The sequence below is a fragment of the Coregonus lavaretus genome (assembly GCF_964263955.1).
Source record: "Coregonus lavaretus genome assembly, chromosome: 3".
Classification (NCBI taxonomy): Eukaryota; Metazoa; Chordata; class Actinopteri; order Salmoniformes; family Salmonidae; genus Coregonus; species Coregonus lavaretus.
The window spans coordinates 7,258,101-7,319,048 of NC_139990.1; the positions used below are offsets into that span (position 1 = coordinate 7,258,101).

Consider the following 60,948-nt stretch of genomic DNA (forward strand, 5'->3'; position numbering starts at 1 on the left):
ATCTCGTCTCCTTTTCTCTAGTTCCTCTCCTTTTCATTCTGAACCTCATCTCATCTCATCTCATCTCCTCTTCCCTAATTCCTCTCCTTTTCATTTTGACCCTCATCTCGTCTCATCTTCTCTAGGTCCTCTCCTTTTCATTCTAACCCTCATCTAATCTTGTCTCCTCTTCTCCTCTCCTTTTCATTCTAACGCTCATCTCATCTCGTCTCCTCTTCTCTAGTACCTCTCCTTTTCATTCTAACCCTCATCTCATCTCATCACTTCTCCTCTTCTCTACTCCCTCTCCTTTTCATTCTGACCCTCATCTCCTCTTCTATAGGTCCTGTCCTTTTCATTCTGACCCTCATCTCATCTCGTCTCTTCTTCTCTTGTTCCTCTCCTTTTCATTCTGACCCTAATCTCATCTCGTCTTCTCTAGTTTCTCTCCTTTTCATTCTGACCCTCATCTCATCTCGTCTTCTCTAGGTCCTCTCTTTTTTGCATTCTGACCCTCATCTCATCTCGTCTCCTCTTCTCTAGTCCCTCTCCTTTTAATTCTGACCCTCATCTCCTCTTCTCTAGGTCCTGTCCTTTTCATTCTGACCCTCATCTCATCTCGTCTCCTCTTCTCTAGTTCCTCTCCTTTTCATTCTGACCCTCATCTCATCTCGTCTCCTCTTCTCTAGTTCCTCTCCTTTTCATTCTGACCCTCATCTCCTCTTCTCTAGGTCCGGTCCTTTTCATTCTGACCCTCATCTCATCTCGTCTCCTCTTCTCATAATCCTCTCCTTTTCATTCTGACCCTCATCTCACCTCGTCTCCTCTTCTCTAGTCCCTCTCCTTTTCATTCTGACCCTCATCTCATCTCGTCTTCTCTTTTTCCTCTCCTTTTCATTCTGACCCTCATCTCGTCTCCTCTTCTCTAGTTCCTCTCCTTTTCATTCTGACCCTCATCTCATCTCATCTCCTCTACTCTAGTTCCTCTCCTTTTCATTCTGACCCTCATCTCATCACGTCTCCTCTTCTCTAGTTCCTCTCCTTTTCATTCTGATCCTCATCTCATCTCGTCTCCTCTTCTCTAGTTCCTTTCCTTTTCATTCTGACCCTCATCTCGTCTCATCTTCTCTAGTTCCTCTCCTTTTAATTATGACCATCATCTCCTCTTCTCTAGGTCCTGTCCTTTTCATTCTGACCCTCATCTCATCTCGTCTCCTCTTCTCTAGTTCCTCTCCTTTTCATTCTGACCCTCATCTCATCTCATCTCGTCTCCTCTTCTCTAGTTCCTCTCCTTTTAATTCTGACCCTCATCTCCTCTTCTCTAGGTCCTGTCCTTTTCATTCTGACCCTCATCTCGTCTCATCTTCTCTAGTTCCTCTCCTTTTAATTATGACCATCATCTCCTCTTCTCTAGGTCCTGTCCTTTTCATTCTGACCCTCATCTCATCTCGTCTCCTCTTCTCTAGTTCCTCTCCTTTTCATTCTGACCCTCATCTCATCTCGTCTCCTCTTCTCTAGTCCCTCTCCTTTTCATTCTGACCCTCATCTCGTCTCATCTCCTCTTCTCTAGTACCTCTCCTTTTCATTCTGACCCTCATCTCATCTCTTCTTCTCTAGTTCCTCTCCTTTTCATTCTGACACTCATCTCATCTCATCTCCTCTTCTCTAGTTCCTCTCCTTTTCATTCTGACCCTCATCTCATCTCATCTCCTCTTCTCTAGTTCCTCTCCTTTTCATTCTAACCCTCATCTCATCTCGTCTCTTCTTCTCTTGTTCCTCTCCTTTTCATTCTGACCCTAATCTCATCTCGTCTTCTCTAGTTTCTCTCCTTTTCATTCTGACGCTCATCTCATCTCCTCTTCTCTAGGTCCTCTCTTTTTTGCATTCTGACCCTCATCTCATCTCGTCTCCTCTTCTCTAGTTCCTCTCCTTTTAATTCTGACCCTCATCTCCTCTTCTCTAGGTCCTGTCCTTTTCATTCTGACCCTCATCTCATCTCGTCTCCTCTTCTCTAGTTCCTCTCCTTTTCATTCTGACCCTCATCTCATCTCGTCTCCTCTTCTCTAGTCCCTCTCCTTTTCATTCTGACCCTCATCTCCTCTTCTCTAGGTCCGGTCCTTTTCATTCTGACCCTCATCTCATCTCGTCTCCTCTTCTCATAATCCTCTCCTTTTCATTCTGACCCTCATCTCACCTCGTCTCCTCTTCTCTAGTCCCTCTCCTTTTCATTCTGACCCTCATCTCATCTCGTCTTCTCTTTTTCCTCTCCTTTTCATTCTGACCCTCATCTCGTCTCCTCTTCTCTAGTTCCTCTCCTTTTCATTCTGACCCTCATCTCATCTCATCTCCTCTTCTCTAGTTCCTCTCCTTTTCATTCTGACCCTCATCTCCTCTTCTCTAGGTCCGGTCCTTTTCATTCTGACCCTCATCTCATCTCGTCTCCTCTTCTCATAATCCTCTCCTTTTCATTCTGACCCTCATCTCACCTCGTCTCCTCTTCTCTAGTCCCTCTCCTTTTCATTCTGACCCTCATCTCATCTCGTCTTCTCTTTTTCCTCTCCTTTTCATTCTGACCCTCATCTCGTCCCCTCTTCTCTAGTTCCTCTCCTTTTCATTCTGACCCTCATCTCATCTCATCTCCTCTTCCGTAGTTCCTCTCCTTTTCATTCTGACCCTCATCTCATCACGTCTCCTCTTCTCTAGTTCCTCTCCTTTTCATTCTGATCCTCATCTCATCTCGTCTCCTCTTCTCTAGTTCCTTTCCTTTTCATTCTGACCCTCATCTCGTCTCATCTTCTCTAGTTCCTCTCCTTTTAATTATGACCATCATCTCCTCTTCTCTAGGTCCTGTCCTTTTCATTCTGACCCTCATCTCATCTCGTCTCCTCTTCTCTAGTTCCTCTCCTTTTCATTCTGACCCTCATCTCATCTCATCTCGTCTCCTCTTCTCTAGTCCCTCTCCTTTTCATTCTGACCCTCATCTCGTCTCATCTCCTCTTCTCTAGTACCTCTCCTTTTCATTCTAACCCTCATCTCATCTTCTCTAGGTCCTGTCCTTTTCATTCTGACACTCATCTCATCTCATCTCCTCTTCTCTAGTTCCTCTCCTTTTCATTCTGACCCTCATCTCATCTCATCTCCTCTTCTCTAGTTCCTCTCCTTTTCATTCTAACCCTCATCTCATCTCGTCTCTTCTTCTCTTGTTCCTCTCCTTTTCATTCTGACCCTAATCTCATCTCGTCTTCTCTAGTTTCTCTCCTTTTCATTCTGACGCTCATCTCATCTCCTCTTCTCTAGGTCCTCTCTTTTTTGCATTCTGACCCTCATCTCATCTCGTCTCCTCTTCTCTAGTTCCTCTCCTTTTAATTCTGACCCTCATCTCCTCTTCTCTAGGTCCTGTCCTTTTCATTCTGACCCTCATCTCATCTCGTCTCCTCTTCTCTAGTTCCTCTCCTTTTCATTCTGACCCTCATCTCATCTCGTCTCCTCTTCTCTAGTCCCTCTCCTTTTCATTCTGACCCTCATCTCCTCTTCTCTAGGTCCGGTCCTTTTCATTCTGACCCTCATCTCATCTCGTCTCCTCTTCTCATAATCCTCTCCTTTTCATTCTGACCCTCATCTCACCTCGTCTCCTCTTCTCCTCTCCTTTTCATTCTAACCCTCATCTCATCTCGTCTCCTCTCATCTAGTACCTCTCCTTTTCTTTCTAACCCTCATATAAATAATATAAATAAATAATATGCCATTTAGCAGACGCTTTTATCCAAAGCGACTTACAGTCGTGCGTGCATACATTTTTGTGTATGGGGTGGTCCCCGGGGATCGAACCCACTATCTTGGCGTTACAAGCGCCGTGCTCTACCAGCTGAGCTACAGAGGACCACACATCTCATCTCGTCTTCTCTAGGTCCTCTCTTTTTTGCATTCTGACCCTCATCTCATCTCGTCTCCTCTTCTCTAGTTCCTCTCCTTTTAATTCTGACCCTCATCTCCTCTTCTCTAGTTCCTCTCCTTTTCATTCTGAACCTCATCTCATCTCATCTCGTCTCCTCTTCTCTAGTTCCTCTCCTTTTAATTCTGACCCTCATCTCCTCTTCTCTAGGTCCTGTCCTTTTCATTCTGACCCTCATCTCGTCTCATCTTCTCTAGTTCCTCTCCTTTTAATTATGACCATCATCTCCTCTTCTCTAGGTCCTGTCCTTTTCATTCTGACCCTCATCTCATCTCGTCTCCTCTTCTCTAGTTCCTCTCCTTTTCATTCTGACCCTCATCTCATCTCATCTCGTCTCCTCTTCTCTAGTCCCTCTCCTTTTCATTCTGACACTCATCTCGTCTCATCTCCTCTTCTCTAGTACCTCTCCTTTTCATTCTGACCCTCATCTCATCTATTCTTCTCTAGTTCCACTCCTTTTCATTCTGACCCTCATCTCATCTCATCTCCTCTTCTCTAGTTCCTCTCCTTTTCATTCTGACCCTCATCTCATCTCATCTCCTCTTCTCTAGTTCCTCTCCTTTTCATTCTAACCCTCATCTCATCTCGTCTCCTCTTCTCCTCTCCTTTTCATTCTAACCCTCATCTCATCTCGTCTCCTCTCATCTAGTTCCTCTCCTTTTCTTTCTAACCCTCATATAAATAATATAAATAAATAATATGCCATTTAGCAGACGCTTTTATCCAAAGCGACTTACAGTCGTGCGTGCATACATTTTTGTGTATGGGTGGTCCCCGGGGATCGAACCCACTATCTTGGCGTTACAAGCGCCGTGCTCTACCAGCTGAGCTACAGAGGACCACACATCTCATCTCGTCTTCTCTAGGTCCTCTCTTTTTTGCATTCTGACCCTCATCTCATCTCGTCTCCTCTTCTCTAGTTCCTCTCCTTTTAATTCTGACCCTCATCTCCTCTTCTCTAGGTCCTGTCCTTTTCCTTCTGAACCCACTCATCTCATCTCATCTCGTCTCCTCTTCTCTACTCCCTCTCCTTTTCATTCCGACCCTCATCTCATCTCGTCTCCTTTTCTCTTTTCCTCTCCTTTTCATTCTGACCCTCATCTCGTCCCCTCATCTCGTCTTCTCTAGTTCCTCTCCTTTTCATTCTGACCCTCATCTCATCTCATCTCGTCTTCTCTAGTTCCTCTCCTTTTAATTCTGACCATCATCTCCTCTTCTCTAGGTCCTGTCCTTTTCATTCTGACCCTCATCTCATCTCGTCTCCTCTTCTCTAGTTCCTCTCCTTTTCATTCTGACCCTCATCTCATCTCATCTCGTCTCCTCTTCTCTAGTTCCTCTCCTTTTCATTCTGACCCTCATCTCATCTCGTCTCCTCTTCTCTAGTACCTCTCCTTTTCATTCTGACCCTCATCTCATCTCTTCTTCTCTAGTTCCTCTCCTTTTCATTCTGACACTCATCTCATCTCATCTCCTCTTCTCTAGTGCCTCTCCTTTTCATTCTGACCCTCATCTCATCTCATCTCCTCTTCTCTAGGTCCTCTCCTTTTCATTCTAACCCTCATCTCATCTCGTCTCCTCTTCTCCTCTCCTTTTCATTCTGACCCTCATCTCATCTCTTCTTCTCTAGTTCCTCTCCTTTTCATTCTGACCCTCATCTCGTCTCATCTTCTCTAGTTCCTCTCCTTTTAATTATGACCATCATCTCCTCTTCTCTAGGTCCTGTCCTTTTCATTCTGACCCTCATCTCATCTCGTCTCCTCTTCTCTAGGTCCTCTCCTTTTCATTCTGACCCTCATCTCATCTCATCTCGTCTCCTCTTCTCTAGTTCATCTCCTTTTAATTCTGACCCTCATCTCCTCTTCTCTAGGTCCTGTCCTTTTCATTCTGACCCTCATCTCGTCTCATCTTCTCTAGGTCCTCTCCTTTTAATTATGACCATCATCTCCTCTTCTCTAGGTCCTGTCCTTTTCATTCTGACCCTCATCTCATCTCGTCTCCTCTTCTCTAGTTCCTCTCCTTTTCATTCTGACCCTCATCTCATCTCATCTCGTCTCCTCTTCTCTAGTTCCTCTCCTTTTCATTCTGACCCTCATCTCGTCTCATCTCCTCTTCTCTAGTACCTCTCCTTTTCATTCTGACCCTCATCTCATCTCTTCTTCTCTAGTTCCTCTCCTTTTCATTCTGACACTCATCTCATCTCATCTCCTCTTTTCTAGTGCCTCTCCTTTTCATTCTGACCCTCATCTCATCTCATCTCCTCTTCTCTAGGTCCTCTCCTTTTCATTCTAACCCTCATCTCATCTCGTCTCCTCTTCTCCTCTCCTTTTCATTCTGACCCTCATCTCATCTCTTCTTCTCTAGTTCCTCTCCTTTTCATTCTGACCCTTATCTCGTCTCATCTTCTCTAGTTCCTCTCCTTTTAATTATGACCATCATCTCCTCTTCTCTAGGTCCTGTCCTTTTCATTCTGACCCTCATCTCATCTCGTCTCCTCTTCTCTAGGTCCTCTCCTTTTCATTCTGACCCTCATCTCATCTCATCTCGTCTCCTCTTCTCTAGTTCCTCTCCTTTTAATTCTGACCCTCATCTCCTCTTCTCTAGGTCCTGTCCTTTTCATTCTGACCCTCATCTCGTCTCATCTTCTCTAGTTCCTCTCCTTTTAATTATGACCATCATCTCCTCTTCTCTAGGTCCTGTCCTTTTCATTCTGACCCTCATCTCATCTCGTCTCCTCTTCTCTAGATCCTCTCCTTTTCATTCTGACCCTCATCTCATCTCGTCTCCTCTTCTCTAGTTCCTCTCCTTTTCATTCTGACCCTCATCTCGTCTCATCTCCTCTTCTCTAGTACCTCTCCTTTTCATTCTGACCCTCATCTAATCTCTTCTTCTCTAGTTCCTCTCCTTTTCATTCTGACCCTCATCTCATCTCATCTCCTCTTCTCTAGTTCCTCTCCTTTTCATTCTGACCCTCATCTCATCTCATCTCCTCTTCTCTAGTTCCTCTCCTTTTCATTCTAACCCTCATCTCATCTCGTCTCCTCTTCTCCTCTCCTTTTCATTCCAACCCTCATCTCATCTCGTCCCCTCTTCTCTAGTTCCTCTCCTTTTCATTCTAACCCTCATCTCATCTCATCTCGTCTCCTCTTCTCTACTCCCTCTCCTTTTCATTCCGACCCTCATCTCATCTCGTCTCCTCTTCTCTTTTCCTCTCCTTTTCATTCTGACCCTCATCTCGTCCCCTCATCTCGTCTTCTCTAGTCCCTCTCCTTTTCATTCTGACCCTCATCTCATCTCATCTCGTCTCCTCTTCTCTAGTTCCTCTCCTTTTAATTCTGACCCTCATCTCCTCTTCTCTAGGTCCTGTCCTTTTCATTCTGACCCTCATCTCGTCTCATCTTCTCTAGTTCCTCTCCTTTTAATTATGACCATCATCTCCTCTTCTCTAGGTCCTGTCCTTTTCATTCTGACCCTCATCTCATCTCGTCTCCTCTTCTCTAGATCCTCTCCTTTTCATTCTGACCCTCATCTCATCTCGTCTCCTCTTCTCTAGTTCCTCTCCTTTTCATTCTGACCCTCATCTCGTCTCATCTCCTCTTCTCTAGTACCTCTCCTTTTCATTCTGACCCTCATCTAATCTCTTCTTCTCTAGTTCCTCTCCTTTTCATTCTGACACTCATCTCATCTCATCTCCTCTTCTCTAGTTCCTCTCCTTTTCATTCTGACCCTCATCTCATCTCATCTCCTCTTCTCTAGTTCCTCTCCTTTTCATTCTAACCCTCATCTCATCTCGTCTCCTCTTCTCCTCTCCTTTTCATTCTAACCCTCATCTCATCTCGTCCCCTCTTCTCTAGTTCCTCTCCTTTTCATTCTAACCCTCATCTCATCTCATCTCGTCTCCTCTTCTCTACTCCCTCTCCTTTTCATTCCGACCCTCATCTCATCTCGTCTCCTCTTCTCTTTTCCTCTCCTTTTCATTCTGACCCTCATCTCGTCCCCTCATCTCGTCTTCTCTAGTTCCTCTCCTTTTCATTCTGACCCTCATCTCATCTCATCTCGTCTCCTCTTCTCTAGTTCCTCTCCTTTTAATTCTGACCCTCATCTCCTCTTCTCTAGGTCCTGTCCTTTTCATTCTGACCCTCATCTCGTCTCATCTTCTCTAGTTCCTCTCCTTTTAATTATGACCATCATCTCCTCTTCTCTAGGTCCTGTCCTTTTCATTCTGACCCTCATCTCATCTCGTCTCCTCTTCTCTAGTTCCTCTCCTTTTCATTCTGACCCTCATCTCATCTCATCTTGTCTCCTCTTCTCTAGTTCCTCTCCTTTTCATTCTGACCCTCATCTCATCTCTTCTTCTCTAGTTCCTCTCCTTTTCATTCTGACACTCATCTCATCTCATCTCCTCTTCTCTAGTTCCTCTCCTTTTCATTCTGACCCTCATCTCATCTCTTCTCCTCTTCTCTAGTTCCTCTCCTTTTCATTCTAACCCTCATCTCATCTCGTCTCCTCTTCTCCTCTCCTTTTCATTCTAACCCTCATCTCATCTCGTCTCCTCTTCTCTAGTTCCTCTCCTTTTCATTCTAACCCTCATCTCATCTCATCTCGTCTCCTGTTCTCTACTCCCTCTCCTTTTCATTCCGACCCTCATCTCATCTCGTCTCCTCTTCTCTTTTCCTCTCCTTTTCATTCTGACCCTCATCTCGTCCCCTCATCTCGTCTTCTCTAGTTCCTCTCCTTTTCATTCTGACCCTCATCTCATCTCATCTCGTCTTCTCTAGTTCCTCTCCTTTTAATTCTGACCATCATCTCCTCTTCTCTAGGTCCTGTCCTTTTCATTCTGACCCTCATCTCATCTCGTCTCCTCTTCTCTAGTTCCTCTCCTTTTCATTCTGACCCTCATCTCATCTCGTCTCCTCTTCTCTAGAGTCCTCTCCTTTTCATTCTGACCCTCATCTCCTCTTCTATAGGTCCTGTCCTTTTCATTCTGACACTCATCTCATCTCGTCTCCTCTTCTCTAAATCCTCTCCTTTTCATTCTGACCCTCATCTCATCTCGTCTCCTCTTCTCTAAATCCTCTCCTTTTCATTCTGACCCTCATCTCATCTCGTCTCCTCTTCTCTAGTGCCTCTCCTTTTCATTCTGACCCTCATCTCATCTCATCTCGTCTCCTCTTCTCTAGTTCCTCTCCTTTTCATTTTGACCCTCATCCCGTCTCATCTTCTCTAGGTCCTCTCCTTTTCATTCTAACCCTCATCTAATCTTGTCTCCTCTTCTCCTCTCCTTTTCATTCTAACGCTCATCTCATCTCGTCTCCTCTTCTCTAGTACCTCTCCTTTTCATTCTAACCCTCATCTCATCTCATCTCTTCTCCTCTTCTCTACTCCCTCTCCTTTTCATTCTGACCCTCATCTCCTCTTCTATAGGTCCTGTCCTTTTCATTCTGACCCTCATCTCATCTCGTCTCTTCTTCTCTTGTTCCTCTCCTTTTCATTCTGACCCTAATCTCATCTCGTCTTCTCTAGTTTCTCTCCTTTTCATTCTGACCCTCATCTCATCTCGTCTTCTCTAGGTCCTCTCTTTTTTGCATTCTGACCCTCATCTCATCTCGTCTCCTCTTCTCTAGTTCCTCTCCTTTTAATTCTGACCCTCATCTCCTCTTCTCTAGGTCCTGTCCTTTTCATTCTGACCCTCATCTCATCTCGTCTCCTCTTCTCTAGTTCCTCTCCTTTTCATTCTGACCCTCATCTCATCTCGTCTCCTCTTCTCTAGTCCCTCTCCTTTTCATTCTGACCCTCATCTCCTCTTCTCTAGGTCCGGTCCTTTTCATTCTGACCCTCATCTCATCTCGTCTCCTCTTCTCATAATCCTCTCTTTTTCATTCTGACCCTCATCTCATCTCGTCTTCTCTTTTTCCTCTCCTTTTCATTCTGACCCTCATCTAATCTCCTCTTCTCTAGTTCCCATCCTTTTCATTCTGACCCTAATATCCTCTCATCTTCTCTACTCCCTCTCCTTTTTATTCTGACCCTCATCTCGTCTCCTCTTCTCTAGTTCCTCTCCTTTTCATTCTGACCCTCATCTCATCTCATCTCCTCTTCTCTAGTTCCTCTCCTTTTCATTCTGACCCTCATCTCATCACGTCTCCTCTTCTCTAGTTCCTCTCCTTTTCATTCTGATCCTCATCTCATCTCGTCTCCTCTTCTCTAGTTCCTTTCCTTTTCATTCTGACCCTCATCTCGTCTCATCTTCTCTAGTTCCTCTCCTTTTAATTATGACCATCATCTCCTCTTCTCTAGGTCCTGTCCTTTTCATTCTGACCCTCATCTCATCTCGTCTCCTCTTCTCTAGTTCCTCTCCTTTTCATTCTGACCCTCATCTCATCTCATCTCGTCTCCTCTTCTCTAGTTCCTCTCCTTTTAATTCTGACCCTCATCTCCTCTTCTCTAGGTCCTGTCCTTTTCATTCTGACCCTCATCTCGTCTCATCTTCTCTAGTTCCTCTCCTTTTAATTATGACCATCATCTCCTCTTCTCTAGGTCCTGTCCTTTTCATTCTGACCCTCATCTCATCTCGTCTCCTCTTCTCTAGTTCCTCTCCTTTTCATTCTGACCCTCATCTCATCTCATCTCGTCTCCTCTTCTCTAGTCCCTCTCCTTTTCATTCTGACCCTCATCTCGTCTCATCTCCTCTTCTCTAGTACCTCTCCTTTTCATTCTGACCCTCATCTCATCTCTTCTTCTCTAGTTCCTCTCCTTTTCATTCTGACACTCATCTCATCTCATCTCCTCTTCTCTAGTTCCTCTCCTTTTCATTCTGACCCTCATCTCATCTCATCTCCTCTTCTCTTTTTCCTCTCCTTTTCATTCTAACCCTCATCTAATCTCATCTCCTCTTCTCCTCTCCTTTTCATTCTAACCCTCATCTCATCTCGTCTCCTCTCATCTAGTTCCTCTCCTTTTCTTTCTAACCCTCATATAAATAATATAAATAAATAATATGCCATTTAGCAGACGCTTTTATCCAAAGCGACTTACAGTCGTGCGTGCATACATTTTTGTGTATGGGTGGTCCCCGGGGATCGAACCCACTATCTTGGCGTTACAAGCGCCGTGCTCTACCAGCTGAGCTACAGAGGACCACACATCTCATCTCGTCTTCTCTAGGTCCTCTCTTTTTTGCATTCTGACCCTCATCTCATCTCGTCTCCTCTTCTCTAGTTCCTCTCCTTTTAATTCTGACCCTCATCTCCTCTTCTCTAGTTCCTCTCCTTTTCATTCTGAACCTCATCTCATCTCATCTCGTCTCCTCTTCTCTAGTTCCTCTCCTTTTAATTCTGACCCTCATCTCCTCTTCTCTAGGTCCTGTCCTTTTCATTCTGACCCTCATCTCGTCTCATCTTCTCTAGTTCCTCTCCTTTTAATTATGACCATCATCTCCTCTTCTCTAGGTCCTGTCCTTTTCATTCTGACCCTCATCTCATCTCGTCTCCTCTTCTCTAGTTCCTCTCCTTTTCATTCTGACCCTCATCTCATCTCATCTCGTCTCCTCTTCTCTAGTCCCTCTCCTTTTCATTCTGACCCTCATCTCGTCTCATCTCCTCTTCTCTAGTACCTCTCCTTTTCATTCTGACCCTCATCTCATCTATTCTTCTCTAGTTCCACTCCTTTTCATTCTGACCCTCATCTCATCTCATCTCCTCTTCTCTAGTTCCTCTCCTTTTCATTCTGACCCTCATCTCATCTCATCTCCTCTTCTCTAGTTCCTCTCCTTTTCATTCTAACCCTCATCTCATCTCGTCTCCTCTTCTCCTCTCCTTTTCATTCTAACCCTCATCTCATCTCGTCTCCTCTCATCTAGTTCCTCTCCTTTTCTTTCTAACCCTCATATAAATAATATAAATAAATAATATGCCATTTAGCAGACGCTTTTATCCAAAGCGACTTACAGTCGTGCGTGCATACATTTTTGTGTATGGGTGGTCCCCGGGGATCGAACCCACTATCTTGGCGTTACAAGCGCCGTGCTCTACCAGCTGAGCTACAGAGGACCACACATCTCATCTCGTCTTCTCTAGGTCCTCTCTTTTTTGCATTCTGACCCTCATCTCATCTCGTCTCCTCTTCTCTAGTTCCTCTCCTTTTAATTCTGACCCTCATCTCCTCTTCTCTAGGTCCTGTCCTTTTCCTTCTGAACCCACTCATCTCATCTCATCTCGTCTCCTCTTCTCTACTCCCTCTCCTTTTCATTCCGACCCTCATCTCATCTCGTCTCCTTTTCTCTTTTCCTCTCCTTTTCATTCTGACCCTCATCTCGTCCCCTCATCTCGTCTTCTCTAGTTCCTCTCCTTTTCATTCTGACCCTCATCTCATCTCATCTCGTCTTCTCTAGTTCCTCTCCTTTTAATTCTGACCATCATCTCCTCTTCTCTAGGTCCTGTCCTTTTCATTCTGACCCTCATCTCATCTCGTCTCCTCTTCTCTAGTTCCTCTCCTTTTCATTCTGACCCTCATCTCCTCTTCTATAGGTCCTGTCCTTTTCATTCTGACACTCATCTCATCTCATCTCCTCTTCTCTTGTTCCTCTCCTTTTCATTCTGACCCTCATCTCATCTCGTCTCCTCTTCTCTAAATCCTCTCCTTTTCATTCTGACCCTCATCTCATCTCGTCTCCTCTTCTCTAGTTCCTCTCCTTTTCATTCTGACCCTCATCTCATCTCATCTCGTCTCCTCTTCTTTAGTTCCTCTCCTTTTCATTTTGACCCTCATCTCGTCTCATCTTCTCTAGGTCCTCTCCTTTTCATTCTAACCCTCATCTCATCTCATCTCTTCTCCTCTTCTCTACTCCCTCTCCTTTTCATTCTGACCCTCATCTCCTCTTCTATAGGTCCTGTCCTTTTCATTCTGACCCTCATCTCATCTCGTCTCTTCTTCTCTTGTTCCTCTCCTTTTCATTCTGACCCTAATCTCCTCTCATCTCCTCTTCTCTAGGTCCTCTCCTTTTCATTCTGACCCTCATCTCATCTCGTCTCCTCTTCTCTAGTACCTCTCCTTTTCATTCTAACCCTCATCTAATCTCGTCTCCTCTTCTCCTCTCCTTTTCATTCTAACGCTCATCTCATCTCGTCTCCTCTTCTCTAGTACCTCTCCCTTTCATTCTAACCCTCATCTCATCTCATCTCTTCTCCTCTTCTCTACTCCCTCTCCTTTTCATTCTGACCCTCATCTCCTCTTCTATAGGTCCTGTCCTTTTCATTCTGACCCTCATCTCATCTCGTCTCTTCTTCTCTTGTTCCTCTCCTTTTCATTCTGACCCTAATCTCCTCTCATCTCCTCTTCTCTAGGTCCTCTCCTTTTCATTCTGACCCTCATCTCATCTCGTCTCCTCTTCTCTAGTACCTCTCCTTTTCATTCTGACCCTCATCTCATCTCGTCTCCTCTTCTCTAGGTCCTCTCCTTTTCATTCTGACCCTCATCTCATCTCATCTCGTCTCCTCTTCTCTAGTGCCTCTCCTTTTCATTCTGACCCTCATCTCATCTCGTCTCCTCTTCTCTAGGTCCTCTCCTTTTCATTCTGACCCTCATCTCATCTCTTCTTCTCTAGTGCCTTTCCTTTTCATTCTGACCCTCATCTCATCTCCTCTTCTCTAGTTCCTCTCCTTTTCATTCTGACCCTAATCTCCTCTCATCTCCTCATCTCTAGTTCCTCTCCTTTTCATTCTTACCCTCATCTCATCTCGTCTCCTCTTCTCTAGTTCCTCTCCTTTTCATTCTGACCCTCATCTCATCTCTTCTTCTCTAGTGCCTTTCCTTTTCATTCTGACCCTCATCTCATCTCCTCTTCTCTAGTTCCTCTCCTTTTCATTCTGACCCTAATCTCCTCTCATCTCCTCTTCTCTAGTTCCTCTCCTTTTCATTCTGACCCTCATCTCATCTCATCTCGTCTCCTCTTCTCTAGTTCCTCTCCTTTTAATTCTGACCCTCATCTCCTCTTCTCTAGGTCCTGTCCTTTTCATTCTGACCCTCATCTCATCTCGTCCCCTCTTCTCTAGGTCCTCTCCTTTTCATTCTGACCCTCATCTCCTCTTCTCTAGGTCCTGTCCTTTTCATTCTGACCCTCATCTCATCTCGTTTCCTCTTCTCTAGTTCCTCTCCTTTTCATTCTGACCCTCATCTCATCTCGTTTCCTCTTCTCTACGTCCTCTCCTTTTCATTCTGACCCTCATCTCATCTTGTCTCCTCTTCTCTAGTTCCTCTCCTTTTCATTCTGACCCTCAACTCCTCTCATCTCGTCTCCTCTTCTCTAGTTCCTCTCCTTTTCATTCTGACCCTCATCTCGTCTCCTCTTCTCCAAATCCTCTCCTTTTCATTCTGACCCTCATCTCATCTCGTCTCCTCTTCTCTAGTTCCTCTCCTTTTCATTCTGACCCTCATCTCATCTCGTCTCCTCTTCTCTAGTTCCTCTCCTTTTCATTCTGACCATCATCTCATCTCATCTCCGCTTCTCTAGTTCCTCTCCTTTTCATTCTGACCCTCATCTCGTCTCGTCTCCTCTTCTCTAGGTCCTCTCCTTTTCATTCTGACCCTCATATTGTCTCCTCTTCTCTAGTTCCTCTCCTTTTCATTCTGACCCTCATCTTGTCTCCTCTTCTCTAGTCCCTCTCCTTTTAATTCTGACCCTCATCTCCTCTTCTCTAGTTCCTCTCCTTTTAATTCTGACACTCATCTCATCTCATCTCCTCTTCTCTAGTCCCTCTCCTTTTCATTCTGACCCTCATCTCGTCTCCTCTTCTCTAGTTCCTCTCCTTTTCATTCTGACCCTCATCTTGTCTCCTCTTCTCTGGGTCCTCTCCTTTTCATTCTGACCCTCATCTCGTCTCCTCTTCTCTAGTGCCTCTCCTTTTCATTTTGACCCTAATCTCTTCTCGTCTCCTCTTCTCTAGTGCCTCTCCTTTTCATTCTGACCCTCATCTCATCTCGTCTCCTCTTCTCTAGTTCCTCTCCTTTTCATTCTGACCCTCATCTCATCTCGTCTCCTCTTCTCTAGGTCCTCTCCTTTTAATTCTGACCCTCATCTCCTCTTCTCTAGTCCCTCTCTTTTTCTTTCTGACCCTCATCTCATCTCGTCTCCTCTTCTCTAGTTCCTCTCCTTTTCATTCTGACCCTCATCTCATCTCATCTCGTCTCCTCTTCTCTAGTTCCTCTCCTTTTCATTCTGACCCTCATCTCATCTCATCTCGTCTCCTCTTCTCTAGTTCCTCTCCTTTTCATTCTGACCCTCATCTCATCTCATCTCTTCTTCTCTAGTTCCTTCTTTTTGCATTCTTTTTCTCTCCTCTGTGGTTCTATACTCTGCTCCACACTTTTCTTTTATTTTCTTTCCTCTCCTCCTCCTCCCTACCTTCCTTCCTCTCTCTCTCCCTCCTTTCCTTCCCTCGTCTCCTCTAGTGCCAATGTCGTCATGCTCAACAGGGCAGGAAATCTGAGTTTCATTTCTGCTTTAATTCATTCTGATCAAACATGTCGCTCCCAATCACCCAGATTTGATTAGCGGATGCCTGTATCCGAGGCGACCAGCCATGTAATGGTTGACACATTCATATTCCTGTATTATTGGTGTGTGTACATGTGCATGGTTGTGTGTGCATGAGTTGGTGTTTGTGTGTGTGTGTGTGAGCTGTGAGCTGTGTGTGCGTTGTGACACATTATCCCCCATCGTCTCTCACGGCAGACAGAGGCAGGGTTTAATGCTATAATGCAACACCTGTGACGGGTTTATATTTAGAAACAAGTTTATCTTTATGCTAATTATTTGTATCTTCCCTCTCTCACTTCATCTCTACATCGCTCTCCGTTCGCTCTCTCTCCCGCTCTCTTTCTCTCCATCTCATTCTCTTGATCTCTTTCTTTCTTTCTTTCTTACCTGGCTATCACTCTTCCTTTCAATCTAACTCCTCTCTCTCTCTCTCTCTCTCTCTCTCTCTCTCTCTCTCTCTCTCTCTCTCTCTCTCTCTCTCTCTCTCTCTCTCTCTCTCTCTCTCTCTCTCTCTCTCTCTCTCTCTCTCTCTCTCTCTCTCTCTCTCTCTCCCCATTCTTCCTCCCCATCTCTCTCCCCCCACCCCTCTCCCTGCAGAGTGATGGGCTGCAGGCTTCCTAAGCTGCGGAGGACGGGGGAGGAGAAGAGTCCCGGGAAGATCTACTCCACCCTCCGACGGCCGCAGGTGGAGACCAAGGTGGGCGTGGCCTACACCTACCACTTTCTGGACTTCCTGCTGGGGAAGGAAGGTATGGAATATGGACAGGCACACACACACACACACACACACACACACACACACACTTCTAGCTCCATTAGTGAATTCCAATTTGACCCCTAGTCATCATAAATGATTAGACAGGAATCCATTTGATTAATCCAGATCTATATGTCACCTGACCAAAGGACCGGTATATTCCAATCCAAGTGCCAATGAGATTTATCAAACTCCAAGCGTTTACATTTGTTGAATACATGAAAATAGAGCTCTTTGGCCACGCATACCAGTGGTGGGTTTGGCATCGAAATGAGAATGCATGAGCAGAAAATAACCCCGTACCTACTGTAAAATATGGTGATGGCTCTTTGATGTTATGGGGCTATTTTGCTTCTACTGGTCCTGGGGCCCTTGTTAAGGTCAACCGCATCATGAACTTTACCCAGTACCAGGACATTTTAGCCAAAAACATGGTTGCCTTTGCCAGGAGGCTGAAACTTGGCCACAAGTGGATCTTCCTGCAATACAATAACCCCAAGCATACATCAAAATCCATAAATAAATGGTTAATTTGTTACAAAATCAACATTTTACAATAGCTGTCTGTCTCCAAACTTGAAACCCTTTGAAAACCTGTGGTTTGAATTGAAGAGGGCAGTGTATGGGTAAATGGTCTAAGATCCCCCCAATGTGTTCTCTAATTCATTAAATGTCTCAGTGCCTTTGTCCTCACAAGGAGAGCTATTGAAAGGTATTAAAAACACGTGTGTCAATAATTTTGACTCCTACCTTTTTGAGAGAAAAATAAAGTAGTACTTGTTAAACAAAATATATTTTTAAACCTTTATTTCACCTTTATTTATACAGATAAGTCAATTAAGAACAAATTCTTATTTACAAGGATGACCTGTCTTTCTCTGAGCAATTGTACTAGTATAAAATAAAACAATATCCCCATTTGTTTAGCATACAATATACCTCCGTATTTGAATTATTTTATACTGTCATTTTTGCTCATCTTTATCATTCTGTAGCTCTTCAAGACCAAGGTTTGTAACCAGGGTGGATATTTAAACTGCAATTTCAAGATAATCTGTGTGTGAGTAGGCATCCCACAGTACCACAAATTCAGCTGTACAGTTCAGACTAATCCACAACCTCTGAAAGTGAGAGGGAGATGAGAGAGTACTGTAGTTGATGTTTTGCACAGTGTTTAGGGAATGAAGTGTGTGTGTCTTTGTGTGTGTGTTTTGCGCAGCAGTGTTTTGGGAGTGTTTGATAAGAAGTCCCATGAGGCTGCTGGGTTCTAAATATACTAATTCTGCTATTGTGACAGAACAGAAGGGATTGTGCAGATGGAGTGAAAAGAGAGAGTTGGGGAGAGAGGGAGTGTGTGATAGAGGGAGATATTTCTGGATGGTTAAACCTCACTTTGTCCAAGATGAACTTTCCCTCACACTGTATTTAGGAATGGATGCAGGAAGTTGAGTCAGTCAGTTGTTTAATTTGCTATATACTCAGAACACTCAGCAGCCAGCTCAGTACAGACAGTGGTTGCATCCCAAATGGCACCCTATTCACTATACAACAGGAAGTAGGTTGCCTTTTATAGTGCACTATAAAAGGACTAGGGTGCCATTTGGAACTCAATCACTAGCAGAGGAAGTCATGACCAACAGGACAACAGCTCTGAATTCAGCCTCCTCCATTTCTGCTAAGCTTATTATGAGATGGATGGGAGCCTGCTTAGAGCAACACACATACAAAACCTCAACTCATACACTCAACCTCACTTTAGTGTGTACACACACACACACACACACAATAGTTTTCAGGCTAGGGAGTATTGTAATCTTGTCTCTAGACAGACAGGCAGGTCATTTATATGGTAAATTCATTGAAGCCACCTGAGCTCCTTACGTCTGCATAGCAGTGCTCTGCTGAGGGGATAAAGGAAGATACTCTCAATATTGTTATTGTGTGTATACATATATTTGTGTGTGTGTGTGTCATGGAGAGAGACCAAGAGAGTGGGTGAAGGATTCCTGAAGGATTATCTGATTGTTTGTAGAGATTGAGACTTCATTTCCAGCAATGGGATTTGTGTGTGTGGACGTGTGTGTATGAGACAGAGAGATGGTGTGTGAGAAAGAGATAGTGTGTGTGTGCATGCGTCCAGTGAGGAATTGGCCTGTCTCTCAGTCTGACATTGAAGAGAACCCACAGTCAAATTCACGGTTTAATTGAATTGAGTTTCCATTAATAATATTATTTATCCCTCTGTGACTTCATGACTCCCACACAGTAATGAAAAATAAATAACCATGTCTGTCTACTCATGTCTATTCAGAGACTATCTATATCTAGTTACGTATTAATTCACTCAGATACATGGGCTTGGCTTTGGATTCAACATTTTCTCCTCCAAGGCATAGGGCAGGGATGGGCAACTGGCGGCCCCCCTTTTTACCCCCAAGCCATAAGACTGCTGAACATTTAATCAAATGGCCACCTGGACTATTTACATTGACCCCTCCCATCATTTGTTTTTTACACTGCTGCTACCCGCTGTCTATTATCTATGTATAGTCACTTTACCCCTACCTACATGTACAAATTACCTTGACTAACCTGTACCCCTCACATTGACTCGGTACCGGTACACCCTGAATATAGCCTCGTTATTGTTATTTTATTGTTTTACTTTTCATTTTATTTTTTACTTTAGTTTATTTGATAAATATTTTCTTAACTCTTTCTTGAACTGCATTGTTGGTTAAGGGCTTGTAAGTAAGCATTTCACGGTAAGGTCTACACCTGTTGTATTCGGCGCATGTGACAAATAAAGTTTGATTTGATTTTGAAGGCCTTCTGCAAAATATATATATATATATATACACTGCTCAAAAAAATTAAGGGAACACTAAAATAACACATCCTAGATCTGAATGAATGAAATAATCTTATTAAATACTTTTTTCTTTACATAGTTGAATGTGCTGACAACAAAATCACACAAAAATTATCAATGGAAATCTAATTGATCAACCCATGGAGGTCTGGATTTGGAGTCACCCTCAAAATTAAAGTGGAAAACCACACTACAGGCTGATCCAACTTTGATGTAATGTCCTTAAAACAAGTCAAAATAAGGCTCAGTAGTGTGTGTGGCCTCCACGTGCCTGTATACATTTACATTTTAGTCATTTAGCAGACGCTCTTATCCAGAGCGACTTACAGTTAGTGAATAATTTATTTTATTTAATTTTTTTATACTGGCCCCCTGTGGGAATCCAACCCACAACCCTGGCATTGCAAACGCCATGCTCTATCAACTGAGCTACATCCCTGCCGGCCATTCCCTCCCCTACCCTGGGCCAATTGTGCGCCGCCCATGAGTCTCCCGGTCGCGGCCGGCTGCAACAGAGCCTGGATTCGAACCAGGATCTCTAGTGGCACAGTTAGCACTGCGATGCAGTGCCTTAGACCACTGCGCCACTCAGGAGTATGACCTCCCTACAACGCCTGGGCATGCTCCTGATGAGGTGGCGGATGGTCTCCTGAGGGATCTCCTCCCAGACCTGGACTAAAGCATCCGCCAACTCCTGGACAGTTGGTGGATGGAGCGAGACATGATGTCCCAGATGTGCTCAATTGGATTCAGGTCTGGGGAACGGGCGGTCCATACCATCAATGCCTTCCTCTAGCAGGAACTGCTGACACACTCCAGCCACATGAGGTCTAGCATTGTCTTGCATTAGGAGGAACCCAGGGCCAACCGCACCAGCATATGGTCTCACAAGGGGTCTGAGGATCTCATCTCGGTACCTAATGGCAGTCAGGCTACCTCTGGTGAGCACATGGAGGGCTGTGCGGCCCCCCAAAGAAATGCCACCCCACACCATGACTGACCCACCGCCAAACCGGTCATGCTGGAGGATGTTGCAGGCAGCAGAACGTTCTCCACGGCGTCTCCAGACTCTGTCACGTCTGTCACATGTGCTCAGTGTGAACCTGCTTTCATCTGTGAAGAGCAAGGGCGGCAGTGGCGAATTTGCCAATCTTGGTGTTCTCTGGCAAATGCCAAACGTCCTGCACGGTGTTGGGCTGTAAGCACAACCCCCACCTGTGGACGTCGGGCCCTCATACCACCCTCATGGAGTCTGTTTCTGACCGTTTGAGTAGACACTTGCACATTTGTGGCCTGCTGGAGGTCATTTTGCAGGGCTCTGGCAGTGCTCCTCCTGCTCCTCCTTGCACAAAGGCGGAGGTAGCAGTCCTGCTGCTGGGTTGGTGCCCTCCTACAGCCTCCTCCACGTCTCCTGATGTACTGGCCTGTCTCCTGGTAGCGCCTCCATGCTCTGGACACTACGCTGACAGACACAGCAAACCTTCTTGCCACAGCTCGCATTGATGTGCCATCCTGGATTAGCTGCACTACCTGAGCCACTTGTGTGGGTTGTAGACTCGGTCTCATGCTACCACTAGAGTGAAAGCACCGCCAGCATTCAAAAGTGACCAAAACATCAGCCAGGAAGCATAGGAACTGAGAAGTGGTCTGTGGTCACCACCTGCAAAACCAGTCCTTTATTGGGGGTGTCTTGCTAATTGCCTATAATTTCCACCTGTTGTCTATTCCATTTGCACAACAGCATGTGAAATGTATTGTCAATCAGTGTAGCTTCCTAAGTGGACAGTTTGATTTCACAGAAGTGTGATTGACTTGGAGTTACATTGTGTTGTTTAAGTGTTCCCTTTATTTTTTTGAGCAGTGTATATATATATATATATATATATATATATATATATACACTACTGTTCAAAAGTTTGGGGTCGCATGGTATAGCCTTCATTTCTCAGAACAAGAATAGACTGACGAGTTTCAGATGAAAGTTATTTGTTTCTGGCCATTTTGATCCTGCAATCGAACCCACAATTGCTGATGCTCCAGATACCCAACTAGTCTCATGAAGGCCAGTTTTATTGCTTCTTTAATCAGCACAACAGTTTTCAGCTCTGCTAACATAATTGCAAAAGGGTTTTCTAATGATCAATTAGCCTTTTTAAAATGATAAACTTGGATTAGCAAACACAACGTGCCATTGGAACAGAACTGATGGTTGCTGAAAATGGTCCTCTGTACGCCTATGTAGATATTCCATTAATAATCAGCCGTTTCCAGCTACAATAGCCATTTACAACATTAACAATATCTACACTGTATTTCTGATCAATTTGATGTTATTTTAATGGACAAATAAATTGCTTTTCTTTCGAAAACAAGGACATTTCTAAGTGACCCCAAACTTTTGAACGGTAGTGTATATATGTATATTTTTGTGTGTGTATATATATATATATATATATATATATATATATATATATATATATATACAGTGAGGGAAAAAAGTATTTGATCCCCTGCTGATTTTGTACGTTTGCCCACTGACAAAGACATGATCAGTCTATAATTTTAATGGTAGGTTTATTTGAACAGTGAGAGACAGAATAACAACAAAAACATCCAGAAAAACGCATGTCAAAAATGTTATAAATTGATTTGCATTTTAATGAGGGAAATAAGTATTTGACCCCTCTGCGAAACATGATTTAGTACTTGGTGGCAAAACCCTTGTTGGCAATCACAGAGGTCAGACGTTTCTTGTAGTTGGCCACCAGGTTTGCACACATCTCAGGAGGGATTTTGTCCCACTCCTCTTTGCAGATCTTCGCCAAGTCATTAAGGTTTCGAGGCTGACGTTTGGCAACTCGAACCTTCAGCTCCCTCCACAGATTTTCTATGGGATTAAGGTCTGGAGACTGGCTAGGCCACTCCAGGATCTTGATGTGCTTCTTCTTGAGCCACTCCTTTGTTGCCTTGGCCGTGTGTTTTGGGTCATTGTCATGCTGGAATACCCATCCACGACCCATTTTCAATGCCCTGGCTGAGGGAAGGAGGTTCTCACCCAAGATATGACGGTACATGGCCCGTCCATCGTCCCTTTGATGCGGTGAAGTTGTCCTGTCCCCTTAGCAGAAAAACACCCCCAAAGCATAATGTTTCCACCTCCATGTTTGACGGTGGGGATGGTGTTCTTGGGGTCATAGGCAGCATTCCTCCTCCTCCAAACACGGCGAGTTGAGTTGATGCCAAAGAGCTCAATTTTGTTCTCATCTGACCACAACACTTTCACCCAGTTCTCCTCTGAATCATTCAGATGTTCATTGGCAAACTTCAGACGGGCCTGTATATGTGCTTTCTTGAGCAGGGGGACCTTGCGGGCGCTGCAGGATTTCAGTCCTTCACGGCGTAGTGTGTTACCAATTGTTTTCTTGGTGACTATGGTCCCAGCTGCCTTGAGATCATTGACAAGATCCTCCCGTGTAGTTCTGGGCTGATTCCTCACCGTTCTCATGATCATTGCAACTCCACGAGGTGAGATCTTGCATGGAGCCCCAGGCCGAGGGAGATTGACAGTTCTTTTGTGTTTCTTCCATTTGCAAATAATCGTACCAACTCTTGTCACCTTCTCACCAAGCTGCTTGGCGATGGTCTTGTAGCCCATTACAGCCTTGTGTAGGTCTACAATCTTGTCCCTGACATCCTTGGAGAGCTCTTTGGTCTTGGCCATGGTGGAGAGTTTGGAATCTGATTGATTGATTGCTTCTGTGGACAGGTGTCTTTTATACAGGTAACAAGCTGAGATTAGGAGCACTCCCTTTAAGAGTGTTCTCCTAATCTCAGCTCGTTACCTGTATAAAAGACACCTGGGAGCCAGAAATCTTTCTGATTGAGAGGGGGTCAAATACTTATTTCCCTCATTAAAATTCAAATCAATTTATAACATTTTTGACATGTGTTTTCTGGATTTTTTTGTTGTTATTCTGTCTCTCACTGTTCAAATAAACCTACCATTAAAATTATAGACTGATCATTTCTTTGTCAGTGGGCAAACATACAAAATCAGCAGGGGATCAAATACTTTTTTCCCTCACTGTATGTATATGCGTATATATTTATATATATGTATATCTACAATGAACAAAAATATAAACGCAACATGTAAAGTGTTGGTCCCATGTTTCATGAGCTGAAATAGAAGATCACAGACATTTCCCATACAAACAAAAGCATATTTCTCTCAAATTGTCCCTGTTAGTGAGCATTTCTCCTTTGCCAAGATAATCCATCCACCTGACAGGTGTGGCATATCAATAAGCTGATTAAACAGCATGATCATTACACAGGTGCACCTTGTGCTGGGGAAAATAAAAGGCCACTCTAGAATGTACAGTTTTGTTACACAACACAGATGTCTCAAGTTTTGAGGGAGTGTGCAATTAGCATGCTGACTACAGGAATGTCCACCAGAGCTGTTGCCAGAGAATTTAATGTTCATTTCTCTACCTTAAGCCGCCTCCAACGTCATTTTAGAGAATTTGGAAGTACCTCCAACAGGCATCACAACTGCAGACCACGTGTATGACATCGTGTGTGTGAGCGGTTTGCTGATATCAATATTGTAAACAGAGTGCCCAATAGTGGCGGTGGGGTTATGGTATGGGCAGGCACAAGCTTTGGACAACGAACACAATTGCATTTTATCAATGGCAATTTGAATGCACAGAGATACCGTGACGAGATCCTGAGGCCCATTGTCGCGCCATTCATCTGCCGCCATCACCCCATGTTTCAGCATGATAATGCATGGCCCCATGTCGCAAGGATCTTTACACAATTCCTGGAAGCTGAAAATGTCCCAGTTCTTCCACGGCCTGCATACTCACCAGACATGTCACCCATTGAGCATGTTTGGGATGCTCTGGATCGACGTGTACGACAGCATGTTCCAGTTCCCGCTAATATCCAGCATTTTTTGCACAGCCATTGAAGAGGAGTGGGACAACATTCCACAGGCCACAATCAACAGCCTGATCAACTCTATGCGAAGGAGATGTCGCGCTGCATGAAGTAAATGGTGGTCACACCAGATACTGACTGGTTTTCTGATCCACGCCCCTACTTTTTATTTTTTAAGGTATCTGTGACCAACAGATGCATGTCTGTATTCCCTGTCGTGTGAAATCCATAGATTAGGAACTAATTAATTCATTTCAATTGACTGATTTGCTCATATGAACTATAACTCAGTAAAATCTTTGAAGTTGTTGCATATTGAGTTTATATGAGTGAATAAAGGGAGGGAGAAGTCATTAATGAAGGAAAAAAAGAGAGGGAGCGAGAAGGTGGGAAAAGGAGAGAGAGGAGGAGAGTGAGGGTGAAAAAGGGAGAGAGGAGGAGAGTGAGGGTGGAAAAGGAGAGAGAGGAGGAGAGTGAGGGTGGGAAAGGAGAGAGAGGAGGAGAGTGAGGGTGGAAAGGAGAGAGTGGAGGAGAGTGAGGGTGGGAATAGGAGAGTGAGGAGGAGAGTGAGGGTGGAAAAAGGAGAGAGAGGAGGAGAGTGAGGGTGGGAAAAGGGGAGAGAGGAGGTGAGTGAGGGTGGGAAAAGGGGAGTGAGGAGGAGAGTGAGGGTGGAAAAAGGAGAGAGAGGAGGAGAGTGAGGGTGGGAAAAGGGGAGAGAGGAGGTGAGTGAGGGTGGGAAAAGGGGAGAGAGGAGGAGAGTGAGGATAGGAAAAGGAGAGAGAGGAGGAGAGTGAGGGTGGGAAAAGGAGAGAGAGGAGGAGAGTGAGGGTGGGAAAAGGAGAGAGAGTAGGAGAGTGAGGGTGGAAAGGAGAGAGAGGAGGAGAGTGAGGGTGGAAAAAGGAGAGAGAGAAGGAGAGTGAGGGTGGGAAAAGGAGAGAGAGGAGGAGAGTGAGGGTGGGAAAAGGAGAGAGAGTAGGAGAGTGAGGGTGGAAAGGAGAGAGAGGAGGAGAGTGAGGGTGGAAAAAGGAGAGAGAGGAGAGTGAGGGTGGAAAAAGGAGAGAGAGGAGGAGAGTGAGGGTAGGAAAAGGAGAGAGCGGAGGAGAGTGAGGGTGGAAAATGAGTCAGGTGTGATCACACAGTGACTACAGCTTCTTTCCTCAACTGACACATTGGGGCTCTGAAGTCAGCTGATGAGTTTTAGAGACCCTGTGGAGAAAGAAACACAGTTCTTATTCTGACTGGTGACGACCATGAAGGCTATAAAGCAGGTCAATCAGAATAGGTGCTTCAGGCGGTGTGTATCTTTTGTGTGCGCCCATACGTGCGAGAGACCAAGATACATATAGCTGCCAAAGGTTGATGTATTCAGCTATTCAGATTGTATGTTGAATGTGGCTTTCAAAACAGATGATATACTGAGCTATCAAAACACAATATTGAGCTATCAAAACACATATATTGAGCTATCAAAACATGATATATTGAGCTATCAAAACACATTATATATTGAGCTATCAATACATGATATATTGAGCTATCAAATCACATGATATATTGAGCTATCAAAACACATTATATATTGAGCTATCAAAACATGATATATTGAGCTATCAAAACATGATATATTGAGCTATCAAAATACATTATATATTGAGCTATCAAATCACATGATATATTGAGCTATCAGAATGAGTGATGTCGGAGATCGTATGTGTTGCGTGAATCTATCAAAGTGTGTGTAAGGTGTTAATATTCAGATCTGTAGAGAACGCATGAAGAGGTTTACTGGTAGAATTTTAAACGCGACTGGTGTAGTCAGTATTCAGACTGAGTAATATTCTACTCTCTAGACTACAGAAATGTCTTAGGGTGTTTTCAGTCAGTTCATCCGAACTCAGTGCACTAAGTCAAACATTTCCTGTACTAGGAATGCACCAAAACTCCGACCCCCTCAGATTGTCTGCCTCCCAAATGGCATCCTATTTCCAACATACAGGGCATAATGGGCACTGGTCAAAAGTAGTGCACTATGTAGGGAATAGGGTGTCATTTGGGATGCATCCTGTGTGTTACGACCCTGACCAACAGCAGTCTAACCCGCAGGCTCCTTCCTCATACCTCAGCGGTGTGTGTCTCTGTGTGTGTCTCATACCTCAGCGGTGGGAAACTCTGGGCTTTAGGAAGTGTATTATTTTATAGTCAGTGGTTGGCACGTATATCCCTGCTCAACTCTGCTAGTCATTAAAAGAGATTGAGGAAACGTCAAGGAGGTATAAAATGTCCTGGGGAGGGAGTAATCATCCCACCACCCACTTACTCTTGACACACACACACACACACAGATCCTCACCAGCCAGGATTACAGGAGCATTGGGAGCTAAAGGTTCTGAATCGAGAACCTTGAGATTGATTCTAGAACTCATAATTCTAATTCCAGAATTCAATATTCCCATTCTGGAGTGTAGCGGTTCTCAATGGTGAAGTGCTGATTAACAGCTGAACCGTCATTTTCTCCTTCCTCCGTCCCTCCATCTGTCCCACCGGTCAACACCTCTGGAGTCAAGAGGAGTAGGTATCCAACATTCCCACTGGCAGAACCTGGTATTGTAAACTTCCAGAGAGTGTTCTCATGGCAGAGCAGAATGATAGCCCTCTTAAAGCGACTGTGGTAAACGTATAAATGAAATGACTCCTCCCTACCTCCTCCCTATTTCCCTGCAGGGGGAAATTACCCTAGTATGTTGTGTATGTCTTGCTGGTTAGTGTAATAGGAGTGTTAAGATAATGATGCCTAAATTACTGTTTAGTGGCACAATCATATTGTATCCATCTCCAGCTGTTATTATGACCGGAGGGAGAGAGGGAGGGGAGGGGGATTGAATCCCTATAGATTCAGGTTTTAGTATCTGAGATATTAATATTAGAAAAAAAGCTTGTTTCCATGTGATGAGTATGTATGGCATAGTGTGTGTAGATGTGTGTGTGCGTGCACACACACCTCAATACACACATGCACACACCTCAATACACACACACACACACCTCAATACACACACACACACACCAATACACACACATACACATCAATACACACACACACACACACACCTCAATACACACACACACACATCAATACACACACACCTGGATACACACACCTCAATACACACACCTCAATACACACACCTCAATACACACACCTCAACACACACATACCTCAATATACACACCCCAATATACACACATCAATACACATATATCAATACACACATACCTCAATACACATACATACACCTCAATACACACACCTCCATACACACACTGACATATGTCAAATACACACACCCACACCTCAATACACACATACACACACCGCAATACACACACCCACACCACAATACACACATACACACACAACTCAATACACACACACATCAATACACACCTCAATACACACACCTCAATACACACACACCCACACCTCAATACACACACCCACACCTCAATAAACACAGACACACACCGCAATACACACATACACACACCTCAATACACACACACATCAATACACACCTCAATACACACACCACACCTCAATACACACACACACACACCTCAATACACACACCTCAATACGCACACATATTGTGTATATACACACACCGCGATACACAGCCATCTATACACAACTTCAAACATACACACGCACAAACTCCATACACACACAGACATACTGTAGTCATGCTATACTGAACAACAAATATAAACGCAACATATGAAGTGTTGGTCCCATTTTTCATGAGCTGAAATAAAATATCTCAGAAACGCACAAATAGCTTATTTCTCTCAAATGTTGTTTACATCCCTGTTAGTGAGCATTTATCTTTTGCCAAAATAATCCATCCACCTGACAGGTGTGGTTTATCAAGAAGCTGATTAAACAGCATGATCATTACACAGGTGCACCTTGTGCTGGGGACAATAAAAGGCAACTCTAAAATGTACAGTTTTGTCACACAACACAATGCCACATATGTCTCAAGTTTTGAGGGTGTGTGCAATTGGCATGCTGGCTGCAGGAATGTCCACCAGAACTGTTGCCAGAGAATTGAATGTTCATTTCTCTATCGTAAGCTGCCTCCAACGTCGTTTAGAGAATTTGTCCAACCGGCCTCACAACCGCAGACCACGTGTAACCACACCAGCCCAGGACCTCCACATCCGGCTTCTTTACTTGCGGGATCGTCTGAGACCAGCCACCCGAACAGCTGATGAAACTGAGGAGCATTTCTGTCTGTAATAAAGACCTTTTGTGGTGAAAAAATCATTCTGATTGGCTGGGCCTGGCTCCCCAGTGGGTGGGCTTTGCTCTCCCCCACACACACTCCCACACCCACACACAACCACCTTCCCTTCCCCTTCCACACACACACTTACTCACTCTCTCACACACGTTCTCTTTCTCTCTCCAGAGGTGTCTGTGTCGTCAGTGCTGTGTCTGTCGTCGGTGAGAGAGTTACCTGTCCAGGTGAGGGAGCTGTACGGTCAGGGCTTTGTCCTGGTGGCTGTCCATCCCTTCGTCCACCCCTGTGGCCCCAGGCCCGCACGCATCCAACGCCAGCTACACAGAGCCGTCCTCATCAGAGAGACACACAGGTACAGAAACACACACACACGGGTACGGAAACTTACACACACTCACTCACTCACTCACTCACTCACTCACTCAGTCTCAATCGCTGGCTCACACACACACACAGACACACACACACACACACACACACACACACACTTTCTCTCATTTCCTGCATCCAATGCCTGCTACACAGAACACAGAGACACATAGTTAGGGAATACCTCTGGCTTTCTATTCTCACCTGCAGGGGCCTCATCTGAATTCTATTCTCACCCACAGAATCTGTGAAATCTGAGCAGAATCCTATTTTCACCCTGAGGATTCTCGGCAGAGATCTATTCTCACCCGTGGAATTCTTGAAGCATACTGTATGTGTAGATAGGGAACTGTATACAGCATGTGGAAGGCCCATGTATATAGACATGCTCACACTTCCACACACATATGCTTACACATACAAATACATACACACACACACACAGTTGGATGCTGGGCTGCTCATTTGATGCCCCTTCTGCCAAGTGGCACCTGTCACCGTGGAGACGGCTGATTGCATCATCAGCACCCACCGGAGGGGAACAATGTGCTAGGAGAGGGGAACCATGAGGCCTCCTCTTCTCCTTTCATCTCTCCATCACTTCATCTCTCTCCTCTCTCCTACCTTCTATCCTCCTCTCTCTTCTCCTTTCATCTCTCCATCACTTCATCTCTCTCCTCTCTCCTACCTTCTATCCTCCTCTCTCTTCTCCTTTCATCTCTCCATCACTTCATTTCTCTCCTCTCTCCTACCCTCTATCCTCCTCTCTCTCCTCCTTTCATCTCTTCATCACCATTTCCCTTTCCACCATTCTCCATCCTCCTCTTTTCCCCTCTTCTTTTTTGATACCTTCATCGCTTGCATCCCATTTTCCTCTATCCTCCTCATCTCTCCCCTTTCTTCCAGCCTGTATCCTCCTCTTATCTCTCCTCCTCTCATCCCTCCATTACCAACATTCTCCTTTCTTCCATTCTCTCTCCTCCTCTTCCATCCCTCTCTCCTTCCCTAATTTCCTCCTCTCCTCCTAACCCCCTGGCAGCTGTCATCAAAACAAATGTGAACCAGAAGAGGTTGACTGTGGTCTTCAATTTCAAAACTGTCTGAACGTGTTAGAGGCCCTAAAGAACAATAGATGACTAAGATCCAGAATACAAACATGATTATCTATAGTTTTATTCACTCCTTCATCAGTTCTTTCTACACGTGCATGTATTTTGTTGAGAAGAGAGTACGTCTGGGTCCTAAATGGCTATTCTCTGCATAGTGCATTGCTTTTGACCATAGCCCTATGGGCCCCTATGAGCCCTGGTCAAAAGTAATGCACTATATAGGGAATAGGGTGCCTAAATGTCCGCTGATCTCTTCCTTCATTCCTCTTTAATTTCTCTCTCTCCAGTTCAGAGAACCAGCTGAAGTGGGCGGGGCTTCGCCTGGAGACAGACGTGTGTGTGGCGGGTCAACAGGCCCCCGACCCGGAAGTCATCCAGAACTACGTGAAGAAGGTTAGCCCTGCCCATTAGTCCTAAAGCACAGCTCTAGCATCAGTTTACTACTTACACTCAGCTCCCCTCTGGGAGAAGTTACCCATAGGCACAGATCTAGGATCAGCTTACTACTTACACTCAGCTCCCCTCTGGGGGAAGTTACCCATATGCACAGATCTAGGATCAGCTTACTACTTACACTCAGCTCCCCTCTGGGAGAAGTTACCCATAGGCACAGATCTAGCATCAGCTTACTACTTACACTCAGCTCCCCTCTGGGAGAAGTTACCCATAGGCACAGATCTAGCATCAGCTTACTACTTACACTCAGCTCCCCTCTGGGAGAAGTTACCCATAGGCACAGATCTAGGATCAGCTTACTACTTACACTCAGCTCCCCTCTGGGAGAAGTTACCCATAGGCACAGATCTAGGATCAACAAATTCCTCCACAAATGTTAATCGTAGCCTTTTACGCTCTACCTGTATACGGGTTGAAAATGGCAGAATTGGTCGCTAATAAGCGTCAGTGTTGTCTGAGTGAAGGAAATGCTGTAAATTAAGAGGACTTGATGTGTTTTGAAAGATGAGATGTTGAGTATTATAATAAATAAAGATTTGATGTCATACATCAAATCATGTTCTCCCGAGTGGCGTAGTGGTGCCACTAGAGATCCTGGTTCGAATCCAGGCTCTGTCATAGCTGGTCGCGACCGGGAGACCCATGGGGCGGCGCACAATTGGCCCAGCGTCGTCCAAGGTAGGGCAGGGAATGACCGGCAGGGATGTAGCTCAGTTGGTAGAGCATGGCGTTTGCAACGCCAGGGTTGTGGGTTCGATTCCCACAGGGGGTATGAAAAAAAAAATGGAAAAAAATGAAAAAATAACTAACTGTAAGTCGCTCTGGATAAGAACGTCTGCTAAATGACTAAAATGTAAATGTAATACAAGCAATCCAAACACCTGTGAGTCCACATCACATCTCCAAATCATAAAACTCATATACAGGGTCAAGGTTTATGATCACTATGTTTGATGGACAGTTATAAGATCACATGTTGTCATACCCTGGGATGTTCTGAACAGAATGAGCTTGTGTTTGTTTATTGTGAAGAAAATGTGCCGCGTCACCAAAATGACAATTTGTTTCTCTGAATTGCCTTTTGAAAGCCTAACACTGTAAGATCATATTTTATAACTTAGCTAGTCATGTTGGCAATAGAACAAGCTTTCTAATCATGCCCACTTGACCCAGAATGCAATTTATAATGGACGGTTTTTTGATTGCGTAAACAACAGTAATTGTGTGATGCAGGGCTGTGTTCCAAAAGAAAACAACTCCAAGTGTACTTGCTCTAGTCCCTCAACGGCACAGCTAGGAGAGCTCAAAAATGCACCTTGAAGACTCTTCTTTGATTCCTAAAAGTGCATTGAAATTGCTTTGCAACTGTGCACACTTTGGAGAGGTGTGTGGCCACTTGGAGACACTCACTCAAACTCTCACTCATATCATTTTTTTTGTCTTATGTTCCACCTACCCCACATTTTCCAGGAATAGTCTTATCATGTTACTGAATGTATCCAGAATATTTTCAGATTTCGTTGTCAACAAATGCGATGAAAAGTACAGTAAATGTAAAATGCACCTAAAATCAACAGTGTAATGTTTGGATTCAGTCTTGTGTCCGGTGAACTGTTGGGTACTCACCTTTGGTCTAATCATTTTCACATTATCTCCAAACTGTTCCCTTTCATTTGCTACCATGGTTATGCATTTTCATATTTCTTCTGTAAGAAACATTTCAATTTAGCCCGAGCCAATTCCCACAAGTGTAAAGGGTTAAAGGCCCAATCCTTAGTTGGACTCCCCTCCTCTGTTTTGGTAAAAAGCCGAAAGATGGGCCTGGAGAAATTCAAATTCATAGACCGAGCTATGGAAGCAAGGACTGACCAATCCAAGATATCAAAATTATAGTTTAAAGCATGTTTTGAGGCTATACAGTGTTTGTTTACATTTATATTGTTTACAAATATTGGAGTAAAACAAGCTAATATTATGGGTTCTGATGGGGTACGACAGTTTAACTAAGGTCATTAGGCATTTTAGGTTATATTCTTCAAGAATCAATAGGTATATACAGTGGGGAGAACAAGTATTTGATACACTGCCGATTTTGCAGGTTTTCCTACTTACAAAGCATGTAGAGGTCTGTAATTTTTATCAAAGGTACACTTCAACTGTGAGAGGCGGAATCTAAAACAAAAATCCAGAAAATCACATTGTATGATTTTTAAGTAATTCATTTGCATTTTATTGCATGACATAAGTATTTGATCACCTACCAACCAGTAAGAATTCCAGCTCTCACAGTCCTGTTAGTTTTTCTTTAAGAAGCCCTCCTGTTCTCCACTCATTACCTGTATTAACTGCACCTGTTTGAACTCGTTGCCTGTATAAAAGACACCTGTCCACACACTCAATCAAACAGACTCCAACCTCTCCACAATGGCCAAGACCAGAGAGCTGTGTAAGGACATCAGGGATAAAATTGTAGACCTGCACAAGGCTGGGATCGGCTACAGGACAATAGGCAAGCAGCTTGGTGAGAAGCAACAACTGTTGGCGCAATTATTAGAAAATGGAGGAAGTTCAAGATGACGGTCAATCACCCTCGGTCTGGGGCTCCATGCAAGATCTCACCTCGTGGGGCATCAATGATCATGAGGAAGGTGAGGGATCAGCCCAGAACTACACGGCAGGACCTGGTCAATGACCTGAAGAGAGCTGGGACCACAGTCTCAAAGAAAACCATTAGTAACACACTACACCGTCATGGATTAAAATCCTGCAGCGCACGCAAGGTCCCCCTGCTCAAGCCAGCGCATGTCCAGGTCTGTCTGAAGTTTGCCAATGACAACTGGATGATCCAGAGGAGGAATGGGAGAAGGTCATGTGGTCTGATGAGACAAATATAGAGCTTTTTGGTCTAAACTCCACTCGCCGTGTTTGGAGGAAGAAGAAGGATGAGTACAACCCCAAGAACACCATCCCAACCGTGAAGCATGGAGGTGGAAACATCATTCTTTGGGGATGCTTTTCTGCATAGGGGACAGGATGACTGCACCGTATTGATGGGAGGATGGATGGGGCCATGTATCGCGAGATCTTGGCCAACAACCTCCTTCCATCAGTAAGAGCATTGAAGATGGGTCGTGGCTGGGTCTTCCAGCATGACAACGACCCGAAGCACACAGCCAGGGCAACTAAGGAGTGGCTCCGTAAGAAGCATCTCAAGGTCCTGGAGTGGCCTAACCAGTCTCCAGACCTGAACCCAATAGAAAATCTTTGGAGGGAGCTGAAAGTCCGTATTGCCCAGCGACAGCCCAGAAACCTGAAGGATCTGGAGAAGGTCTGTATGGAGGAGTGGGCCAAAATCTGCAGTGTGCAAACCTGGTCAAGACCTACAGGAAATGTATGATCTCTGTAATTGCAAACAAAGGTTTCTGTACCAAATATTAAGTTCTGCTTTTCTGATGTATCAAATACTTATGTCATGCAATAAAATGCAAATTAATTACTTAAAAATCATACAATGTGATTTTCTTGATTTTTGTTTTAGATTCCGTCTCTCACAGTTGAAGTGTACCTATGATAAAAATGACAGACCTCTACATGCTTTGTAAGTAGGAAAACCTGCAAAATCGGCAGTGTATCAAATACTTGTTCTCCCCACTGTATATGTTTAATTTATAAGTCAAAAATGTATGTAGTAACTGCAGATTGTCCCTTTAAAGGTATATTACACTCCGAAATTCCTCCCTTAATTTGAACCTTAATATTTGACTGAAAAGATTCTCGGGGTAAACTCATCCTACTTTCCATGGATGCCTCCTCTCCTTCCCCTACTGGTTATGTACACCTGTATCATGTACAGTGGGGAGAAAAAGTATTTAGTCAGCCACCAATTGTGCAAGTACTCCCACTTAAAAAGATGAGAGAGGCCTGTAATTTTCATCATAGGTACACGTCAACTATGACAGACAAATTGAGAAAAAAAATCCAGAAAATCACATTGTAGGATTTTTTATGAATTTATTTGCAAATTATGGTGGAAAATAAGTATTTGGTCAATAACAAAAGTTTCTCAATACTTTGTTATATACCCTTTGTTGGCAATGACACAGGTCAAACGTTTTCTGTAAGTCTTCACAAGGTTTTCACACACTGTTGCTGGTATTTTGGCCCATTCCTCCATGCAGATCTCCTCTAGAGCAGTGATGTTTTGGGGCTGTCGCTGGGCAACATGGACTTTCAACAGGACCTTGAAATGCTTCTTACGAAGCCACCTCTTCGTTGCCCGGGCGGTGTGTTTGGGATCATTGTCATGCTGAAAGACCCAGCCACGTTTCATCTTCAATGCCCTTGCTGATGGAAGGAGGTTTTCAATCAAAATCTCATGATACATGGCCCCATTCATTCTTTCCTTTACACGGATCAGTCGTCCTGGTCCCTTTGCAGAAAAACAGCCCCAAAGCATGATGTTTCCACCCCCATGCTTCACAGTAGGTATGGTGTTCTTTGGATGCAACTCAGCATTCTTTGTCCTCCAAACACGACGAGTTGAGTTTTTACCAAAAAGTTCTATTTTGGTTTCATCTGACCCTATGACATTCTCCCAATCCTCTTTTGGATCATCCAAATGCACTCTAGCAAACTTCAGACGGGCCTGGACATGTACTGGCTTAAGCAGGGGGACACGTCTGGCACTGCAGGATTTGAGTCCCTGGCGGCGTAGTGTGTTACTGATGGTAGGCTTTGTTACTTTGGTCCCAGCTCTCTGCAGGTCATTCACTAGGTCCCCCCGTGTGGTTCTGGGATTTTTGCTCACCGTTCTTGTGATCATTTTGACCCCACGGGGTGAGGTCTTGCGTGGAGCCCCAGATCGAGGGAGATTATCAGTGGTCTTGTATGTCTTCCATTTCCTAATAATTGCTCCCACAGTTGATTTCTTCAAACCAAGCTGCTTACCTATTGCAGATTCATTCTTCCCAGCCTGGTGCAGGTCTACAATTTTGTTTCTGGTGTCCTTTGACAGCTCTTTGGTCTTGGCCATAGTGGAGTTTGGAGTGTGACTGTTTGAGGTTGTGAACAGGTGTCTTTTATACTGATAACAAGTTCAAACAGGTGCAATAAATACAGGTAACGAGTGGAGGACAGAGGAGCCTCTTAAAGAAGAAGTTACAGGTCTGTGAGAGCCAGAAATCTTGCTTGTTTGTAGGTGACCAAATACTTATTTTCCACCATAATTTGCAAATAAATTCATAAAAAATCCTACAATGTGATTTTCTGGATTTTTTTTTCTAAATTTTTTTGTCATAGTTGACGTGTACCTATGATGAAAATTACAGGCCTCTCTCATCTTTTTAAGTGGGAGAACTTGCACAATTGGTGGCTGACTAAATACTTTTTTCCCCCACTGTAGATGGAGAGGAGAGGAAGCCACTTAGACTATTGAGATGCCCCCCCCTAATGTCACTATCAGCTGTGACATCATCATTTAACAACCACAAACTCCCTCTTAGGCACTTACAGTATAGTAGTGAATTCATCTTATTCTACAGAGACCATGAGATGTGAACAGGACCTCTGATCCCTGGTAACCCAGTAGGACCCTGATCACCTGAGGATGACATCATCATTAATATTGACATACCGTTTACATAGGCATTTTGTACATAACACTTGACGTATTGTTTCCTGTCTTTTTGCATAGAACATATTATTCACTCTACCTCTTTGGCCTTTGTCACCATCAATTCCAGGAGCTCCTGTTTGAGAATTAAATATATGTTTTAAAATGTATGAAAATGTATGCACTCACTAACTGTAAGTCGCTCTGGATAAGAGCGTCTGCTAAATGACTAAAATGTCAATGTTAAAAAACAGGCCTTATTGAGTAGATTTGCATGTGAACAGGCGGAGCATAAAAGGTAGCGGTGATTGGATTGAAATGCACATACTGAGATAATGTGATATGGTCAGGCAGTGTGACATGAATATGCAATCAGTTAGCAGCCTGGCTGCCAGGGAATCACAGAAAAGAACCACAGACAGGAACCAATAGAAGAGTAGGGGACATTGATGGTTCTTCTCACACTGCAGGGTTTGGCACTTACAGTCCATTCGGAAAGTATTCAGACCCCTTGACTTTTCCTCATCAATCTACGCACATACCCCATAATTGCATGGCAAAAACAGGTTTTTAGAAATTTTAGCAAATGTATTAAAAATAAAAAACGGAAATATCACATTTACATAAGTATTCAGACCCTTTACTCAGTACTTTGTTGAAGCATCTTTGGCAGCGATTACAGCCTCGGGTCTTCTTGGGAATGACGCTACAAGCTTGGCACACCTGTATTTGGGGAGTTTCTCCCATTCTTCTTTGAAAATCCTCTCAAGCGCTGTCAGGTTGAATGGGGAGCATTGCTGCACAGCTATTTTCAGGTCTCTCCAGATATGTTCGATCAGGTTCAAGTCCGTGCTCTGGCTGGGCCACTCAAGGACATTCAGAGACTTGTCCCGAAGCAACTCCTGGGTTGTCTTGGCTATGTGCTTAGGGTCGTTGTCCTGTTGGAAAGTGAACCTTCACCCCAGTCTGAGGTCCTGAGCGCTCTGGAGCAGGTTTTCATCAAGGATCTCTCTGTACTTTGCTCCGTTCATCTTTCCCTCAATCCTGACTAGTCTCCCAGTCCCTGCCGCTGAAAAACATCTCCTTAGCATGATGCTGCTACCACCATGCTTCACCGTAGGGATGGTGCCAGGTTTTCTCCAGACGTGACGCTTGGCATTCAGGCCAAAGAGTTCAATCTTGGTTTCATCAGATCAGAGAATCTTGTTTCTCATGGTCTGAGAGTCTTTAGGTGCCTTTTGGCAAACTCTAAGCGGGCTATCATGTGCCATTTACTGAGGAGTGGCTTCCATCTGCCTACTCTACCATGAAGGCCTGATTGGTGGAGTGCTGCAGAGATGGTTGTCCTTCTGGAAGGTTCTCCTATCTCCATGGAGGAACTCTGGAGCTCTGTCAGAGTGACCATCGGGGTCTTGGTCACCTCCCTGACCAAGGCCCTTCTCCTGCGTTTGCTCAGTTTGGCCGGGCGGCCAGCTCTAGGAAGAGTCTTGGTGGTTCCAAACTTATTCCACTTAAGAATAATGGAGGCCACTGTGTTCCTGGGGACCTTCAATGCTGCAGAATTTTTTGGTACCCTTCCCCAGATCTGTGCCTTTACACAATCCTGTCTCGGAGCTCTATGGACAATTCCTTCGACCTCATGGCTTGGTTTTTGCTCTGACATGCACTGTCAACTGTGGGACCTTATATAGACAGGAGTGTGCCTTTCCAAATCATGTCCAATCAATTGAATTTACCACAGGTGGACTTCAATCAAGTTGTAGAAACATCTCAAGGATGATCAATAGAAACAGGATACACCTGAGCTCAATTTCGAGTCTCATAGCGAAGGGTCTGAATACTTCTGTAAATAAGGTATTTAAGTTTTTTATTTTTAATACATTTGCCAAAAATTCTAAAAACCTGTTTTCACTTTGTCATTATGGGGCATTGTGTGTAGATTGATGAGGACATTTTTTTATTTAATCCATTTTAGAATAAGGCTGTAACGTAACTAAATGTGGAAGAAGTAAAGGGGTCTGAATACTTTCCGAAGGCACTGTACTTCCTTATGATACACACACACACGTGTGCATTTGCACACACACGCATACATGCACAAACTAAATATGTAAAAATAAGTAAATGTCAAGGAGGTATAAAAAGCCTTTGGGTGGTATTTAGTATTAAGCCCCACCACCCACATACAGTGAGGGAAAAAAGTATTTGATCCCCTGCTGATTTTGTACGTTTGCCCACTGACAAATAAATTATCAGTCTATAATTTTTATGGTAGGTTTATTTGAATATTGAGAGACAGAATAACAACAACAAAATCCAGACAAACGCATGTCAAAAATGTTATAAATTGATTTGCATTTTAATGAGGGAAATAAGTATTTGACCCCCTCTCAATCAGAAAGATTTCTGGCTCTCAGGTGTCTTTTATACAGGTAACGAGCTGAGATTAGGAGCACACTCTTAAAGGGAGTGCTCCTAATCTCAGTTTGTTACCTGTATAAAAGACACCTGTCCACAGAAGCAATCAATCAATCAGATTCCAAACTCTCCACCATGGCCAAGACCAAAGAGCTCTCCAAGGATGTCAGGGACAAGATTGTAGACCTACACAAGGCTGTAATGGGCTACAAGACCATCGCCAAGCAGCTTGGTGAGAAGGTGACAACAGTTGGTGTGATTATTCGCAAATGGAAGAAACACAAAAGAACTGTCAATCTCCCTCGGCCGTGGCTCCATGCAAGATCTCACCTTGTGGAGTTGCAATGAGAACGGTGAGGAATCAGCCCAGAACTACACGGGAGGATCTTGTCAATGATCTCAAGGCAGCTGGGACCATAGTCACCAAGAAAACAATTGGTAACACACTACGCCGTGAAGGACTGAAATCCTGCAGCGCCCGCAAGGTCCCCCTGCTCAAGAAAGCACATATACAGGCCCGTCTGAAATTTGCCAATGAACATCTGAATGATTCAGAGGAGAACTGGGTGAAAGTGTTGTGGTCAGATGAGAACAAAATTGAGCTCTTTGGCATCAACTCAACTCGCCATGTTTGGAGGAGGAGGAATGCTGCCTATGACCCCAAGAACACCATCCCCACCGTCAAACATGGAGGTGGAAACATTATGCTTTGGGGGTGTTTTTCTGCTAAGGGGACAGGACAACTTCACCGCATCAAAGGGACGATGGACGGGGCCATGTACCGTCAAATCTTGGGTGAGAACCTCCTTCCCTAAGCCAGGGCATTGAAAATGGGTCGTGGATGGGTATTCCAGCATGACAATGACCCAAAACACACGGCCAAGGCAACAAAGGAGTGGCTCAAGAAGAAGCACATTAAGGTCCTGGAGTAGCCTAGCCAGTCTCCAGACCTTAATCCCATAGAAAATCTGTGGAGGGAGCTGAAGGTGCGAGTTGCCAAACGTCAGCCTCGAAACCTTAATGACTTGGAGAAGATCTGCAAAGAGGAGTGGGACAAAAACCCTCCTGAGATGTGTGCAAACCTGGTGGCCAACTACAAGAAACGTCTGACCTCTGTGATTGCCAACAAGGGTTTTTCCACCAAGTACTAAGTCATATTTTGCAGAGGGGTCAAATACTTATTTCCCTCATTAAAATGCAAATCAATTTATAACATTTTTGACATGCGTTTTTCTGGATATTTTTGTTGTTATTCTGTCTCTCACTGTTCAAATAAACCTACCATTAAAATTATAGACTGATCATGTCTTTGTCAGCGGGCAAACGTACAAAATCAACAGGGGATCAAATACTTTTTTCCCTCACTGTATAACCTTGTATTGCTACCACTGTATCATCAAAGGTATTATCTAAGAGAGTTTCACAGATAATCAGAAATTGAATGTCATCTGTTACTAGCAAATTAGTGATTTAATGAACCTTGTTTCTTAAGCTACATATGTTAACGTGGGCTATTTTGAGCACTTTTCTTCTGGGATGCTTACTTGTTTTTATTGCTTGAGTGTATGTGTCTGCTAAGCACTACCGTGTGTGTGTGTGTGTGTGTGTGTGTGTGTGTGTGTGTGTGCGTGTGTGTGTCCATGTCCATGTTCATGTACAGATCCAGGACATGGCGGAGCAGGGTGTGCTGTTTGTGGGCTTCCTGCAGCAGCCTGGCGGGGGACCCTGTTTCCTGGGGCACTTGGACCCTGAAGACCTGTCCTCCCTGCACTCCAGCCCCTCCCCCATACACAGACACCCCACCAGCCCCTCAGAACCCACAATACCGAATCTCAGCCCTACAGACTCTACAGAACCACACCAGAACCTCCTAGAACCAGAACACGACCGGAACACAGAAGTGAAAACACCAGAACACAAGTCGGTAGAACTCAGAACAATTGAGCAGAACCCTACAGATACCAGTCAGGTGGAGCTGGACTTGAGCTCAACAGGACCGCTAGATTTCACACAGGACTCTACTCCAATAGAATCATCAGACAGAGAACACGACCACAGTCCAGGCAGAATAGCCTCAATAGAGGACCAACCAAACTGCTGTCCAGATGAACCAGCAGACTCACCAGAGAGACCGCAGAGTCCCAGCCCAATAGATCCAGCTAGTGACCAACAGAACCACAACCACGCCCCAACAGAACTCCCTGGCGACCAGGATCAGCTACTGTCTAACAACCCAATAGAGACCACATGTAGAGAGAGACAACAGAATGAAAGCCAAGCAGACTTCATCAGGATTCTACTACCCAACTTCAGCCCGGCAGAGTTAACACATGGACTTGGTGGTCCAGACGCAGACAGGCAGCGCCAGGGAGACAGACAGAGTCCAAGCCCTCAGACACAGAACCACAACCAGAGACCGGAACAGGACCACAGCACAGACGACCTGGTCCGGTCACCAGAACTAGACAACTACGACCATGGGTCAGAGTCCGAGGCTGAGAGGGGGTGTAACCGTGGAAACGGGGGCACGGGCAGTGACCCGGATGAGCATCAGAGGAGCAGCAGAGTGCCGACCCACAACAACAACAATCACATCCGGGTCAAGAGTCCAGAAAGAGAAAAGAGGGCTGTAGTGTCTCCACCAGCACAGAGCAGTGAGTGTGAAGTCTACTACTGTTGCTACCTGGTTATAGAGGTTGCTGTTGTGAGTTTATACTGAATATTACTGAATTATATAACATTGATTGATTTCAGACTTGTGTACAGTATTTCATGGCAAAATGATGGCACATAATGCTATGTGCCTTTCTCTGTGTGTAGGGGTGCAGCTGTTTGCCCTGTACAACCGCACGGGGGAGCTGTCCAGCTCTCTGAGGTTCTACTCCCTCAGGGTTCCGCTGCGGCTGCAGAGAGAGGCGGGGCTAGTGACGGAGGTTGACGCCCACTGGCTGGATCACATGACACAGCATTTCACTAGCGGAGCTCACCTCATCGACGGCTTCTTTCACCTTGGAGACAACAATGGTATATTTGCCACAATGGTGATGTGTAATGCAGCAGTAGCCTGAGTGTCAGTCTGTATGTGCTGCCATGCCAACTCCTTGTCACTCATTGTCATACCAAACACTCTGTTCTAGCTCATTAATGATAACATGTTCATATTTGAAGATTGAATTGAGGCCAGACTGTTTGGCTTGTTCATTAGCATTGCAGTTAGGAAGAGCACAAACATCTCTTGGACAACGCTAGTGTTGGAGTGTTTACCATGGCGAACAAACTCAAAACTTTTGGAACTTGGTAAAGGCCTACTTGGAAAGTGTGTAGGCTCAGGCTTATCATGTTCCTTCACCCATGATGCATGGAAGCACATCGAAGCCAAGAGCGGATCAACTCTATCTTTTCCAAATCTGTGGAAACTGTAACAGAAGAAGTTGTTGAGCTTCTCTCTCTCTCTCTCTCGCTTTTCTTTTCTCTCTTTCTCTCTCTCTCTTTCTCTTTCAGACAGCGTGGTCTCATCCGTGGACAGTGTGTTCATCTTTCAGAGCTCCTCAGAAGAAACCCCACCCACTTCATACGACGCCATTGTGGTGGAGCAGTGGACCATTATCGATGTGAGTGTGTGCACGTGCGTGCGTGTAAATGTCTGTGTGTGTGTGTGTGCGTACGTGCGTCCATTGTCGACGTGTGTAACACTGTTTTTGTCCTCTCCAGGGTGTAGTGGTAAGGACTGACTACATCCCCTTGCTCCAGTCTCTGGCTCCCTATGGATGGAGACTGATGTGTGTTCTGCCTACTCCCATCGTTAAGACCAACAGGTACTGTCCCAACCCACCAGTCAGGAGCACTAGGTAGTAGGAAACATACCAGCCTAGTATAGACTAATAGTTACTGTATTTCTCTAAACCATACTAAACATTTGAACACTGCACATCATTTGGAACAAAATTACATTTCACAATTTCTTTCACATTATAAGATGCAGAATAGGACTCAGACAGTTCTAATATCAAGTTACAAGATGTGAGGCCAGTACTGATGTGATGTACATGACGTTAATAGCACTGTTCTCTCCTTAGTGATGGCAGCTTGTCCACAAAGCAGATCCTCTTCCTCCAGAGACCTGCCTTGCAACGCAACAGGAAAGACTTCAAGGTTCCTCTTTATTTTTCTCTAGTTCTGTCTCTCTCTCTGTCTCTCTCTCTCTCTCTCTCTGGTTCTCTCTCTCTCTCTCTCTCTGTATCTCTCTCTCTATATCACTCACTCTTTCCTTACCTTACACAATGCTGTGTCACAGTTGGTGTCATTAAAAAGTCATACTTCTAAATATAGCGGAAGATAACCCAGCTGAGATAGACCTACTCTGGTTCTGTTAACGCTTAGGGGGAGAGTTTTATGTTCTAAAATAGTAATTTCTTAGTACATTACAGTCAAAAAGAGAACTTTCTTCAGTCAATGATTTGCTGTTAACTGTCCAAGAGAGGCATCACAGAGACTTCTGCTGTTAACTGTCCAAGAGAGGCATCACAGAGACTTTTGTAGTCATTTGTCAGGTGTCTGAAGAGAGAGTTTATAGAAAAAAAAGAAAAAAAAACTCCTTAAAATGTCTCTCTTTCAGAAGTTGAACCTCAGGGGTCGGAACAAGCCAAAGAAAAACTCTGCTGGAGAAATGTTGGAGAAGAAAGAGGAAAGAAAGGACACATCCCCAGTGATGCAGAGAGGGATGGATGGACAGAAGAGGAACACGGAAGAGGAGGAGGAGAGAGAGGCGAGAACAAATTGGGAGAACAACAGAAATGAGAAAGGGAGAACCATAGACAGAGAAGGACTCAAGAGAGAAGAGGAGAGAGAGTGTGAGACAGAATCTCAAGAAGACTTCACCCAGGGTACAGAGGGCGGGGCCACAGACCTCAACCAGGAAGTAGAGCGGGGGAATGACAAAGCCCCATTGGCCAGACATGAGAAGGCCGTTAGGTTTGCAGATCAATTTGTCAATCAGAAGAATGATGAAGAGAAGTCAGAGGAGAAGATCACACAGCAGCTGAGTGAGAGAGTGCTGTTTTCTGGAGTATGTTAATTAGATAGAATCAGGGCAGTATTCAATAAAGCGTCCGAGTAGGAGTGCTGATCTAGGAACAGTTTTGCCTTTTAAATCATAATGAATAAGCAGGGGGAACTGATCCTAGATCAGACCTCCTACTCTGAAATGTGAATAACGTTACAGGCCCTGACCTGGGTTCAAATAGTATTTGTAAGATTGCTTGATTGAGCTTGCATGGTACCTTGCCTGGATGGAACCAATGGAATAGTCCCAAAAGTGCAAACCCAGACCAATTGACACTCTAGGCAGGCTTAGCAAGTTGTAAGATTTCAAACAGCCTACTATTTTAACCCTGGACTGGAAATAATAAATGGATATACAGAATGACAGAATAGGATGAAGCACTAGTAGCTCATCAATGGAAACCAAGGCACTTACCAGAATGGTGGTTTAGTTAAAAGCCTTTATTTTCCTGGTACTGTATAAAACCTGGAGTCATATACAGTATATATGTACAGTACCAGTCAAAAGTCTGGACACACCTACTCGTTCAAGGGTTTTTCTTTATTTTTACTATTTTTTACATTGTAGAATAATAGTGAAGACATCAAAACTATGAAATAACACATATGGAATCATGTAGTAACCAAAAAAGTGTTAAACAAATCCAAATATATTATAAGTAGCCACCCTTTGCCTTGATGACAGCTTTACACACTCTTGCCATTCTCTCAACCAGCTTCATGAGGTAGTCACCTGGAATGCATTTAAATTAACTGGTGTGCCTTGTTAAAAGTTAATTTGTGGAATTTCTTTCCATCTTAATGTGTTTGAGCCAATCAGTTGTGTTGTGACAAGGTAGGGGTGGTATACAGAAGATAGCCCTATTTGGTAAAAGACCAAGTCCATATTATGGCAAGAACAGCTCAAATAAACAAAGAGAAATGACAGTCCATCATTACATTGAGACATGAAGGTCAGTCAATCTGGAAAATTTCAAGAACTTTGAAGGTTTCTTGAAGTGCAGTCGCAAAAACCATCAAGCGCTATGATGAAACTGGCTCTCATGAGGACCGCCACAGGAAAGGAAGACCCAGAGTTACCTCTGCTGCAGAGGATAAGTTCATTAGAGGAGGAGGTGTGATGGTGTGGGGATGCTTTGCTGGTGACACTGTCAGTGATTTATTTAGAATTCAATGCACACTTAACCAGCATGGCTACCACAGCATTCTGCAGCGATACGCCATCCCATCTGGTTTGGGCTTAGTGGGACTATCATTTGTTTTTCAACAGGACAATGTTCCCAACACACCTCCAGGCTGTATAAGGGCTATTTGACCAAGAAGGAGAGTGATGGAGTGCTGCATCAGATGACCCACCTTGTCACAACACAACTGATTGTCTCAAATGCATTAAGAAGGGAAGAAATTCCACAAATTAACTTTTAACAAGGCACACCTGTTAATTGAAATGCATTCCAGGTGACTACCTCATGAAGCTGGTTGAGAGAATGCCAAGAGTGTGCAAAGCTGTCATCAAGGCAAAGGGTGGCTATTTGAAGAATCTCAAATATAAAATATATCTTGATTTGTTTAACACTTCTTTGGGTACTACATGATTCCATATGTGTTATTTCATAGTTTTGATGTCTTCACTATTATTCTACAATGTAAAAAATAGTAAAAATAAAGAAAAACCCTTGAATGAGTAGGTGTGTCCAAACTTTTGACTGGTAGTGTGTGTATATAATATATATATATATATATATATATATATATATATATATATATATATATATATATATATATATAAACTCAGCAAAAAAAGAAATGTCCCTTTTTCAGGACCCTGTCTTTCAAAGATAATTAGTAAAAATCCAAATAACTTCACAGATCTTCATTGTAAAGGTTTAAATACTGTTTCCCATGCTTGTTCAATGAACCATAAACAATTAATGAACATGCAACTGTGGAACGGTCGTTAAGACACTAACAGCTTACAGACGGTAGACAATTAAGGTCACAGTTATGAAAACTTCGGAAACTAAAGAGGCCTTTCTACTGACTCTGAAAAACACCAAAAGAAAGATGCCCAGGGTCCCTGGTCATCTGCGTGAATATGCCTTAGGCATGCTGCAAGGAGGCATGAGGACTGCAGATGTGGCCAGGGCAATAAATTGCAATGTCAGTACTGTGAGACACCTAAGGAAGCGCTACAGGGAGACAGGACGGACAGCTGATCGTCCTTTCAGTGGCAGACCACGTGTAACAACACCTGCACAGGATTGGTACATCCGAACATCACACCTGCGGGACAGGTACAGGATGGCAACAACAACAGCACAATCCCTCCATCAGTGCTCAGACTGTCCGCAATAGGCTGAGAGAGGCTGGACTGAGGGCTTGTAGGCCTGTTGTAAGGCATGTCCTCACCAGACATCACCGGCAACAATGTTGCCTATGGCCACAAAACCACCGTCGCTGGACCAGACAGGACTGGCATAAAGTGCTCTTCACTGACGAGTCGTGGTTTTGTCTCAACAGGGGTGATGGTCATATTCGCGTTTATCGTCGAAGGAATGAGCGTTACACCGAGGCCTGTACTCTGGAGCGGGATCGATTTGGAGGTGGAGGGTCCGTCATGGTCTGGGGCGGTGTGTCACAGCATCATTGGACTGAGCTTGTTGTCATTGCAGGCAATCTCAATGCTGTGCGTTACAGGGAAGACATCCTCCTCCCTCATGTGGTACCCTTCCTGCAGGCTCATCCTGACATGATCCTCCAGCATGACAATGCCACCAGCCATACTGCTCATTCTGTGTGTGATTTCCTGCAAGACAGGCATGTCAGTGTTCTGCCATGGCCAGCGAAGAGCCCGGATCTCAATCCCATTGAGCACGTCTGGGACCTGTTGGATCGGAGGGTGAGGGCTAGGGCCATTCCCCCCAGAAATGTCCGGGAACTTGCAGGTGCCTTGGTGGAAGAGTGGGGTAACATCTCACAGCAAGAACTGGCAAATCAGGTGCAGTCCACGAGGAGGAGATGCACTGCAGTACTTAATGCAGCTAGTGGCCACACCAGATACTGACTGTTACTTTTGATTTTGACCTCCCCTTTGTTCAGGGACACATTATTCAATTTCTGTTAGTCACATGTCTGTGGAACTTGTTCAGTTTATGTCTCAGTTGTTGAATCTTGTTATGTTCATACAAATATTTACACATGTTAAGTTTGCTGAAAATAAACGCAGTTGACAGTGAGAGGACGTTTCTTTTTTTGCTGAGTTTTTATATATATATATATATATATAAATGGATTTGTGTATATTCATATGGATATGGACTGCTGCCAATGTGTAACGGCTTCAATCAGCCTTCAAGGCACACATTTCACCGTCTGGCCTCAGATGTTGTCGTTTGGAGTAGGGTGAAGGGGCCCCTAGATGTTGTCGTTTGGAGTAGGGTGAAGGGGCCCCTAGATGTTGTCGTTTGGAGTAGGGTGAAGGGGCCCCTAGATGCTGATCTTGGGTCAGTTTTGCATTTCCCCCACAAATGGTTATGGTTAGGACGAGGGAGGGTCCTAGATCTGTACCTAAGGGAAACTTCACCCTGGAGTGTTGTAATGTACTAGCCTAGTAGGCATTGTTTGCAAATATGTGGAGATGCTTTTGTACAGTTATGCATCTGCTTTGGGCCGATGACAATACGCAGATAATGTAGGTCAGAGGTCAGCGTCTATTTGCCATGTATCATAGAATACTGTACATTTAAGTAGATACTCTACACCTTTATTTAACCCATTTCGCATCAAGGACTATGGCCCTGTGTGAATACTTAAAAATGTATCCTTCCTTTTCCCCTTCATTTATCATGATTGCACTTAACCCTAATTGCTCCCGTAAGTCGCTCTGAATAAAGCGTCTGCTAAATGATTAAAATGTAAATGTAATGATTGGTTAGGTGTAAGTCATGTTTCCATTGTATAGCTTTCACCTATCATGTTATGTTAGGTCAGTGATTATACTTTATAGAAGGGATTTATGGAATACATTTTAGGAATATTTGTACAGCACCATAGTCCCCTTCCTGTTGTCTGAGTGATGTGGTAAACAAGTGTGGTAATGTCCCAAATGGCACCCTATTCCCTATATAGTGCACTACATAGGGAGCCATTTAAGATGCATTCTTTATTACAGACAAACAAAAGGAATAAACAGCTCTCAAAACAATATGTTTTCTTTTATTTCAACTCTTAAGTCTGTATATTTCAGTGGACATGGACCACCAGGAGGTTCTATTACAGTGCACCATGGGAGATCCCCTCCGCCCCTGTATATGCAAACTCATTTGTGAGATGTGTGTGATTTCAGGCCTGGATTGGTATGTGATGATTGGAAGATTGGTCCTCTGTAGCTCAATTGGTAGAGCATGGCGCTTGTAACGCCAGGGTAGTGGGTTCGATCCCCGGGACCACCCATACGTAAAAATGTATGCATACATGACTGTAAGTCGCTTTGGATAAAAGCGTCTGCTAAATGGCATATTATTATTATATAAGAAGCCGTGATGTGTGTGTAAGTGAGCGAAAGAGAGAGATGGGATAAGGGGACACTTGCCAGGATGTGTGGGAGAGATGTGTTAAGGTCTGCATAGTTTTTTCACTTTCTATAAATACACTCGCTGGTGTGATGTTCTCTCTAGCCCCTTTATATCTGGTGCTAACAATGTGTCCTGAGCTTGTCCACATTATCATTGTCCCTGATAGTGATTGGACCACCTTGATCAGATAACGAAAACCACATCTTAATGCAAGGTGTAACCAGGGCTATAAATATACAATTTTTTGAAAAGGGGCATCAAAGATTAGAACCTGGGACTTTCTGGTCCCCATCCCCAGTGCCTAGTCCACTGCGCCAGTAGTGGTGGGTGGGGGGGGGGGCACCACACGTGTTTTTCACATATTTGAAGCTCTTCAGTAAGTCACTAAAATGTGATTAGTTGTGTAGGGTTGGAGAACAAGTCGCATTGGGATTCGACCTGGCAACCTTGCTGGTCGCAACCCGTGTTTAACCTCTCTGAAAGGGTTTATTTTATTTGACTCACGTAATCTCCATCAACTGACCTGTCATTCGAAGATCTGCCCACTGAGCTTTCATCTAACCCATCAAATCGTCCCCAACTACCTCCAGAGATGCCCAGGAAGAATCAAATGTAATCATTTAAACATCTAAAAATGTGGGCACAATCAGAATGTGGAAAAGATCAGGACACAGGAAACATGTTATCACCAGGTATAAACAGGGGTTTTGATGGGTGGTTGGATCTAGCCTGGCTGACTCGACCCACTTGACTACAGTCAGGAAGACTTTGAGAGCTGGTGTTAGCCAGACTAGGCTGGGTCTTGTTTGAAAAACGAATTTCTTTATAAATAATTTCTACTGCAAGAAAAAATATTTATATCAAATAATTATACTGTACAGAATTGCACATACACATTATTTCCTCAAACTATATCCACTGAATAAAATGATTTATTTTCATAAATAATAAAAGTCAGTCAGAAAACAAGTGAGAACAGTTTGAGTATGTTTCTCCACTGGGCAATGTGCACCATCAGGAAAGCTTTATATACATTATATACTGCACTTCACACAGGTCAGAGGTCAGGCTCAGTGCAATGAGCCTTGTACAACTGATATTCATTGCATTTGATGAACACCTGAGTCAAGTGAATATTCATGGTAAAGAAAGATGAGTTCAGTTGTGCGTTCATTTGTTAAAGTTGGACCCGAGTCAAGCCAGTTGTTCAAGTCAGTACCTGGTAGAGACTAGGGCTGTTACCGTGACCGTATTCAAATCAAATCAAATCAAAATCCGCCACACCAGTGGTCATGAGTCATGACCGCAGTCAAATTTCATGTGACTGTTTAGTCACAGTAACTAGGCTTCTCCAATCTCTGATGCTCATTGGTAGCCTACCAAACTTGCTAACCACCTGGTACTCTGCGCTTTATTGTCCCTCTAATCACTGACATCAACGCAACGTACTGGAACATTTTATCAAACACTTAATGAGAGCCCATGTGCTCATGTTGTGCAACATTTCTTTAGGCTATGCAATTGCTGAGAAAACAGTTTTGATGGCCTCTTAAAAAGAGGAGGATCCCATCAGCTTTCTATGGGCTAGGCCTACTATATTTATTTCTAATATTTAGCACATTGCTTCTCTTTACAACAGGAGTATAGCCTACCTGGCTGGCATGAAAATGAACCACAGGAAAAGCGTCCTCCATGCACTATTTAAGTGCATAGATTAAATGTATTATTATTTTTTGCCAGTTTCGAGACAGGTGCATGTTAATGGTCCATTCTAAATCAAAACAAATTTCACACATGTTATTTAGTATATGTAAAGACCAGATTAAATCAAGAATAGTCTGATGGGTGACAATATTAGCCTATCAGTTGTGAATGATTCCAAGCTTGTGTGCAGTAAGGCAAGAAACAGCGCATTCCTTTTTCAAATTATAGTCGCACACCTCATGTAGCCTAGCCCATAGGCCTATATGTTTTCATAAGGTTTGTATCACAACTAAAGTGGCCAAATAACTTCTTAAAATTAAGCACATTAATCCGCTTTACAACGGGTGTAGAGCCTAACTGGCATACATAGGTAGTGCGTGAGTTTCAAGTTTAGGGAAGATAATTTTCACCACAAAATGCACCTTTATAATAAAGCATCAGATGCATAATCGCATTTGCGGTCACTTTTGAGAATGGTGTTTTCCCGCTAATTGATTGCATTTTGGAACATTTGCGCTTATAGCCTACTGCCGTGTGCACATTGCTGCGCTTATAATGTGAAGAAATAGCCTAATAGTTTATCAAAATGTTAAGCTAAACATTCTGATCTGTTGCATCAGCCTCACTGATTTTAAAAGGTTTTTGATGCTAGTGGTTGTATTAATTTGGGATCCCACAACTGTCCCAGAATGTTTGGAATATTTATCTCGAACAGAAGGACAAGTTGACCAATATAATATGTCAACTTCTGTACTATGAGGGATAATAGACTGACATAGGCTAGTGCTTTTGCTGTTTGTTATGCTTACTCATCTTGTTGGCTGACGAAAAGTAAATGTGGACAGTTCACCCAACAATATGCGCCTCGGAATTTGATAAGGACGCGCGCAGTTGTGTCCCCAATGTGTCTGTCTTCACTTGTAACCTGTGAGAAGGACATGAGATGCCTGTGAGAAGGACCCGATCACGTGACGGGCATTGGCTAATAAGAATTTAGATATCTGAGACAGCCATGTAAGTAAGAGGTGCTTCGGCGCATGCAGCCAGGAGAAGGGAATTATTATTATTATAGTCAGCCCAAGGGCACAACGGCCACTGGCCGCAAAAAGCATGGATTTTGTTAGGGGGCATTACGGCCACACAAAGGGGATTAGACCAGGAAATTCAAGGCATTATCAAGAGCTTGTCAAATTGTGAATGAGAGACTGATGAAGTGTGTACAGCCTGCGCAAAAAACAAAGCAGAGCTCATGCAACTTTTTTCAAATCATCATTAGTCGCATCATGCAGCCTTAGAATGTATTAAAAATCAAAACATATAGGCCAACTTTTGTATCACAACTAAAGTTGCATAAATAACTCTAAATTAAGCATATAGGAGTACCTGTTTCTTTGTTAACCGCTCAACACAGAATAGCCGCATGTTCGCACTCCCTCAAATCGTTTCGAGAAAATAGCTGAATAAAATAGAAAGAATATGTTCAATTGTATTCTTCATTTTATAAAATAATGCCACGGAATTCTAAGCAAATCTTGTTTGCTAAATGAACTAGTGTAGCCCACAGCCATATGGCATAGCCAGATCAGGACCTAACATATGGACAACTCAGAGTATGCTATTCTGTTCTTCTGAAATAGACTACATTTTCTTCATATCATGTTTCTTTAGACCTGTCTAAAATAGATATTGGATTTATTGTGATGGTGTAGGCTATATTAAATTGATTTATTAGACTTTCAGACCAAAGGTCTGCATCAGTGGTTTGTAGGCTATGAGTGGAAGCCAGGAGATGCTAAATATGTTTATGTTAATTAACGGTAAATTTTCGTGAGACGGGCAGTTATTTGCTTGACAATCACCGGCTGACCTCCACAGCCCTAGTAGAGACATGTTCAGGTGAGGTAAAATAAATAAAATGATGTGTGCAGCTGCGGACAAATATGGTCCAATGGCCCAAGAAATGTTGCCATGGTAATGTGGGCAGGTGCTTGGTCTGATCTCCAAGGCACTGGAGGAGAGAGCAGGGTGGGTCCTCATATTGTGGTGGGGGTCCTAGCACCATTGATATACCATATCCACTAGCCAGTGATGCAGCAGTGGATAGTTAGGCCGGAGTGAGTGATGATGAAGAGGTCTGTTTCTAGTACACACTACCACCACTTCTCAAACAGTATCCTGTCCCGGGATAGGCCTAGGCTGAGCAGGGTCTGGACCATGCTCTCTATCATGGGTGGAGGGCCACATAGGTAACACAGAGTGGTGTTAGGGTCGACGTGACGACGCAACCCCCCCTCTGATAGCCTCCCACCTGGGGAAGATCAAATCAACATTTATTAGAAGTGTTGTTTAAAAAAACAAGACATGAAAAATATACATAAGAAAGTACCTAAAACCACTTTCATACCAGCACTGTCATTTGGTGGATTAGCATCCATTTAAATTCATTAAGAATGTATCTGTTTTGCAACCATTGTTTTGCAACCATGGAAGCATATCCAGTTAAACTATAGATCATTTCAAAGCCACAAAGTATACCAACCCGTTGTAGATTATATCAGTAAACATTTGTGGTTGTGTTAAGGTCATTCTGTGGTACTTACGGTTCATGTACGGTTGGAGTTCTTGGTCGATGTCTGCGGTCTGTGCAGTGACGTGGAAGTCACAGGAGAATTTCTCTGGGAATTCCTTACACACGTCTATGATGGTTTTCTGAGAGAAGAAGAGCAGGGACAGGGAGGAACAATTATTGGTCTTATTCCAAAACACACAGGCCTTTTCTCAATCAGATGTGCTTAAGTCTTCTCCTCCGTCCTCTCTCGCCTCCTTTTGAAAAAGGTCAAAGTTAATCGAGGCGAGCCGGCGAGGAGGGGGAACGTGGACGAAAATGCGCTTGTGTGAAATGAGACTCCTTCTCCACTCACACGTCATCAGGCAAATTACGTTTACAGGGTTGGATCCCAAATTAAATGTGTAAAGTAATTAAAACAAAGACATTTTATAGATAAAATAATAAGTAGCATATTGTTTTTAAATGCATGTATGCTTTTCTCCTCCTACAAAACAAAAGCTGATTCAAAGGTTGCAGATTTTAAAACTCTTCCAAGAAGGACTCTGGTATCCTCGATGAAAGGTGGCTATCGAGGAGGGGAGGACACTTCTGTTCGCCTACTAAAGAATTGACATCTCCTCAACCACTTATCGGTTTCCGGGTCACGGAGGAGAAAGGACGGAGGAGAGATGGTGAAGTACAGACTTTTGCCCAAATGAGAAAAGGCCATACATCCTGATACAAATATATACTGATACAAATACTTGCAACCACACTCACAACACACACACCATGTCCTCTCTCTCTCACTCACTCTCAAACACACCTTGAAGAGCAGCTCCTGTGTGTTCTTGGCACTGTAGCAGAGGTGGGTAGAGCCTACGTGGTAGCCCCTCCCTGCGTTAGCGGGGTACTGTCGTAGCAGGTCAGTGGCGTGGAGCAGGATGGAGTATAGAGGGTTAATGCCCACGCCCCCAGCCACCAACAACAGGTCGACAGAGGGGTCAGAGGGCAGGGGGTCAAAGAAGAAGTTTCCGCCCACACGCATCGCTACATGGGAGTCCACGGTGCACTGTGTGGGGGGGGGGAGCGAGAGAGGGGGGAGAGAGGGGGAGGGAGAGAGCAGAGAATAGGGAGCGATCAAGAAGGAGAGTAATTAATTTGATAAATAGCTCAGGTATGAGAATGATCTGCTTTCTGTTCCCTATTGTGGAGAAAAAGTCTCTTTCAGAGATAAAAAAATAACTGCAGCGTTCTGAACAGACGCTGTTACACAAACAATGGGAGAGAGAGATCTTATAGCTGGTAGGGGGGGTTCTTTTGAAGACAACAGCAGCAAATTCCCTCCCACGTTTCCCTCCGTCTTTATACACACCCCTCTCTGCTTTATCTGTTATCACGGTCAAAAGAGTTATCAAACAGCAGGCTCATCAAACGATCCCAGAGCTGAGTGCAGTCTCCAACCACAGTCACACACAGCTTACTGCACAGAGAAGACACAGCTACTGGATGAAATCAGACATACAATACAACCTATAGACAGACAGCAATTAACAAATATAGTGACTAGCAGAAAGACTGAGAAAGCTATTGATTGACTTTGAGGCACTACCGACAAGTGAACATTTTCATTTCAATACACACACACACACCTTGGTGTGTATCCAGTGTGCAGGGGGATGTTGTGTGTATTTGACAGCTAGCTCGATGACACCCTCTCTCTGCAGCAGACCTGGACTGGAACACACAGAGAATCCTCCTACCTTCTCCATACCAGGGATAAAGAAGTCCACCCTACACACACACACAGTAGGGAAAAAGAGCACACACTCAAAATGGACAGCAATAAATACAAATTAAAAGTAGTAAATTACAGAAATGGTCTAACGGAAATGTGTCCAATAGCCTAGCGCTGATCCACATTAAATCTTAAATGTACAGAATGTGTCCTTGACGTCTCTACTTTTACATCTGTTTATTTACATACACACCAAAGAAAATGTAATGGCTGAATTTTCCCCCAAAAAAAGTCTTAAAAGAAAAGAAAAGAAAACATCAAGAAGGCAATACTAACTACCTCTCTCTCTCCATCTCCCTCCCTTTATCTCTCTCCATCTCCCAGTCTCCCTCTCCATCTCCCTCCCTGCATCTCTCCCAGTCTCCCTCTCGCCCTCCCCCAGTCTCCCTATCTCTCTGACACATGAACTGAGACACACACACACACACACACACACACACACACACACACACGTTTCTCCCACTACTCCTACCCACCTATTAGAATAGGAATAACATCTTCCTCCGGTCATATGGACTGGAGGTGCTGTAACAAATGCATTTACATCTTTTTACATTCATTACTGAACGCCGGTGTCCAACTCACCGGCCCCTACTGTTTATACACAACACAAACGCCCACCTGCAGTATGGACCTCAGAGTTGCAAGACATGAAATGTCTTGCACTCACTAAATGTAAGTCGCTCTGGATAAGAGCGTCTGCTAAATGACTAAAATGTAAAATGTAAGGGGATGTTTGGGGTTTAAGGCTAGGTTCTATTTGAGGACTTTGTGACATCCGCTGATGTAAAAAGGCTTTCAAAATAAATGTGATTGATATTTACAGTTACAGAAATGAATGTACTTTTCCATTACATAAATTAAACATGTTTATGTATGTGTGCTTTTAGCTACAATACTAATGCCTGTTACTGGGTCTAAAATAACCTCACAAGTTTGAAATCCCTCCAAATGCTTCCTGCCGTTGCCATATCTATTAATCTTTTAAATTATCAACTTATTAATTTACCTTTATTTTAACCGGGGGGGGGGGGGTTGATTGAGAAAACCAATACACACCACAATGACCTGGGAAAGAGTAGCAGGGAAGAGCAACACTAAATGTAACTGTATAGCATAAAGATACCCACAGAGATTCAGTGCAACATTTCCCTCTTGTGCCTGGTAAAGGTATTAAAGTCCTTATAAAATAATTGTTCAAGAGCTGGACAGAATACAGAATGTCATTTCTCTCACTGTGCGTGATGATTGACAGCAGCCTATGTCAGATAATAAACTATGGCCCTGTGGTCCTTTTGTCCAAAAAACTGTACCTCTGTTGATGTGGTTTATTGGCAGTGGTGTAAAGTACTTAAGTAAAAATACTTTAAAGTACTACTTAAGTAGTTATTTGGGGTATCTTACTATTTATTTATATTTTTGACTACTTTTACTTCACTACATTCCTAAAGAGAATAATGTACTTTTTACTCCATACATTTTCCCTGACACCCAAAAGTACTTGTTACATTTTGACAGGAAAATGGTCCAATTGACTCACTTATCAAGAGAACATCCCTGGTCATAACTACTGCATCTGATCTGGCGGGATCACTAAATACAAATGCTTTGTTTGTAAATTATGTCTGAGTGTTGGAGTGTGCTCCTGACTATATGTAAAAAATAATAATATATATATATATATATATATATATATATATATATATATATATATATATATATATATATATATATATATATATATATATATATATATATATATATATATATATATATATATATATATATATATATATATATATGACAACGCCCCCCCCAAATACCCTATCTATCAATGATGTATACAAACCCTGGATTGCTGATGCTATGTATTGGCCATTGAGAGGCTTTGAAGCCACCGGTCGGCCATATTGGCACTCCCCAGTAGGAGCAGTGCTCCATAGGAATGAATGGAATTCTACAGTATTTCAATTAAATGTTTCAAGGACAAAATTACATGTATTTAATTATTTTTGGTTGTTGTAGTGGGGACAGTAATATTAATAATCTCTACAAATTATACTTTACGGAAAATGTTTTTACTCTTAACAAAAATATAAACGCAACATGTAAAGTGTTGGTCCCATATTTCATGAGCTGAAATAAAAGATCCCAGAAATGTTCCCCATGCACAAAAAGCTTCTCAAATGTTGTTTACATCCCTGTTAGTCAGCATTTCTCCTTTGCCAAAATAATTCATCCACCTGACAGGTGTGGCATATCAAGAAGCTGATCACACAGCATGATCATTACACAGGTGCACTTTGTGCTGGGGAAAATAAAAGGCCACTCTAAAATGTGCAGTTTTGTCACACAACACAATGCCACAGATGTCTTAACTTTTGAGGGAGTGTGCAATTGGCAAGCTGACTGCAGGAATGTCCACCAGAGCTGTTGCCAGAGAATTGAATCTTAATTTCTCTACCATAAGCCCAGCTCTACCAACGTCGTTTTAGAGAATTTGGCAGTACGTCCAACCGGCCTCACAACCGCAGACCACGTGTAACCACACCACCAAAGTTGGTGTCCTCTCCTATCTCTCGTCCGAACTTGGCCATGCTCTCTCCCAGCAGCCCCTCAGCCTGAGGATAGCCAGGGCTATCAGTGGGCAAATGCGTTGATGGTCACTGGCACAGTGGAGAAGTGTGCTCTTCACGGATGAATCCCAGTTTCAACTGTACCGGGCAGATGGCAGACAGCATGTATGGTGTTGTGTGGGCTAGCAGTTTGCTGATGTCAATGTTGTGAACAGAGTGCTCCATGGTGGCGGTGGGGTTATGGTATGTGCAGGCATAAGCTACGGACAACGAACACAATTGCATTTTATCTATGGCAATTTTAATGCACAGAGATACCGTGACAAGATCCTGAGGCCATTGTCATGCCATTCATCTGCCACATCACCTCATGTTTCAGAATGATAATGCACGGCCACGGCCGCAAGGATCTGTACACCATTCCTGGAAGCTGTTCTTCCATGGCCTGCATACTCACCAGACATGTCACCCATTGAGCATGTTCGGAATGCTCTGGATCGACAGCGTGTTCCAGTTCCCGCCAATATCCAGCAACTTCGCACATCCATTGAGGAGTGGGACAACATTCCACAGGCCCTACTTTTTTTTTTTTTTAAGGTATCTGTGACCAACAGATGCATATCTGTATTCCCAGTCATGTGAAATCCATAGATTAGGGCCTAATTTATTTATTTCAATTACCTGATTACCTCAATTACCTAAAATCTTTGAAATTGTTGCATATTGCATTTATATTTTTGTTCAGTGTATATATTTTTTCATTTTTATGTTTAGGTCACATAATATAATTTAAAAGTATGCATTAAGGTGTCTGTAATAGAATAAATGTGGCAAAAACAAATGTAGACATTAATACATGTATTTCTGTAGCTTCCAAAATATGTTTTACAATGGTGGGGGAGTGCCAAGATGGAGGCAAGGTGGCTTCAACACAGCACACCCCATCAGTCATCTAGTGGTCCTCTGTAGCTCAGCTGGTAGAGCACGGCGCTTGTAACGCCAGGGTAGTGGGTTCGATCCCCGGGACCACCCATACGAAAAAATGTATGCACACATGACTGTAAGTCGCTTTGGATAAAAGCGTCTGCTAAATGGCATATTATTATATTATTATTATTATATATAAATCATTGGTATCTACTAGGGGTGTAAAGGTTCACCAAACCCATGGTTTGGTACATATTGCGGTTTTGGGGTCTCGGGTTCGGTTAAGGTACAGCAAAAATAAAATTCCAACAGTTACTGTAGTTAATTTTTGTTTATTAGGCAAAATACGCTATATTAAAAAGCACCCTATTTGTGGCCCAAGTCCAGTTTCTGTGACATCATTCACAATGTTCCTGGCATTGTCTGTTGTGACAGGGATTGTTATGTTGGGCCTCAAGTAGAGGTCTAAAAAATTGGACCCATTCCTAAATGGACCTGGGGCTTTCCCAAATATGCATAAATACATTTTTCAATATAGAGACCCGTTACAAACGGACCCGAAGACGACCAGTTCCGTATAGATGTGGTTGAATTCGAGTGAGGAAAGCAGCAGAAAAGTCAATTTGTAAGCAATTTTATTAGCCAGAGCTGATACAGTGCGAGCGAGAGCAGGCGGAGGAGCGACCTTGCGATGTGTACTGTGAGCGAGGCAGCAACCAAACGAGACAATTTGCGCTAGTAGACTAACTTCTAGCTTGTCATAGCTAGGTTATTTATCATCCAATATGATTACGTAGTACCTGTCTTGACTGTAACAAACCGATAGAAGCTAGTTGGCTAAGATGGCGAGCTAAATTAGCTAGCCGGGCTAATTGAGTCTGCATGCGCTTTCTTCCTGTCCTACAGTTACAAATAACACCTCCATTCAGATTATGAAATAACAGCCTACCTGTTGGCTCTTGTTCGTTGTAGCATATACTTCTCATTTATCTTTGAATTCCATCATTTTAATTCAATTTTCCATTGATTAGATAATCTCCTAATTTGCTTTGCCATATAAGGAGGCTCTATGTCTGTAGTGGCGCTTTGATGACTTGTGATTGGCCACTCTGCATAGGCTTTCCTCGTTGAGCAGTGGAGAACATACTATAAAACGTTTTATCCACAACTCTCTGTCCATCGCCGTTGTAATCGACTGTGAAGCCAAAATGTTCCCAAACTGGAGATTTAAACGATGGAGGATCCTCCAATTCTGGTTTATCGATCCCACCCTTCGCCATCTACAGAGTTCCCGGTTGCGCTTCACAAAAGGATAGTTTGAAATCCACCAGTTAAGACTATAATTTTTATTACAACGTGCGCATAGGCTGTAGTTGTTTTAACGGAATAGCCTACAATGTTTTTTCAGCTCAGATTTACTCACAAAGCAATGGCATACAATGCAGTGTAGGCATAGCACAGCCCTAGTGTTATTTTTGATCATTTTTATATATATATTTTTTATAATGTATTAATTCGGGTTCAAAGTACGGACCGAACCGAGGTCCACGTACCGGACGGTTTGGTACGAATACGTGTACGGTTGCAGCCCTAGTATCTACCCATACCTACCCCTTAGCACTTCTGCAGATCTGAAAGGATTGGATAGGTGTAAGCAGCCTCTCCCCATAGCCATTGGTGTAAATGCTGTATTCAGAATCCTTATAATGAGCTATGAATGTAGCCAAACAAATGAGAGTACTGTACTACTCACCACTGGCCAGCTCTGAAAGTGAAGTCTGGATGGACAGCTAGCCGGAGGCGTTTCACTGTCTCAGACTCGTCCATGATGCCACATACCCGTGCCGGATATACACCCTGGACACAAACACACTTTACTAATTAAATAACCTGTCAATCAATCATGAATATGAACAATTGTAAACTGTGGTAATAGTTAAGACTCCGTACACTACTAACCTATAGCATAAACAGACAAGGAAAACTGTCTCAGCAATTGACAGACTCGTGATAAAACACAGAATGTTGCCCAAAACTGTTTTCAGTTTTGGTTTGCATAAGCTAGTTTTGTTGCTACAGTATGAACACAGCTGGGTGGTCACTCACATCTTGTCTGTAGTTGCTGGCTGTCCTCTCTAGATGGTCCATTTGTCTTCTGGATGACATTTTCCTGAAAAGACAACAAAAATGCCTACTTCATTTGAGTCTGTCTGTACCAGAAAATAATGTAGCCAAGCTGATCACCTCAAAGGTTATCTAAGGCTATAACCTCAATGGCCCCTATAAAGAGACTGCAGTCTTACCTGTGTGCGGATGTCAAAACACAAACGGTAAATTGACTTTTACCTATTGTCAGTTGGGTCCAACAAACTTTAAGTAAATCATAATCTAAAAACAGGTGAGTAGTTCTGGGTGTATGGAAGCTTTGGTGCTGGAAAATAAGTGGCAAAAGTGTAGTAGCCGGACAATCAGTCCCAGCCTGCCCTCTCCTGACCCCGCAACAATGACAGGGGTGAACGGCCACCTGACCTCAACAATACTCGACATATTCGAGATGGAACTCAACTCACCTTGTGATCGAACAAGGGCACAATACACGGAACCGGCGTAGCAGAACACCGGACGCCCCCTGCAATGTGACGCTTCGAGCAGCGGTGGACAGTATACATGGGACGCTCATTGCGCTCTGGTGCGATAGGATGTCACTTCACCTTAACTTTATAGAGGAAACCTATTGCAAAAGAGAGGATGAGATAAATGTGTTGTTGGTTGGTGCTGTTGTGATGGCCAGTTATAGGTGGTATAAACCAGATTGACAGATTACAGCAAGCAGGTGACAGTCTCTTTCTTGTCACCCGGCATCTCAACATTTATGTCTGATGTAACTAGCACGATAACCAACTGTGCAACCACAGCGTTTTCAAACCAGAGAAAACCATAGCATGGCTAACTCAGTCAGTCCAATTACACAACCCTATGCCCTCTCACATTACAGCAAACAGCTATCGTAACGTTGCTTAGTCTTGAATGCATTCCCTACGGAATATAGCTAGCTAGTCTCTCTGAAAACAAAGTCTTACCAATGTGATGAGAATTTGTTTCACATGATCTTCTTCATTGTACAAGTTAGTTAGATAACCTTCCTGTAGAAGATTTGTTGACCCCGGAAGTGATTGACGGCACGCTCTTTCGTGTGCTCATATTTTCGCGGAGACTGCGCAAGCCACATTCAACATTGTTCCTAGCCAGAATAGATTCCGACCCTACGCTTCCTTACAGCTGCACTTGGGTCGGACAGGCTTCATGTTTAGATTAAGACACTAAGGAGCCAGCGCAAGAAATGGTTTGTAAAATGTACCTCAATCCAGGGATGAGAAATTGTGTTGTCACCTTATCCCAACTGGTCTTTCCACAGAATTCAAAGGAAGGTGGGGACTCAAATCTACAAGATGA

At 43.7% G+C, this 60,948-nt stretch overlaps 2 protein-coding genes across 3 annotated transcripts; one reads left to right on the forward strand and one right to left on the reverse strand.

Annotated features, from left to right (window-relative positions):
* Positions 1-16,062: 16,062 nt before the first annotated feature.
* Positions 16,063-43,381, forward strand: LOC311121019 (raftlin-like; the record flags this gene model as incomplete). The annotated part of the gene is made up of 9 exons (XM_084157917.1): positions 16,063-16,210; positions 28,513-28,696; positions 30,110-30,215; positions 39,968-40,961; positions 41,128-41,331; positions 41,809-41,918; positions 42,019-42,122; positions 42,384-42,459; positions 42,923-43,381. The coding sequence occupies 9 exons, from the start codon at positions 16,063-16,065 to the stop codon at positions 43,379-43,381; spliced, it is 2,385 nt and encodes a 794-aa protein (XP_084014043.1).
* Positions 43,382-48,856: 5,475 nt separating this feature from the next.
* LOC311123967 (oxidoreductase NAD-binding domain-containing protein 1-like) lies at positions 48,857-60,660 on the reverse strand. Of its 2 annotated transcripts, none has more exons than XM_084158238.1 (8): positions 60,576-60,660; positions 60,066-60,226; positions 59,602-59,665; positions 59,249-59,352; positions 53,847-53,988; positions 53,021-53,266; positions 52,247-52,355; positions 48,857-51,954 (listed from the first exon to the last, which is right to left on the reverse strand). In XM_084158238.1, the coding sequence occupies exons 2-8, from the start codon at positions 60,173-60,175 to the stop codon at positions 51,797-51,799; spliced, it is 933 nt and encodes a 310-aa protein (XP_084014364.1). In that variant the 5' UTR covers positions 60,176-60,226; positions 60,576-60,660; the 3' UTR covers positions 48,857-51,796. The 2 variants fall into 2 exon arrangements, with proteins under 2 accessions (XP_084014364.1, XP_084014363.1); XM_084158237.1 differs by having other exon boundaries at positions 51,704-51,954; positions 59,602-59,686; positions 60,576-60,652.
* Between the last annotated feature and the right edge of the window lie 288 nt (positions 60,661-60,948).

What these genes read in the sequence shown, in the direction of transcription:
- LOC311123967 (XM_084158237.1), bottom strand. Translation starts at nt 60,175, where the DNA reads ATGAGCGTCCCATGTATACTGTCCACCGCTGCTCGAAGCGTCACATTG. An exon ending in ACTTTCAGAGCTGGCCAGTG is followed by an intron (nt 53,989 to 59,248) that starts GTGAGTAGTACA and finishes GTGTGTGTGTAG; the next exon opens with GGTGGACTTCTTTATCCCTG. An exon ending in CACAGGAGCTGCTCTTCAAG is followed by an intron (nt 52,356 to 53,020) that starts GTGTGTTTGAGA and finishes TTCTTCTCTCAG; the next exon opens with AAAACCATCATAGACGTGTG.